General features: G+C 31.5%; 4 protein-coding genes and 1 pseudogene across 4 annotated transcripts; 2 read left to right on the top strand and 3 right to left on the bottom strand.

The window, feature by feature from the left end:
- The first annotated feature begins 8512 nt into the window (after nt 1-8512).
- Nucleotides 8513-9955, top strand: LOC114186358 (F-box/kelch-repeat protein At3g23880-like). Its single transcript, XM_028074426.1, has one exon. The coding sequence runs from the start codon at nt 8644-8646 to the stop codon at nt 9826-9828; it is 1185 nt and encodes a 394-aa protein (XP_027930227.1). The 5' UTR covers nt 8513-8643; the 3' UTR covers nt 9829-9955.
- Nucleotides 9956-16695: 6740 nt separating this feature from the next.
- LOC114184510 (guanine nucleotide-binding protein-like NSN1) lies at nt 16696-22107 on the bottom strand. The gene is made up of 9 exons (XM_028071818.1): nt 22089-22107; nt 21744-21988; nt 21249-21354; nt 20968-21141; nt 20658-20875; nt 18498-18762; nt 17473-17662; nt 17145-17355; nt 16696-17040 (listed from the first exon to the last, which is right to left on the bottom strand). Exons 1-9 carry the CDS (start codon nt 22105-22107, stop codon nt 16696-16698), a joined length of 1773 nt encoding a protein of 590 aa, XP_027927619.1.
- Nucleotides 22108-31405: 9298 nt separating this feature from the next.
- Nucleotides 31406-33080, bottom strand: LOC114184509 (uncharacterized mitochondrial protein AtMg00810-like). The gene is made up of 2 exons (XM_028071817.1): nt 32555-33080; nt 31406-31494 (listed from the first exon to the last, which is right to left on the bottom strand). The coding sequence occupies exons 1-2, from the start codon at nt 33078-33080 to the stop codon at nt 31406-31408; spliced, it is 615 nt and encodes a 204-aa protein (XP_027927618.1).
- A 6966-nt stretch (nt 33081-40046) lies between these two features.
- LOC114184508 (F-box/kelch-repeat protein At3g23880-like) lies at nt 40047-41207 on the top strand. Its single transcript, XM_028071815.1, has one exon. It carries the CDS (start codon nt 40047-40049, stop codon nt 41205-41207), a length of 1161 nt encoding a protein of 386 aa, XP_027927616.1.
- Nucleotides 41208-49214: 8007 nt separating this feature from the next.
- On the bottom strand, nt 49215-62193 carry LOC114184507 (annotated as a pseudogene).
- Between the last annotated feature and the right edge of the window lie 1863 nt (nt 62194-64056).

Raw genomic sequence — 64056 nt, 5'->3', positions numbered from 1 at the left:
ACAGTTCTGTAGAATATAATCTTCTCAACAATTCCTTCACATTCATGTCACATATCCACAATATATATATATATATATATATATATATATATATATATATATATATATTATCACATTATCATGCTTTACACTTTACATTTCAAGACACACACATCTATCATTCATAATATACTTTTTTTTATTCCAAGATCAAACCAAAATAACAAATAAGTGCATAACAACCCACCAACGCATCAAGTAAAAATACTCTTCACAAAAAGATAAACTTAAAATAGAACAATCTTAAGTGACTGCCTTTTCTAACAACAAACTTCAAACCAAAGATCCCAACGTCAAAGTGAAGATTCATGTGTCAAGAACCAGCTGTCAAAATTTTAGCTCAATTCAACGGTTAATGAAGCGAAATCCTAATTTTTTTAGATGATTCAAAGGAAGAAAACCCAACTTGCCTAGCGAGAAGATTACTCGCTCAGCGAGAAAGCCTCCCTACCCTCTCTACCATAAATCAATTTTTGCACTCGCTTAGCGAGAGGTTGACTCGTCTAACGAGTCTTAATAACGCAGACACATAAATCTACATAATCAGTGGTATCTTTAGCTCAAATGGGAGTTTTCCTTCAACGAACAAGTCATAAACAACACCAATTTGATAAAAATGACCCATTTGAACTAAGGATACCCTGCTATGGATAAACCCCAAATTCATATCATATATCCTTATATCAATCAACACAATTTCACATTATCATATAATTTCTCACCTAATTCAGCCAAGATCAATCTGAACAAATATACTAATTTGACCATCAACACATAAAGAACTAAACAACCAAATCAAAAAAATGGAATTCAAGCATGCAAAGATTAAGATTAGTTTCACTTACCTTGATTAAACTACTTTTGTTCTCAAAGGTGCTCTAAAAACTAAAACACCTTCAACCCCACAAGATACTCTATTTACACATAGAAACTTCACAAACATGATCAAACCATACCATTATGATCATTGATTAGTAGAAACTCACATTAATGATTTAGATGACACATGCAATAGAAGAAGATTGCATGCAAGGAAGAAAACAAATTTGACCTAAGAAAAGGGTAGAAAAATGACTTACTCACTACACCATTTTTTAGTTTAGACAACAACTGAAAAGTGTTGCCAAAAGCAATATATTTGTGGCCTTAAGTTTATGCAATAGTTTGGCAACGATTTTTCAACTGTGGAGTTTGCAGCCGTGGCCATTGCTCAAAGGCAACAAATTTTTTTCTAAGGCCACCAATGTTTTGAAAATCGTTGTCTTAGACAAGTACAATAGACCACACTTTTTTATGAGTGTATAGGCAACAATTTATTCATATTTTTAGGCAACATATTTCAAACGTTGCATATTTTTTAGGCAACACATTTTAGACATTGCTAATTCTTTTGGTAATACATTTTAAATGTTGGCAATTCTTTACGTAACACATTTTATACGCTACATTTTCTTTTGATAGTATTTAAGCAACACTTTTAAAAATGTGATTTATTCTTATAAGTTGTATATTTAGGGAACACTTTTTTATAATGTGACTTATTATTTTGGACTAAAGTTATAGCATTTATAAAAAAATAATTAATTTTTTATTCTTCCAATTTATTTTGAGCAAGATAAAAATATAACTAGTCATATAAATTATTAAAAGACTTATTTATTTTAAATTATGAAATAAATAAGATAATAGACAATTCATATTCATAAGTTTTGTAATTGGAAAAACCATGAGTAAAAGTCATAACATTTGGTAATAAAAGTAAATGTGCAAATACCATAATGTATATGTGAAATCATGATTGTACAACTGAAAACATTAAAAGCTAATGCAATGTCACCTAATATACTTTGAAATTCAAAAGAAATTAAAACTCATATTTAAGAAAAATATTAAATTTATTTCTGCATTTTGTGAGTCCTCTTGTCCAAGTAATCTTCATCTTCATCCTACAAAAAAGTGGTTTATAGATATATGATTTAGAGAGATAGTGGTTTTATATAAAATGAAATTCAACTCTTAGAAATATTTATATAGTTTAACCTTTTATTATTAAAATATTATAGTGTTCTCTTTTTATAAAAAAAAATCATCAGTCCTCTCAAGCCATTTTCTAGGTTCTCATAAAAATAAATATGTATATGTCAATTGATTGAAAATGGCATAATAACAAAAGAGTAATTAATGATAAAGCTAACTTTTGTGATTGATATATATTGTGTGTAATTATTTGACATGTCATTCAAATGATAATTACTTTAACGGTTAAACTAAGGATGGGAGAGTAGGAATGGGTTCGAGTATCTCATACCATGTCCAAAGAAAGAATTCATCTTCATTCATTCTCGTACCCATATTAATTGGGTATAACATTTTTATCTCATTCTCATCACCATCAGGTAACATGTATACATTTATATCTATGTCTATATCGATTCCTTACTAATTGCATATCAATTAATTATTTTTTATAAACAAAAATAAAAAAATCATGGTAAATGATACATTATATTATCTAATATTCAATATAAAAAAGGATGTATTCTTGTTTTTTTAATATCAAATATTTATCAATAAATTATAATAGTATACATTTCCATTTAGAGTACCAAATAAAATTTTCTCAGAACCAAAATATTTATTAAGTTTACGATAAATGAAACAAAGTTGATAAAAGTAACAAATACTTTTACAAAATTATATAAAAAACAAATAAGTATCTAAGTTTAACAATATTTTAAATGTCTCTCTCCTTACTTTCTCTAAATTCTAATTAAATCTTTTTTTTATACACTAATAAAAATTATAATACATCATTTTATGAAATTGCACAAAGAACAAATATTAAACTAATAATAATTATAATTTAACATAGATCTTTCATCTTTTTAACTTCAACTTATGTTGGATAGTGAGAAACAAGATTAAGTTATTATATTATAGTAAATAAAATAATTTTATATAATTGTGGTGATAAAATTAAACTTATTACATGAGATAGAAATTAAAAGAAATTATATAAAAATCATCAAACAATTATTCTACATGATAGAAATAAATAACAAATAAAAATATTAAAAATAAGTAAAAATGATAAAATGTGTGTCTTAAAAGCAATTTGATATACCATTATAATGTTCAAACGAAAACAAGTGTATATATAATTAAAGGTCTTATAAGATAAAAGTGTTGGCACTAGTAGAAAAAAAGTCTATTACATCGGTTATTTTGGGCCTATTACATCGGTTTTCTCACCGATGTAGTAGTTTCCGATGTAGTAAGTGTTTGATATATTACATCGGTCCCTGGAATCGCTGTAATATATTACATCAGAAGCGGCAGCAGCGAAAAACCAACGGCAACAGCAGTAAACCCTAAACCCTCAACGACGCGGTGGTGCGATGGAACGACGGCAGCGCGAAAGGGCACAATTCAGAGCGCGGTTCGGAGCTCGACTAACGGCGGAGGAACTCCCAAGCAGCGGCGTCGTTGTTCGAATAGCAAAGAGCGGCTCCGTGAATGGTGGCGCAATTCGCGAAGGTCGAGGAGCAGCTGCGTTGAACGAAGAGCGGCAGCGCGAAGAGGGTCTGCGCGGAGGAGAGGAGTGGTTGCGCGGAGGAGCGCCTGCGCGGAGGAGTGGCTGCGTGGAGGAGCGGTCGCGCGAGGAGAACCTGCGGTGTTGTGCGGTGGCCGTGCGGGGCTGGTGTGGAGCGCCTGCGCGACGCCTGCGCGGAGGAGTGGTTGCGTGGAGGAGCGGCCGCGCGAGGAGAACCTGCGATGTTATGCGGTGGTCGTGCGGTGCTGGTGTGGTGCGGTGGCCGTGCGGTGCTGGTGTGGTGTGGTGTGGTGTGGTGTGGTGGTTGGGAACGAAGAGCGAAGAGAATGCAAAGAGAATGAAGAAAGCACGAAGACGAAAAGGAGAAATGAGGGGGAAAACCCTGCTGAGAAAAATAAGGCATACTACATCGGTTAAACAGGGGAACCGATGTAATATAATTGCTATGTGCAAAAAACCTATTTTTTTTAAAAAAAAATGGGTATTACATCGGTTGTGTTGGGGAACCGATGTAATATAGTTCGCAGAAATTTCAAAAATGCCACCGCGCACTGTACTACATCGTTTTTCGTGTAACTGATGTAATATCTTGTTGTAATATACCATTTCTGCACTAGTGTGGGTTTTTAAGGAGGGAGTATCACTGGGGAGATACAACACCAATGAGACCTGAGCCTAAGGCAATAACACCACTCTCAACCTAAAACCTTAATTTCTGGTCAATTGGGACGACTTAGACTCACACTTGGATTCCTAACAATCTCCTCCCTCAAGGGTGAGTCCCCCGGTTTTAACCATCGGCTCTGATACCACTTGTTAGGTTTATAAGGAGGGGGTTTCACTATGGAGATCAAACACCAATGAGACCTGAGCCTAACCATATAAGGAATTGACACCACTCTCAACCCAAAACCTTAAGGCGGTGGGCTTATGGGTCTTTATTCTTATATAGTGCTTTACTTTCTCATTTCTAGCCAATGTGGGACTTAGACTCACACTTGGATTACTAACAATCTCCCCCTCAAAGATGAGTCCCTTCAACCACAGTGGTACACTCCCCCTCCAACGGAAGCATTCCCAACCATGAGTACCCATTCTCGTACTGTCATTCATCTTAACGGGACACACTTACCTAGAACCCTTGCCAGGAAGACTCTCGATATAGGGACCTGCACTCGTCTGAGCCGGTTTTAACCATCGGATCTGATACCACTTGTTAGGTTTTTAAGGAGGGGATATCACTGGAGAGATATAACACCAATGAGACCTGAGCCGAACCATATAAGGCAATGACACCACTCTCAACCCAAAACCTTAAGGCAATGGGTTTATGGGTCTTTATTCTTATATAGTGCTCTATTTTCTCATTTCTGGTCAATTGGGACTTAGACTCACACTTGAATTCCTAACAAAAAGACACCTTGAAAATCTAAAAGAAAGCAACTTTAAGATATCATAGTAGTCAAACTGGTAAGAGATAATAAAAAATGTTTAAGAAAAAAAAAAGTTCTTAATGAGAAATGAAAATTAAGGATTAAAGATAATAAAAAATATAAGTTTTTTATATTACCTACTAAATAAAAGGTTTATATAGTTGAACATTTGAAATTGTGAGTCAAATATTTTCATTTGAAAAAAAAAAACACAATAAATAAAATATTAGAAAGGAGTAAAAGTATTCAAATATGAAAAATAAATCTATTTAATTGACTATAATTAATAATATACAATTTGAATATAATTGCACAAAGATAAAGAAAAATAAGGGTTATAGAATTATAAAGTAAGATAGTATTATATATATATATATATATATAATTATATATATTCTTTAGGATAGTTAAGAAACTGTTAGTACTTTACTAATTTAAAAATTAAACGGATGAGATAAATAATAGGATGAGTATAAGTTAAATTAATATACTTTTAATTTTTAAACTTTAATCCAAAATTGATATAAATTGTTTTCAAATTTAAAATATATATATATATATATATATATATATATATATATATATATATAATAATAATAATAATAATAATCCAATTGAGTTCAATTTTATTTACATATCAAAAGTGTTTTATATTAATATTTGATATATTTACACAATTTAACATATTCCAGTTCAAATATCGATTTGAAACGTCCTTTAACAAATAACAAAATGTAATGTCATTGAATAAAAATGACCATATCCACTTTATTTTAAGTTTGAAAAAAAATCAAATTTGAAACAATTGAGAATTCAAATTTTCTGAAATTACATTTCTAAAAACATATTTAACTCTTAACTAATATTTATTTTATTTATCCTTTTAAAATTAATCTATAAATATAAAATAATTAATTCGTAATATTTTTTCTTTTTCTTCTCTTCACGTATACAAAACAAATAAATGTATCTATTAATTATTTAAAGATGAGAAGAGTAGAGTTACTCTGTATGAGGAGAATAAAGAACATAATATTTAACTTTTATAAATAATGAATAAAGGGAACCAAAATTTTGTACGGGATGAAGAAAATATCTTTCTTAAAACTTAATATTTTTTTATTTGAGTATTTTGTTTAAAAACATTAATTATTGCATGCACTCTATTTATATTAAAGAGTCTAATAATAACATAAATTAGAAAGTATGTACTGATATGCACTTAGTATTAAATGGTCGTTTGTATTCAACATTTAGTGAAAGCGCGTGGACCACAGAATTAAACATCTCTGAGCAACTTCGTGAACTGATATTCTTCATTCCTTCATGTTTCAAAACAAAATTTTGAGACGTTTTAACACAGCTTAATTTTATTTTGGTTAAAATGTCTTTTTTTCTATTTTTTTTTGTTAAATTTTGTCAAATAAGTTCTAATTTTGGTTTTATGTTCAAATAAGTATCAATTTTGTTAATTTTTTCAATTAGGCCATTTTTTTGCTAACGGTGTTTAAATCATTAACGGTCATGAACAATGATTGTCACGTGTCACTTCGTGATTTTATTGATTTTTTTTTATATTTTTTTAAATGTCCACATGTCAATCCAATAACGTGTCACGTGTCAAAATCAATGTTCTATATTCAATTTAGTTCCTATATTTGTTGTTTTTGTTCAATTTAGTCCCAATTTTGTTTAAAATTGACAAATTTTGTCCCTTTCGAAGATGTAACCAAATTTAACTTTTATTTCAAAGTTATAATGATTTAAATTTTAATATATTATATAAAAATATTTAATAAAAAAATGTGAATTTTAATATAAAAATTAAATTTGATTTCAATTTTGAGAGGGACCAAATTGGTTCATGTTAACAAAAAAATAGGACTAAATTGAACAAAAATAATAAATATAGGGACCAAATTGAATATAGAACATTGACTTTGCACATGACACGTTGGTAGATTGAAACGTGGACATTTAAAAAAAATAAAAATAGATAAAAATAAAAAATTCAAAAAAACCACGAAGTGACACGTGGCAGTCACTGTGGCCGTTAATGATTTAAATGGTATTAGCAAAAAAGGACCCCATTGGACAAAATTGACGAAAATTAGGATCCACAAAATTAAAGTTAGAACTTATTTGACAAAACTTGACGAAAATTGGGATAAAAAAAGTATTTTAACCTTTTGTTTTTATTTAGTGATAGCACGTGGGACCTATAGATTTAAACATCTCAAAGCAAATTTCTTCTTCCTTTTAAAACCACATTTATTTCTAACTTTCAACAAAATATATTATTATTTTTGTCGGTGTGCTTAAGGAAAAAATATATTTGAAATTAATTAATTAAAAACTAAAATTAAAAGTGGGAAAAAGGCTATTAGTAGTAAAATTCTCACAATAAAACAAGTATAAACATTTTAACAATTATTAATTTTTATAATTATATAATATAGTTTTTTAAATATTAGAAATAGGGTCCATAAATAGAAGGATATAAAGAGAATAAAAAAATGATGCAGAAACTATTACAAAAAAAGAAAAAATCGAATGTGTATGGATCCACGTTGATAAATTCTAATTTTGTATTCGAATTTAAGAATTATAAATATATTTAACTATTAATTTAATATTAAACTATTTTTATTTACTCTTTTAAAATTAATTTATAAAAAGAAAAATATTTAATCAAATAGTTGTAATTTTATTTTCTTTTTCCACTTTACGTATAAAAGAATAAATATATGTAAATTATTTAAAGATGAAAGGAGAATATATAGTTACTTATAAGAGAATGAACGTAATTTCTAACTTTTAAAAATAATGAATAAAAGAAAACTAAAATTTTGTGGAAAGAAGAAAACAATCTTTCTTAAAACTTTAAATATTTGTTTTAATTGAGTATTTCGTTAAAAGCATTAATTATTGTAAATAATGCACTCTATTTATCTTAAATAGTCTAATAATAACATAAATGAGAAATTTTATATTTCTATGCAGTTAATATTAAATGGTCATTTATATTTGATATTTAGTGAAAGCGCGTGGGACTAAAATTTAAACGTCTTAGTTAGATCAACTCCTTAAAATGGTATTCTTCTTCCTTCTTAAACCATTTTTAATTCCAAGTTTTAACAGAATATATTATTATTTTTATTTATGTGCCTATGGAAAAAAATTAGAAATGAATTAATTAAACAGAATAAAATTAAAAGTGGGAGAGAGGCTTTTTGTATCTATTTATTTTGTTTAGATAATAGAAAAAGAAATGATGTTTATTTTTGTTTTAGAAAATACAAAAAGAAATGATGGATAAGAGTGATTAGAAAAATGTTGTAGTGTTAAAATTAGTGGCTGTATAAGTTTTTTTAATATAGGAGAATTGGTTAAAATGTGTAGAAGGAATTGAGAATCCTATTTATATACTCTTGCCCTTACATTTTTTAGAAAATTGAAGCGTGTGTTCCGCATCTTCACTATAAAAGCTTCTTAAGCATAACATCTTTTCATCATCAATGTGACCATTTCTCTTTCCTTCTTATCTGTTATTTCATTTTCCAATCTGCACCTTTTTCTCAACAGTTAAACAATTGCGTGGGTTTTCCCTGCTCTACAATGTCTTCTACTCAGAATAGTTGTGTTCTTCCCGAGAATATGCTCATGGAAATTTTGTCATGGCTTCCGCTGAAGGAGGTCGTGCAATTGAGATGCGTTTCAAAAGTGTGGAACCATCTTGTCTCTGATCCTGCATTCGTGAAACTGCATTTTCAAAGGTCTCCAAAAAATACTCACATCTTATTGACCTTTGTAGATACCGCTGACGACGGAGCACAGGACAGGAATTATGCCGTAATTTGCCCTATACAAGATTTACTAGACAACCCATCATCCACCCTTGAAACTTTACATCGCAACAATCGCCCATTCAATCGCAGTTACACTGTCTTGGGTGTCTGCAATGGCTTAGTATGCTTACAGGATTCTTCTACTGAAGAGGTATTTTCAGAATACTGGTTTCGGATTTGGAATCCGGCCATAAGGGCCATGTCTAAAGACTCTCCACATATTCGTTTTAGAAACAGCGATTATAAAGATGTTTCCTGGTTTAGGTTTGGGTTTGGATATGATGAATGGAGTGACACTTACCAAGTTGTGTTCTTGGATAATAATAAGAATGAATCGCAGACACTAGAGGTAAGAGTTTGGTCTTTAGGGGATACTTGTTGGAGGAATACGTTAACTTGTGACCCTGTTCCTACTGGGTATGGAAGTCCTCGAACTTTCGGAATTTTTGTGAGTGCTACTTTAAACTGGTTAGCATTTCCCAAATTTTACCTTGATAATTCTGATGAAGTTAAAATGAATCAGCTTGAAATATTTTCTTACCATCTAAAGGATGAGACATGCAGATATTTTCCTATGCCTGATGACATTTTAGAAGTCTATGTTTATGGTCCTGAGGTTGAGGTTTTGAAGGGTTGTTTGTGTCTTTTTCATCATTATGAGTATAACTTAATTATTTGGCTGAAGAGGGAGTTTAACGATGAAAAATCTTGGTCCAAGTTACTGACTTTTAGTTATCAGGAATATGTCAATAATGAATTTCCATTAGAGTTGTCGATAATTTGGGAGGATGATGAGGTTCTGCTGCTTGCAAACACTTATATATTTAAACCGAGATTTTTGTGGTATAACACCAGATATAATAGAGTAGATGGGGAAGAACGCTACGAGAATGACAAATGGTATCTTTTCTCTCATGAGTATGCTCACAGCTTGGTTTCTCCGTGTATGAATTAAGTTGTCTTAATCGATGTTGATAAGGCTATCACATCATATGAGGTTAAGGATGATATGAAGTTCCATAGTCTTTCTGGAAATGTATTATGAATTCTAGAATGTAAGTTGTCTTTCTGAATTATGTAATTCATGCTGTATTTTTTATTTTCCATTGCATAATTTTTAATCATTTTTAAATTATGCAACACATGATTAAATCCACCATGAACAAATTAAGGACACTTCTAGAGTTCATTGATATATTTTAATTTTGTGTCTTCAATTTAAAAATTAAAACATTTTTTACCATTAATTTAATATTAAATTATTTATATTCATCCTTTTAAAATTAATTTATAAAAATATAATTAATTAAATAGTTATATATATATATATATATATATATATATAATTTAAAGATGAGAAGATAACTCGACGTAGAGTTACTTGGAAGAGAATAATGAACATGGTATTTAACTTTTTAAAACAAAAAATAAAAAAGAAACCAAAATTTGGTAAAGAAGAAAATATTCTTTCTTATAACTTTAAATATTTGTTTTCATTTACTATTTCTTTAAAAGCATTAGTTATTGCAATTAATGCACTCTATTCATATTAAAAGGTCTAATAATGACATAAATTAGAAAGTTTGTATTCATTGTTCTTAAACATCTCAAAGCAGTTCCTTATAATGATATTCATTTTCCTTTTAAACCACTTTTAATTTCAAGTTTTAACAGAATATATTATTGTTTTTATCCGTGTGCTTATGAGAAAAAGATATTTGAAATGAATTAATTTGAAAAAATAAAACAAAAAGTGGGAAAGAGATTTTTGTATCTTTTGAAGTGATTTGTAGAATATTGTATTGTGTTCTTGTTCGCCTAAGTATATATAGAGGTAAATAAGTCCAGACTAAGACATATCATATAGAGGTACATAAGTCCAGGCTGAGACATATCAAGTAGTCTCGGTTCTCACTATGCTTTTATTATTCAGATAATAAAGTTGACAATTGGTATTATCATATTTTTTTTATTTTATTATTATCTTTTTAGATATTTTTGGTTTTTTAAATAAAATTAAAAAAATAAATATTTGATTTACATACTTATTATTTTGCAGATAAGTAAAAATATCAAAAAAATTAAGAAGAATATCAACAAAATTTGATTATCAAGTACAAATGTTTGGATGTTCTCTTTCTATGAGGATAACGTGACCTCGACGCGAGGGAGCCTCGTAGGGCACTCCTCGTGTTGATATATCCTCTAATTTGATGTGTCATCATGTCCACTTTCAAAATGATTGGGATATCCCAAATGAAGGGAGTGTCTCTAAAGACATTCTGATACTCAAGTTACAAACGTGTTACACATAGGGATACATAACAAAATTGATTCTTCTCACATACCTTATGAATAATGACTATATATAGTACTTTATTGAATGGAATCGCACAAAGAAAAACAAATATATAACGAAGGGTATATGATAAAATGAAAAATACTTTGAGATCTAAGAAAACTTTTCAAATATGACCAGAATCAATGGTTGAGAAATAAAGAAAATTGTTTTAGTGAAACAAAATAGTTCTTCAAATAAAGAAAAAATTAATAATAATAGAGTAAAAAAGATAATTTTTTTATATTACGTAGTAAACTAAAAGTTTATGTTATTGAACACTTAAATTGGGAGTGTTAAATGTTCTCATGTGAAAAGAAAATATACAATCAATAAAAATATTCAAATAAATATAAATATTCAAATGTGAGACAAAAAAAAATATTTAATTGACATACATCATTTGAACATAATTGCACAAAGGTTATGATAAGATGAAAAATATATTGGAGATGCTAATGAATTTTATGGCAATTCAATTTTTATATATACACACACACTTTCTATTTTTATTTTTTCTAATTGTTTGGCATGTCATGAAATTCAATATCATAAACCTTTGATTTACTAGGTAATATAAAAAACTTATATTCTTTATTATATTATTATTGATTTTTGTTTCACTTTAAGAACTATTTTGTTTCACTAAATCAATTTTTATTATCTCTAAGATCTTTTTCATCTTAATATACCCTTAAGTATATATTTCTTTCTTTTATGCGATTTCATTCAACGGTTTATCAAATTGTTTCCATTTGATCACTTTTTAATATTTTATTTGTTTTTTTATCATGTATTGATATTTTTTATATAATTATTTTTATTTTCTAACTTATTTTCATACATGTAATTTTATCACTATAATTGTATAGGTAAATTTTATTTACTGTAATATAATAATTTCATATAATTGTCATGAATCTTTTTTATTATCATCCAACATATATTGAAATTCAAAAGATGAAAGATCTTTGTTAAATTTCAATTATTATTAGTTTAATCTTTGTTCTTTTTGTGATTTTGATTAAGTAATGTATTATAATTTTTATCAATGTACAAAAAAGAGAGAGATTTCATTAGAATTTGACTTGAAGTAAACATACATTTAAAATATTTTTTATAAATATTTAATAAATTTTTTGAATCTCATGAAATTTTATTTTGTATTTTAATTTGAAATGCATATAATTATAATTTCTTTATAAATACTTGATATTGAAGAGAAGAGAATACTCTCCTTTTAATATTAAATATTTGATAATATTATATTTTATTTACCATACTTTTTATTATTTTATAAAATTTAATTAATTGAGAAAGAGTAAGAAAGCGGATGAGTACCATACGAGTATATACCTATTACCTAGGGGATGGAGATCAGACAAAATTTTGATAGCAGTTGCGTTTGGGTATGAAAATATGAATGAATTTTTTCTCATGTACAGTATGTACAGTAAACGTTCGCTTAAGTCCACATTTTGATCTTGAGCGTTTGATGCGGACTCAAGAATAGGACTAATCCATCTAATATTTCTTGAGACATTATTGGTCTTAGATAAATTTTTATTATCTTTAGCTTTGAGAAACTCATTTCGGATGAAACAAATTACACTAGAATTGTATTCTATAAGTTATATATGCATTTGGAAAAGAATTTATTCTTTTTATATAATTAAGAATGTTAATTGGTTTATAATTTTCCAAACCTATAATTTCCCTTAAGATATTTAATTCTGAAATTAAATCAAATCTATCAATATCCAACAAATTATCATGTTTTAAATATTTTTCAAGGTTTAAGCAATTTTCTTTCAGAAATGAAATATCTACACCCAATAATACACAAGACATTTGCTCTTTTTTGTTCATAGCTCCTTTTTGTTATGAAATTAAAGTTTCAATTCTTCTTTTCTTTTGAATTCTTGAATAGCCTGATTCAAATTTTCTAGTTGACATATTTATATATTTTTATATGAAATAAAAAATGATAATATATAAAACACTACTAAAGATAAATATAAAAAATGAATGAATTAAAATAATAAAATCTGGTTCTGGTTGTCAAGAAAATAAACTATATAGTAGATTTGTAGTATCTTAAAGTCTCAAGTCTCTTTTTCGTTCTTAAGCCTCAATTTTTTCACAAACTTGCAAAGTTGTTTGTTTTAAGATTAATAATTAATAAAAATAATTAAAAAAATATTGTTCTTCTAAACTCGATAGTAAGTCTTTTTTTTTCTAAACTTATTATCTTTTTACAAAAAATTCAACTTTCAATTATACTCCAATTAATCTATTATCCCCCAAAAGACTAAATTATAATCTAATTAATAGTTTTGTAAAAAAAATTCAGTTTCTCTTCAAGATATAAGCACACACAAAAAAACTCTGTAAATCTAAAAGTACCAAAAAATAAAACTAGGCAAAAGAAATACATTTCTAATTCTAATACAAATCCAAAACAGAATAAAAATAACAACACAAATAGAAAGGAAAGACATACTAACCAGATATGAGAATGAAAAAATTGGTACATAAGGGCAACATGAGATTCAAAATATTTAAGGGATATAATCTGCAAATACCCTAGAAAAAAAATACTATTATAAGGAAATAAAGTAAGGAGAGGGAAGAGAAGTCATAAAGAGACAAAAGAAAAAAAATAGAATCTAGATTCATTATAAGAGAATAAAGATGGTTAATCATTATCTTTCTTGTAAACAAAATTATAATTTACTAAATATATGTTTTAACTCATTAATTATCATTTCTACTTCTAATAAAAATTGACATACATATACTAATAATTTAATTAAATTTTATTCTCAAACATAAACTTGTAATTAATTTAATAGAATTATACTAGTAATAAAATATTTGTTTGAGGCCTTTTTATATCTTAAACATAATTCTATAATTAGTTTAGTAGAGGTATATTTTTGAGGCCTTTTTTTCTTAAACATAATTTAATAATTAATTTAATAAAAAAATATTAGTAGTAGAAAAAGATTTTTTGAGGTCTTATTACTCTTGAGGGCTAAAATGAGTGTTTTACTCGCTTTATCCTTGAACCGACCCTGTCAAAGATAAAGTGGTTCACACTTTTGAAACGCATTTGGATTGCACGACAGCCTTCAGCGGAAGCCATGACAAAATTTCCATGAGCATATATTCGAGAAGAACATAATTATTCGGAGGAGAAGACATTGTGCAAGAGGGAAAACCACTTCACACAAATCTATGTATTTGGAGGAGAAGAATAAACCTAGATTTTATTTAATATCACACTTATCTATGTATTGTAAAATTTAATGTATATTAATTATCCTTAACCACAACCCTTAGGGCATTGGTTAGCAAGACCCTTAAATAAAATATGACCTAATAACCATTAATACAATTTTATTTTATTTAAATGACAAAATATCCTTAAATATTGTACATGTGTGTTTAATATTTTATTTAATGCTCACCAATAAAAGTTAAAAAATAATTAAATAATTAAATAACTATATTTTAATGTTGTTAAAAATTTAATATAATTAAACACAAAAAATTTAAATTAATAGAAAACCAACAATATATATATATATATATATATATATATATATATATATATATATATATATATATATATATATCATCATCATCATCACATTGTCATGCTTTACACTTTACATTTCAAGCCACACACATCTATCATTCATGATATACATTTTTTTTAGTCCAAGATCAAACCAAAACCACAGATAAGTGCATAACAATCCACCAACGCATCAAGTAAAAATGCTTTTCACAACAAGAGAAACTTAAAATAGAACAATCTTAAGTGACTGACTTTTCTATCTACAAATCTCAAATAAAAGATCTCAACGTCAAAGTAAAAATTCATATATCAAAAATTAACTATCAAAATTTCAGCTTAATCCAACGATCAATAAAATAAAATTTCAACTCAAATCCAAATAAGTCAAATCCACCTTACTTAAGTCAAATCAGGTCTACATCAAATCAAAGTGACACGTGAGTATATTAAGTTGTCGTCCCCGACTTTGCCCAGGAATCTTAGCTATATATTAAGGTTGGCCAACCTTCTTTCCACAAATATAGCTTGATAAGGTAAATTTTATATATGCGAGTTTATTTTCTTACTAAAACTTCAAATATGAGCCTTGACATATGTAACTAGAAGATGGGGGATTTTTTTTTCAAATATTAGATTATGTTTTCAATAGATAACAGGTTTCCTTATTCGTAATAAAATTGTAATTTCCTTTTTCTAGTTTTTAAAATTTTTGTTGTTTACAAAATCTTATTTGATTGTAATTTTAGTATAGGATTATTTGATGTAAACTTTAAGTAATTTTTACATTGTAATTTTTGAATGAATTTATTTGGTTGTAGTATAAGAACATGAAATGGAAGGGAGTGTAGATAATATACAGAATGATGTCAAATATTGCAATTTGATCAGTAAAAGAAGTTTATTAAGACCTTCACTCTGTAGAACATTAGCCATTGCTTCCTGCACTCCATCAAAAGATATTTCGCGTGTTCTGAAAGTTCTTTTCAAATTCCATTTCATATACGGGTGCTTCCAAAAATTTCTTTCGAAAAGTATTATATGCATTTCAAAAAGTGTATTCTTAAAACCTGTTCCAAAAAACGGGTTTCGGAATGTATTTCAAGCGTTGCAAAAATTTTATTCTTAAAATCTCAGTATCGAAAATTTCATTTCGGAAGTTTTATTCTGGAAAATTTTGCTCTGGAAATATTATTTTAAAATTTTCAAAATTCCTGTTTTGGAAAGCCTATTCCAAAATTTATAATTTCAAAGTGACTCTTATACAAATAAAATGGTCATATTCAAAACATTGGTGAGATGCTAGAAGAAATTACATAAAATCTTTTGCAAACTTAAGACAAGATCAAACACAAAAAAAAAAAAGACAAGGGCGTTTCGGCGTAATGGAGACGAAACTCTCTAATTCGTGACAAAATTCTAAAAGTTCATTTCAAATTTGAAAATAGGAGTAATTTAAAGTAGAACCTTTTGACATACCGTAATACTCTCTCTTTCATGAAATCTTATCTTAATTTCTAAAATTTTATATAATATTTTACGTTTCGCTTATTTTTAAGTCGTTTCAAATAACGTAATTTTCTATATCTTTTCTCTTCGTCTATTTTCTTTCTTTCTATCTTAATGGTCTTGGATTTCATTTTATATGATAGTTAAAATCCATGACTCAATGTTTGATGGAATATGAATTTCATATCTATTTTTGAACGTAGTTTATAAACATTGAAAAAATAATATCACCTTTCAATTTAGTGGATTTTAAGAGATGTATCATTATTACATTTTTGAAGAAGATTATTATAGAAATTTGAAGGATAATAAATATGTGAAGACCCAATGAAAAGGCAAAACCTTATTATATCATCTTTAAATAACGAATATGCTGGCTTGTTTATCATTCATCAATTTGGATGCAGACACACAGGCACTTTGGAGTTGACTGGTTCATCATCAGCATCCTCACTCTGGCTGTCTTCAGAATCCATTGAGGCTCCCTTTTGGAAGTAATCTGTTTTGAAATCGTAATCACCATCCATTGAAGCTTTCTTATCCTTTTTTCTTTTGTTCTTCTCTGCGCGCCTCAGTTTTGTATTAAGCATACCATCTGCAGTGTATAATTTTTCATTTTGCCTACTTGCTGCACTGTTATCCTTCTTCTTTCCACCATCATCTTCCATGGCTTCATCACCCTCACCCACATTTCCGGGACCTTCGCCTTGGTTACCTGACTTGGTTTCTGTCTCATCCTACAAGAGAATGTTTTAATTAGAAAGTGTGAAAACACTAAAATTCCCAACATACGATTGATATCAACAATAGTCAATTCTCTAAACGGTTTCAAGAAACAAACCTCCAACATCATTTCAGTAAGATTGAGAGGGTGACTTGAAGGAACTTCAACAACATTGAAGTCATCAACAAATTTAAGGCTCCCAATATATGAAGATTCATTGTTATAGACTTCATCAAGGTTAAACTCTTTTGCAAATTCAGAAACTATCTTCGCCTCTGAAGGTTCACCTTGATCCCTATTTGGGGGCATGGTATAATACTGAATTTTACTTGAAACATACAAACAGAAAGAGAAATTTCTGCGTTTAGTTCTTTCTCAATTTTAACTTCAAAACACAGAAAAGTAATCGGTTCTCTGATCATAATTTAAGAAATTCCATGCATGCGTACCCTCGTTCCAATCACGAAGAACGATTCTTACAGTAGTAGCAACGTCATGTATTCCATCCTTCTTGAGTTTGCCCTTCTCTCTAGCTACCTTCCGCAGAAAGTCGTCAACATCACCTACATTGAAACTGCCAATTTTGTACAGAGTTACCAGCTGCTCAGGCAGACAGAGCTTTAGAATTTCCTTCACTGCGTTGGCCAAGTTAAAAGAAAAGAAATAAGTCTTTCAATTTACTTAACAAGAGTCAGTACATCTTAAATCAGGATTTTCCATAAATAAAATAATTGTATCATGCAAACTTCTAAGCGTTTTGGAAATTAAAATTCTCATTACTAAATCAAGCATTAATTTATATCTAAACAAAATAAAAACAACCATTGAATTTTAAAAAAAGCATAAAAGGAAGCATAACCCAACAGCCCACGCATAAAAAAATCCAATGTTCTATAACATCACCTATCCAGTTGCATTTTTAAAACCTAACAAAACCCCATTTTATAACTAGGGTAAGTGACAAGATTTAACCAAAGGGTGCTATTATCACTAACATTCGGAGAATGGTTAGACCAAACCACACACAACCATATAATAAAATACAATGTACACACCCAGCGACCCACGGACTAACCTCATTCACACCATCATTGTTAACACAAAAGTAAAGGGAAGTTGTAAAGAGGGAACGATTCTGAAAATAATTGAATTTATAATTGAAAGTAATTCTATTTGAGAAAATGGAGGAAAATGGGATAAGAAATTTACACAAAAATAACATGTTTAAAGACAAAAGGCACCCTTATATATATAGGCACTAGTCAAACCAAATGCACCAAAAAATAGAAAATACTTCAAACTGTTGTAGAATTGAATAGAATTTCTTCAATGTCACAAGCTTATTTTCTTTTACTATTTTTTTCATGTAAAATACCTATAAATCTTCTACCATTCATTTCAAACTGAATTAATGCAAATAAACACCTGAATAACCAGATATTAAGGGAGGGGGGAAATGACTTGGTATACCTGGGCTAATTGGATCCTCTAAGTTCTCAATCCTCTTGCAATTTTTTAAGGCAATGGAAGCATCATTATGTTGAGACTTTAGCATAACAACACCAGGGCAATCTAGCAACTTAACATTTTTGTCCAAATGAACCTCTTGCATTGATCTTGTTAACCCCGGAGTAGAGCCAACATTGACAACATGAGACCTTTTTAAACTATTAATAAGACTACTCTTCCCCACATTGGGCAAGCCAATCAAACCCACGGTTATTGACTTCTTGATCTGTCAAGACAAGGAAGCAAAACAACAACAAAATCAATGATCTAGAATTAAAGGACAAAAGCAGAAAAAACAAAACAATTAATGGATAAGCAATAGACATTATAAAGACTAGAAAAACAAATACAACAGGGAAAATAGATAATCAATCAAATGACAAAACCCCCAAAAGGTAGCAACGATAAACCATGAAGATGCACAGTAAAGCATACTTTTCCAACTCAAAATCTTTACATTTAGCTTTGCTGTGTGATTGACCAAATGTTGGTACATTTATGCAAAAGCAAACAAATGAAAATGTTAGATCAGTGTCACCTAGATGACTAAAATAGAACATATGTCTGTGTGTTGGGTGTGCGTGCTTTTAGCTAGGTGCAAACTTCACTCTTTTGTGTAGATTTAAGTTAGACATAAATCGACATTTCTATTATTCTGATTTTAAAAAGAAAATGTTTGGATAACAAAGTATTTTCAACAGATAAAATAGCAAAAACAAAACTAGGTAAGAAGAGAAACCCTATCTAACAAGATTGATACTTATCTTACACTAGAAACGATGATTCAGAAAAATGCATCAACAATATAGAGAACATTAATGCCAACAATTCTGAAGTTCCATTTAGAGGTGATATCATTATGGGAACAAGTTGTCAAACTCAAGAGTCTATGTCAAGAGTATATGTAACAAGTTTACATTATTATTATTACAAGTTTACTTTAAATAAAAAAATTAAAATATCTATAAATAATATAATACTTTATTGTTATATGATTCTATAAATAACTTTTTATACTTTTTTAATGAAATATTATTATTATTATTATTACTATTAGATTATTATATTATATTTTTAAATATTTTTTATATTTTTCTAATATTACTATTCTTTTATAATAACTTTAATTATTCTCTTATATAACTTGAATGGTCATATTGTATACTAGATTTTATATTTTATATAAGAGAAAAGGTTGTTGGATTGAGGGCCAAAAGCTCATTAGAGAAGAAAGGACCCCTGAAACATCATCTCTCACGAAACTTCACTCCTACTCTTGAGAGCGCAACACCAGCACGACAGCGGTGCGGCAGGAGAAGAATGAATCAAGCTGATTTCGCATAGGAAACAATAATCTTTGGGGTCTTTATGGCTCGAAGAAAAGTCATATGGACTGCCAACTCTGTTGTTGGATCACAAGTTTAGTTGAGTTCACCAAGTTCACGACAAGTTTAGCGAGATTATTCCAAAATCAAGTTTACTTTAAGTTTACTTCAAGTTAACTCGGGATATGGGTGTGGGAACATACATTCTACACGTACATTTGATAACCATGGGAGCAAGTACCATAGACATAAGGTTTAGTAATAATTTAATTTCTACTAAAATGTTAAAAAAAGTGTGATCTACCACTTTATTTTTCTTTCTGAGCCGGTGCACAAGACACATCCACCCACAAACATTTCTTCAAATTGACTCTAAATGTAAGTGCCAAAAAATGAAAACCAACCCAGTTATGCTCTTCACTTCTCCCTAAGTTTATATACTATAAGTTTATTTGCAAAACCTTTTGATTTCATATTCGGTTCAACATTTAAGTTTGCTTTTCCAGTAAAGGTATCTTTTATTCTATAATTTTCATGTCAATATAGTGTATCCAATGCACATTAGCAAGACCATAAATTTACAATATCCCAGGCTAGAATGCAAGGAAAAACATAAAAAACCACACTCATACACACCAAAAATATCAGTAGTGAATACATAAAGGATTTTCAATCATATATCTGATAATAATTCTATGGAGGGAAGCACAATACAGGAACCAAAATTGTAACTGTGAAATGACTCACAAGCAACTGATTTAGCACAAAATTTTCATTATGAAAATCGCAATTTTACCTCATGACTTCTTGAGTAATTCTTCAACAATTTGAGTAGAGTATCAGCTCCAAGACAATCACTTAGTTGCAAAATATCGCTTGATTTGGCTTTCTTAGAAGATTTCCTCCACGCTAAGTTTGACCTTTGTTGTTGCGTACTACACTTGAAGGCCACGGTAGGTAATTCTTCTCTAAGGTATTTGAGCCACTTTTCTAAAGCTTCTTTAGGGACAAGATCTATTGTAAGGGTCAAATGATTAGCCAATGCAAAAATAAATATTCCATAAAATGGAGAAAGCAGACAAAATGAAATATGATCAGTAAACTACCAATTTTATTTAAAAGCAAGACGAGATGTTTATCAGGACCCGATTTCATCACCATGTTTTCTATCTCGGGACAGCGAGTCCCCAAAGGATCCCGGGCATCAAGAACCTCCAGTAAGACATCAGAGGCTTCAATGACCTTAACAAGATCCTTGTAAAAGGCTCTATCTGAGCTATCTATGGAATAATTAAAAACAAAAATAGCAATTGTAAGAACATAGGCAAGTAAGCACTTGATAGTTCAAACTAACCAAACTGTCAAGAAATTGCAAATAAGTACACACCTCTGGTCTTTAAGGCGGTACCAAAATCATTACTATTTTTTTTAGAATCCTCTAGCAACTTGGAGTCATCTTCCTCCTCTAGCAAGCCCAATTTCCTTTTACGAGCCTGAAACAAGCAATGAATAGTAAATTCCTAACTGCAAGAAAAACAGAAATCACAAATGACACTTTACTTCACACCACTCTTCTCTTTCCCACCCAGTTTGACGTGGACATAAATCTATACTGATATAATAATCAAAAACACTTTAAAACACCAACATTCATACACCCTCATTATCATCTATCTCTTTCTTCCTATCACATTACACCACCTATCATTCCTACACTTCTCTCACTAAGAACAATCAAAACCCAACTGTCCATGAATCACTTTCTACAAGAACAAGGTTTACACATTCATTTAACTTATCATGTAACATAACAAATCATAATCAATAATAAAAAAAAAATGAATGCATGAAATGTGGAGTTTAATAAAGATAAAGCAATTACCCTCTCCTTGCGTTCAACTTTCTTTTGCTCCAATTCTTCAATGGCCTTCGCTCTTCGAGCTTCAAGGGCTTTCAGTTCCTGTTCCTTGAAGGGCCAATCGTTGGGAATACCAGGATCCTTCTCAACCTTATTTTTCCCACTCAGCCTAAGCTTCTTCGCTTCCTTCGCTTCTTTTCTGTTGTGCTCTTTCACCTTCCGTATCACCTTGTACTTCTTCTTCAACGAAACCCTCTTACTCTTACTCTCTGCACCCCAAAAAATTCACAACAATAATAAAAAAATAAACAATTAAAATCATTGCACACTACTGATATCAAACAAAGAACAGGGATTGCGTTTTCTTACTCTTGCTTTTCATCACCATTTTGTGTTCTCTACCTTTACAAGAGAAAAAGAGATGAGAACGATAATCCACGTCAAAAATAGTAGAAAACGGAGAGAAGAAGAGCAAAGATTTGAAGAGGCCCTGGAGCGAGCGAATAGAGAAGAGGGTGAAGGAGTTTGTTGTATATTGTTATTCAAATTTTAAAAGGTAAGATTACATAATCAACATATTAAATTTGATATTCAATCAGAGTTGTTTTAGTATTCTAAAAAAAATTTTTTATATCCTTATCTTTTAATTTGATATATTAAAATAATGAATTTTATATGCCTTGATTTTTTTATAATAAAATATAATTACTTAAATATATTATAAAAAACTATAATGTAACAAAAAAATTTAAAAGGGTTTTCTTAGGCTAACTTAAGACGAATTTGTTAATATTTTGAGCTTAAATAATTTCACACGTGTTTTTTGATAAATACTAGTTAGTAGTAAGGTTTCAATTTATAAAGTTTTTATTGTTATAATTTAGTACATATTTAGCTTCTACAATTTAATTTTATTAAAATATAAAGTAATATATATCCAAAACTAAGATATCTAAACTAGCTTAAAAGTGTGGGCAATCCAAAAGCGTAATTAAACCTAAAAATTGTATATATCCAACCTCTTTGACTACACTGCTTGAAAAAACACAAATTTCAAATTGTTCGCTCTCTTCCTTTAAGTTCTTCTTTGTTTAGGTTATACATTTGTGATAGTTTTAGGGTTCTATGAGTCAAGTGTTGACACAGTATTAATAGTATTATACTGCAGTTATATGAATGAGTTTTTCAAATATTTGAAGGAGATAAAACTAATACATGATTTAACCAAAAAATTTCGATTGGTATCAGAATAATATTTTTTTTATTTGATGTTGCTGATTTGTTAATATTTTAGAATTGAATAGATTTAATGGATATTAAATGTTGTGGACTGTTTTTATTTTTCGAAATGTTGATATATATATATATATATATATATATATATATATATATATATATATATATATATTCTAAGTTGTGAATCGGAAAAGTTTCAGATTTATGTATCTTTTATTTCGGCGTATATTAGTAGAAGCATATGATCCATTATATGTACATAATAAATATATACGAATATGTTTCTGTTATTTTTTGTAGCATATATTTAATGTTAGGAATGATAACTATATATACTGAAATGAGTGGGAGTGAAATCCGTCGAACGTAACTATCAAATAATATTATAATATTATTTGGAAATTTTAGGAAGTTTCAGTTATTTTTATTTTTTCATTCATAATATTATTATTATTAATGATATGATTATTAATGATGATTAAATTAATAAATAAAATTATGTATAAATTATATATATATATATATATATATTACAATAACTAATTATTTAATTTAATAACTAATTATACAATTGTATAAATATTTAATCTATATATGATTTAGATACTAATAATATGATTTTATACGATCAAATTAATGTTTTAAAATATTAATTTAATTTTGTACAGTTTTAAAATATTTTGTGTTTTGTATAAAATTCATTCTAGGAATTTCATTTTTTAGGACGAAAAATTTTATTTATTAAGAGAATATGAGATCCAAAAAATTATAATAATTAGAAAAATAAATAAATGAGATTAAATAAATATTTAAAGTAAAAGACAAAATGGTTTCAAAATTATTTAATTAAAAAGATATTATATATATATGTCGTTAAAATATTATGAGATATTGTTAAAAGATGTTAAATATTTTTAAGTGACCAATTAATTATTTAAAAAGTATTTATTTAGAAAGTTATTATAAGAAACGTAATGATTTATTATTTTAAAAGATTTATTTTATTTAAATGATGTTTTAGAATATAAAAGATAAGAGATTATTTTGAAGGATATATAAAGTAATTATTGAACTATAAATGAGTTATATATGATGATTATTTGTTAAATAGATTTATTGAAAAGATATACGATTTGTTACGTAGGTGAATATGGTTATATACATAAGATTTAAAAAGATTTCCTAAGAAATAGAAAAAGAAAGGTAGGAAAATATGTATATGATATTTTAGAGTTATTAGAAAGACAACATAAAATCTCTTAAGAATATCTAGGATTTTAAAGGTGAGAATGAAACTTACAAATATTTAAATGAGTAAGTGAGTAAGTGTTATGTTATGAGAAATAATGTGCCTTAATAGATTGAGGGAGAAGTTAGAGTAAATTCAAACACATAGGGAGAAACTTTGAAGTTTGCATACCAAATTCAGATTATGGATGTTAATATTTTTGTGATTGTATGAGTTTTGATATGCATTATCATGTTTTGTGTTAATGATTAGAGGAGTGTGAATATGTTTTCATGAGTGTTCCTAAATATTTGAGGAGATCTCCATGACTATTACGGTTTAAGCAGGTCTCCATGAATGATACCGGATGATTGATGTAATATATACGTGATATTAATGATTCTTTGAATGTAATATTTGTTATATTAGCTTAGCATTTTGTTGGTAGTTCTATTTCCACATGCGATAATAGTGTCACTTGGCATTGAAGCTTATGATGAAATAGGTTTAGATGCACAATAAAGATAAACGAATGGAAGTTGGAATGAGTTTGAGCTAGTAATTTAGAGTTTATGATTTTCTTCTATTTATGTTAGTTAAAATAGTTATGTAAAGACAATTGATTTCATTGACTTCTCCCTTTGAAAGTAGTACTTATGGTATATTTAAGCATTACACTACTCAATTTTCTTTAAAAAAAACATTAAAACTTCATGTTTTCCATAAGTTTATTAGAAATCATTAGTTGTTAATAATTAGATGGCTTAAAAGTATTAGAAAAAATTGGAATGTTACAAACAGACCATAAATACAAGGATATAAAAAAGAAAAAAAGTGTAGAAACTAATACAAATAATAATATTTGTTCACATTCTTATCAAATTGTCCGCATTTTGTCTATAAAATCTTCTGCAGCATGTAACTACGTTCATGTTCACTATGATCACTTCACTCTTTTTTTTTATCAGCAAAGAATAAAATAAATTAAATAGAATACTTGAGGGGTATTCTAACCCTTATAAAAAATGCAGGACAAATAGATGCAATAGCTTAGCATCATGGCTCCATCAAAACAAAAAACCATTCAAAAGTAAATAATCACAATTTGGAACAACTTTGTGATCCACAAACAAAGGGGGCAAAGAGTATGCTACCTAAAACACAGACCCCTACCAAATTTTTGAATAATATAATAATAATATACATTAATCAAACCGCATTCTTCCTAATGTCAATACTTTAAACTTTTGAACACATCTTCCCCTCATAGAAGGAGGATAAATGCATCCAAATGGCCCTCTAGGAGAACAAGAAAGATTAAAGTACGCTTAATACATTTCATTCTCATTGCATTTGTCAAATTGGGCAATTTCACTTCTGACCCAAAGGAGATTGATCAACATGTACTATTATATTTATGATTTGTCATGGTCCCTTCGTCAATAGTGACCTGTATAAGCTTGTCTAGTACACTTAAACACAAAACAATTAATCATATCACAAAGATTTTAATAATACATAAGGAGAAAGAAACCAATCACTATAAGAGAACATAACATATGGATTTTTATGTTTCATCCAAACCCAAGTTGTTACCTGAACAAGAGCAAATATCTCCTCTTCTATTTTTTATTTTATTTTCTAATCTACATTTATTTCCCCTTAACAGTTAAATAATTGTAGCTTTGTGTAAGATAGGGTTTTGCCTTCTGTATCAATGTCTTCAGAATAGTTGTGTTCTTCCGGGGATAATCCATCACCCACCCTTGAAACTTTATATCACAATCATCGCCCATTCAATCGCGAGTAAGTATCTTGGGTTTCTGCAACGGTTTGGTATGCTTACATGACTCTTTTATCGTAGAAGATAAATTTGAAGAATTTTGGGTTCAGATTTGGAATCCTGCCACACGGGTCATGTATAAAGACTCTCCGCATATCCTAAATCTTGTTCTAGTTTGTTCTAGTGATGAATGAGGAGAAATTAAAATGAATAAGTTAGAAATATTTTGTTACGATCTAAAGAACGAGACTTGTAGTCATTTCCGTAAGCCTCATGGCACTCTAGAAGTGAGCCTATTCTGCCTGTGCTTAAGCTTTTGAAAGGGTTGTTTGTGTCTTTCTAATTATTATATTATGAGGGTAATTTTGTTTTTTTGTTTAAAGAAGTTTAGTGATGAAAAACTTGATGTGTGAGAATGATGATGTTGTGCAAACAGATATACAAACCATTTTTTTTTGGTACAACATCATCAGATACAATAGAATAGCCATTTCTTTCCTTAATTCAACACTGCTATGAAGGTTTGCTGTCATTCTCAAATTTGTAACTATAAAATATTAAATTTCGTTAATTTCAAAATTTAAGTGATTGGACAGTTAACACAATATATAAAACAAAAAAGTAGAATTGAAAAGATGAAATTTACCTATGATATGAAAACTAAGTCAGCAACATATACATACCAGAAATATGTCTATACCAATGAACAAAAATTTAGAAATACCATCGGATTTTAAAACTGCATTTAAGATTATTCAATAATTTTTGGATCTCAAAATATATATAACAAATTTTCAAATTTTTATGTAATAAAAATTCATTAGTAGATTGCATAATTCAAAAATAAATTCAAAATTGTATAATTCGTCATATATATTTCTAGATTACTCAGTTTAGAGACGTATTACGAATTTGAAATTGTAGAATGTAATATGTACGTAATTCATACTATATTTTGAAAATTACATAATTTAGAATGAATTTTTAAATTATGCAATACATGATGATTTTCACTCATGAAAAATTGAGACTTTTGTCATATCTTCTGATAGAATAATGGTTTCTAACATTATTTGTTTAATTTTTTAATAACAATAAAATAGATTTTTTTAATTAGAATAATGGTTTCTAACATTATTAATTTAATTTTTGAACAACAATAAAATAGACTTTTTTAAAACATTAAGAGATCAAATTAAATTTTTGAGATGGATAAAGAGATTAAAACATCTCAATCCTAGATTTCAACCCTCTTTTTAGTTGAAATTCCTAAGTAAGGCTTTGTTTACCAATACCGATATTATAGATGTTTCCATGCATCTTCTTACCAGCCAACCCATTTATTAGAAAAACCTTATATATCCATCAAGTAATATAAGAATTCTCAGTTCACCGAGTCAACACAATTTTTTTCTTTTAATTTTGAAAATATTTAAATTATCCATTTTTTAAAATTTATGAATTTTAGTTTTAAATAAAAATCATATTATAAAATACAAAAAAAGAAAAAACTTTTAATTTGAAAGCAAAGTTTTTTTTTAATTATTTAATTTTTCTTTGTTAGTAAATTGTATTGATCATTAGTAAATGTATTAGTCCGTGAATCTTTAATATACACGTATAAACAAAAACTTTACTATAAAATATGCGGGGAAGGATGATATATTTTACGGTTTAAGTAATTATGTGTTTAAATTTGTGCATCATTTGTTTGCTATTATCTATTTTTATTATATTTTTAAATTATGATTTTGAAAATAAATATTTCGTACATATAGACAAAAAGTACATATTTTTTACATTTTTTTAATGTTGAAAATAATTAATGAAATACAATATATGAATAAGTAAAATAATATATTCTTTTCTTTATTTTCAGAGTATTATCATTTAAAAAATAAACAAAACGAATACTTTTATTGTTTAAAAATAACAATATTGTTATAAAATAAAGCTAATAACAGTAAAAAAAAAATAGATGATAAAAGAAATAATAGACAATGAGAGGATAGAAAACAACTATTTTGTGTCACTTATAATTGATATGAAGTACTATAGATATAACATGGTAATTTATAGAGGATACAAACAAATAAGTAATATAAAATATTTATAATGAATCATATATGAGTAACTCTAATATGACAAATCCAAAATTTTGTCATATAATTTTTTTTATAGAATTATTCATATAATTGATATTCATATGATTTTTTTTAAGGATTGAATAAATTTTTAAAATTTAAAATATAATTAGGAGTAAAATATAAATATGATATATATATATATATATATTAAATAGGCAAATTTATTTATATATTATTATTATTATTATTATTGCAAACACACTGTAACTTTGTATTTTTTTTTTAGAAAATAAAAATATTGTATTCGTATAGAAAAAGGTAAATAGATTGTAATATATTGTGTTGTTAAAATAAATTAGTAAATTGTAATATGTTCTAAAGTTACTTCTAATCTAATATATGATTAGTTTTTGTGTGTGTATATATATATATATATATATATATATATATATATATATATATATATATATATATATATAATTACTTTTAATATATGATAAATTTACATAATTTATTTAATTTTAAAATATAATAGAAGGAAAAACAGAAATTATATACAGAGAGAATATGAATATTCTATTATATATATTCTAAAATACAGTTAATGGCAAAATAATGATAAAAGAGTAATTAATGATAAAAAATAATTTTTGTGATTGATATATTATATGCAATCATTTGACATGTTATTTAAATGGTAATTAATTTAATATTGAACTTTTTTTTTTCCTTAAGATTGATTTATAAAAATAAAAAATAATTAATTAAATAGATGTAATTTTTTTCTCGTCACATATACAAAACAAATCATATAAATTATTGAGCTTCCAGTTGTTTACTATAGCATGATGAGGGTGAATATTGTGTGTGCATAAATACCATTTTATTCTCAATTCTTTTTTACTTTTCCACTATACATAAATAATAATAATACTAATAATAATAATAATAATTATTATTATTACAATAATAATACTAATAATACTAATAATAACAATAATTATTATATTATTATTAATTATTATTGTAATAATAATAATAATTTATTTAAATTATATATCACTACTAAAAAAACTTATATTTTCTCCTAATTTTGTTTTATTTTTTTTACAGGAAATACTTACAAATTTTGTTATAAAAAAATTGTAGAAAATTGCTGTCAATTTTTTTGTAAAATATTTTGTATAAAACATTTTTCGCAACAAATTTTGTAAGAAATACTTACGAATTTTATAGTTTTGTAAGAAATAATTACCCACGAAGGTTGTCAATTAAGATTCTTATAATAAAAAATAGCAGAAAAAAGCTTTTTCTTACAAATTTTTTTAACAAATTTGCAAGAAAATTCACATAAAAATTCTCATGTAATATGAGAATTTTTAGTACTGTATCTACGATCTATTTCAACTTAATTTCTACCAATTTTATTTTATTTGAATTTAATTTCATCAATTTTAAATTATAACTCATTTTATTATAACATAATTTACATTAATTACATTTTTACTTTAAACTACTTTTATGTCAAAATGTAAAATATAATCTTTCATTTTTATTAATTAAAACATATGTTTTAATTTATCAAACATATCTCATTATTTATTGAACTTTATAAACTTTCATCTTATTTTCCTTCATTTACTATTTTTCCCTTAAATCTAAGCAACACCACTTTTACTCTCGTCATCTTCAAATCTATTAATTTACTTCCTAAATTCATTTTCAAACACAAACAAAAGCTTTGAATTTTGTGTGGAAAGAGGAAAATATTCTTTCTTAAATTCTCAAAAAAAAAAAAATACAAGCTTTGAATTTTGTGTGGGAAGAAGAAAATATTCTTTCTTAAAACTTTCAATAGTCGTTTTAATTGAGTATTTCTTTAAAAGCATTAGTTATCGAAATTAATGCACTCGATTTGTATTGAATAGTCTAATAATGACATAAATTGGAACGTTTGTATTGGTATGCAGTTAATATTAAATGGTCGTTTGTATTAAACATTTAGTGAAAGCGTGTGGGACCAACAGATTTAAACATCTCAAAGCAACTTCTTACCATGGAATTTTTCTTCCTTTTTAAACCACTTTTATTTCCGAGTTTTAACAGAATATTTTTTTTGTGTGCTTCTGGGAAAAAGATATATGAAATGAATTATTAAAAAAAAAGTTAAAAGTGGGAAAGAGGTTCTTTTGGATCTCTTTATTTCTTTAGAAAATAGAAAAAAAGAACGATGGACAAAAGTGATTAGTATAATGTTGTATTGTTAGAATAAATTAGTGACGTGTAAAGGAAAACGATTTTTTGACTATTAAATTTTGATAACTTTCTCTTATAATTTTAGGTGTTATTTTTTAATTGGTTTTCTATTTTTATTTTTTTTTTCATTTTCAATATTAAAAACCAGTTAGAAAATAACATTTCATGTTATAAAAAAAGATTGTAAGAGAAAATTGTCAAATTTAGTAGTAAAAAATATTAATGTAATTTGTTAAAATTTGTTGGGTGTGATATTATCATTTTCAATCGTATTTTTTCATCTTCTTGAGAAAATTGAATGCGTGTGGGGTCGACATTCTGTCTATAAAATTTTGCAGCATGCAACAACTTTTCATCTTCATTGTCACTTGTTTTACTTCCTGTTTCTCCATTTTTCAATATGCACTTTTTTTTCTTTCTCAGTTAAATATTTGCACGTAGAGTAGGTTTTTCTGCATCAATGTCTTCTCAGAATAGTTGTGTTCTCTCCTAAGATATGATCATGGAAATTTTGTCGTGGCTTCCTGTGAAGGATCTCCTGCGATTCAAGTGCGTTTCAAGATGGTCATCTTGTCACAAATCCTGCATTTGTGAAACTTCACCTTCAAAGGTCTTCAAAAAACACTCACACCCTATTGACCTTTGAAGTCTGGGACAAAAGAAGGGATTATGCCATAGTTTGTCCTGTACAAGATTTACTTGACAACCCATCATCCACCCTTGAAACTTTACATTACAAACATCTCCCATTCAACCGTAGTTACGCTATCTTGGGTGCCTGCAACGGCTTGGTATGCTTACAAGATTCTTGTATTGAAGATAAATTTAAAGAATACTGGTTTCGGATTGGGAATCCAACAACAAGGGTCATGACTAAAGACTCTCCATATATTCGTCTTAATCTCAACGATTATAAACATCCTTTCATGTTTGGATTTGGGTATGATGAATGGAATGACACCTACCAAGTTGTGCTATTGGATAATAATAAGAATCAATCGCAGAAACTGGAAGTAAGAGTTTGTTGTTTAGGAGATACTTGTTGGAGAAATACTTTAACTTGTGATGTTGTTGCCCCTATGATTGGGCTTCAAAGTCATGGAACTTGTGGTGCTTTTGTGAGTGGGACTTTAAATTGGTTAGTATATCCCAAATCCCGCTGTAGTGATGATGAACGAGGAGGAACTAAAATGAACGAGTTAGAAATATTTTGTTACGATCTAAAGAAGAAGACTTGTAGTTATTTTTCTATGCCAGATGGCATTTTAGAAGTCCCTCCTTTTGACACTGAGCTTAAGGTTTTGAATAGTTGTTTGTGTCTTTCTCATCATCATGATGATAATTTTTTTGTGTGGCTAACGAGGGACTTTAGTGATGAAAAATCTTGGTCAAAGTTGCTGAATTATAAGAATAAAGGTTACTTGTTATTGCTGTCGACATTACATGGAAATAATTTGTATCCGTGAGAAATATGATGTTGTGCTGCTTGCAGATACAGGTTTGCAAGCAGAATTTACCTTGTTCAATATCAGAGACAATAGAATAAAGGTTCGCGAAATTTATAACGAGAACAAACAATCTCTTTTCTCTTATGATTATGTTCAGAGCTTGGTTTTTCCGTGTAGGAATTAAGTAGCCTTATTGATAGTAATTCAAGGTTGTGAAAGGGATAGTTGAAGGGATAGAGAAAATGTGTAGATAGTAGAGTGTGAAAGTAGTAGTTGGAGAAGTGTATTTGTAGTTGAGAGTAGTTGTATTGGATGTTGTGTTAGTTGTTCTTGATGTTACAAAATGGTAGGATACATGGGTATTTATAGTCCCATAGATTATTCTAGAAACTCCTAGCTAGAACTAATGCAAATACTTCTAGATTTTTCTACATAGTTGAATGTTCTTGATTTTTCTTTCTATCCTAGGCTTTTCTCCAATACTCTAGAAGTTTCTTTACATTTCAATAACTCTATCTTATATTTTTTTAGATTCTTCTAGAATTTGCATTATACTTTAATACTCCTCCTTGATGCAAATTCGGTAACTCCAAGCATAGCGCGTAGTAGTTCAAATCTTGGTCTTGGTAAGGCCTTTGTGAAGATATCTGCAATTTGATCTTCTGTCGGGCAGTACTCAAGTCGTATCTTCATATTTGTTTCCGCTTCTCTGATGAAGTGGTATTTAATTGCTATGTGTTTTGTTCTACTATGATGTATTGGGTTCTTCGTCATTGCGATAGCTGATTTATTATCACAGTTGATTGTAGTAGGTCCACTTTTTTTCTCTCTCATATCTTTGAATATCTTTCGAAGCCATATAGCTTGACTTGTTGCTTCAGCAGCAACCACATATTCTGCTTCAGCTGTTGATTGTGCAACAGTTGCTTGCTTCTTTGATGCCCAAGAGAATATTCCCGATCCAAGCGAGAAAGCATAGCCTGAGGTGCTCTTCATGTCATCTATTGATCCTGCCCAATCACTATCGGTGTAGCCAATGATCCTTGAGTTAGTCATGGTTTTGTACCATATTCCAAACTCCTTTGTGCCTTGTAGATATCTTAAAATTCTTTTTCCTACTCCATAATGAATCTGACTTGGCTTTTGCATGAATCTTGATAGAAGACTTGTGGCATACATAATGTCTGGTCTTGTGGCTGTGAGATATAAGAGACTTCCAATCAAACTTCTGTAGCGTGATGCATCTGTTTCTTGTGCTCCATCATCTTTTTGTAGTTTCTCATTTACCACCAATGGAGTAGCGACAGGTTTACAATCATACATCTTGAACTTCTTCAATAGGGCTTCAATATATTTCTTTTGAGAGATAAATATGCCGTCTTCTTGTTGTTTCACCTTGTGCTTTAATATATAGTGTTGGCTCACTTTTGCTCCTCCTGAATCCTTGATCGATGAAGTATTGATCAATCTTGCTATACCATGCTCGAGGAGCTTGCTTCAAGCCGTATAAGGCTTTTTTTAGTCTTAGTACTTTGCCTTCATTGCCTTTATTGATGAAGCCTTGAGGTTGTTCAACATAAATCTCTTCTTCGAGCACTCCATTTAGGAAGGCTGATTTGACATCTAGTTGATAGATGTTCCATCCTTTTTGTGCTGATAGGGCTATTAGAGCTCTTATTGTATCTAGTCGTTCGACTGGAGCAAATGTCTCATTGTAGTCGATTCCTGGTTGTTGTGAGTATCCTTTTGCGACCAATCTGGCCTTATGCTTTTGTATAGTTCCATCAGGATTGAGCTTTGTTTTATATACCCATTTCACTCCAATGATGTCTTTTCCTTGAGGATAGTTTACGAGCTCCCAAGTGTTATTCTTTTCAATCATTTTAACCTCTTCTTCCATAGCCTTGACCCATATTTCTTGCTTTGATGCTTCCTCATAGCAGTTAGGCTCAATCATGGCCATATTGCAGGTTTCGTATATGTCTACTGTAACATCCCTAGGGAATATTACTTAAAAATAAATATTAAAATAAATAATTTCATTAAATAGTCATCTCGATAAAAATCCCAACGCAGGAAAATTTTATTTCGTTAACATAGCGCGCCAAAACTCATAACAGAATACATAACTGATTACAAGCTATCAAAATTCGTATTTTAAACATGAATTACAATTTATCAAAAACCCTAGCACTACTCCCATGCTAGCCCTCACTCTGCCATCTGAGCATCCTCAGCACCACCTGTATCAACATCTGCTCCCGTGTAACGAATTACACGATCATCGCCACACACAAACAGAAAGGGTGAGCTGAGAAAATAAAATAATAAGCATATAATCACAGGACAGATCATTTACCCATCTTAATCATTATCTATAAATCTTGGCCAAGACCCTAACCCCAAGACTTAACAGTCTTCAAGTCACACAATTGGTTAGCCTTGGACTCGGGAATCTGATGCTCACACGAACCTGCCCGCTCGTGGTCCTGCCTCTACGAACCTCCCCGCTCGTAGTCCTGCTCTACGGACCTACCCGCCCGTAGTCCAACACATGTGATCCACCAGCCCCCGTATCCCCACGTGAGAGTAACTTGATATGAACCTCCCCGCTCATATCATCACATGTCACACCATCCATGAACCTACCCGCTCATGGCACAGCATCTCCTGATCCAAGCAAAGCATCAGTTTTAGTTAAAAACAGCACACCAAAATGCATAGAACACAGCGTTTCCGCCTGGCCCGGCCCACACGCCGCCAGGCGAAATTGCTCCAGACCGCCTGGCGGTATTCACCTCCCGCCAGGCGCCAACGCTCTCCCAGACCCCACTGTTTTCTCGTCACCGCCTGGCGGAGCACACCGTGCCGCCAGGCGCCACTCAGTGCAGACCCTCTCACGCTAAGGCTATCGCCTGGCGGCTATCAGTAGACCGCCAGGCGCCATACCAGAACAACATTTTTTTCTGGTTTATGACACTCCAATTAATCCAGTTTATCATTTAAATCCCTTCCCTAGATCACATGAAAACCCCAACCTCAACCCTCACATAGGCGAACCTACAATTATCATATATAACCAAATACAGGTACCTCACCCCGAACAATCCCATCATTTAAGAACACAGTCCATAATTTAATAGCCTCAATTACATTACAAGTTATATTCCACTGTATTAAGTCATCCTTCTCTTAGAATCCTTTTCTCATAACCCCTCATGCAATATAACCTAACCAATTATCACCATTATTGGTTATACCACCCCAATCCTTAATCAAACTCTATTAATTCTAATCAATCTTAGACTGTCATAATTCCACATTTTTCCACGCTTCCAGAAGCCTGCTCTAGTAAGCACAATTCTCCCCTCTCCATTTCCTCCCTTATATACAACCCAACACCATGATTAGTTATACCTCTACTCTTTACCATCCCTTTAATTAATCCTCACAGTTATATTCCCCTATTTTCCATGTTGCCCAATTATCAATACCCTCACCTACCCCAAATCCTCACTCTCAATCCCACCACCAAGAACTCGCGAAATAGCCTCCTGCCCATGCCATCGCCTGGCGGATAGAACAGCCCCGCCAGGCGGCACACCAGACCCAGACTCTCTGAAATGTGTTTCTGCACTTCCCACAAACCTATTTTATTTTCCTCCTTCCCAGATGACCACCATACAGTTCCAACCTTTTCAGCGTCTAACTCAACACTATTATAATTATCACATTCCTCCATCGCAGTTGGTTCCTAATTCACGCAACAATCCCACTTACAAGACCCCGATATAACCCCAATTGTTCCCGCAAGGAGTATATGACAATAATCCATCAAGCAATCTTATACAATCATTTGGCACTCAATAGTTCATTACACTATTCTAATTTAGCATCAACGTCATCAAACAGAACACGATCAAGGTCGCGCCGCCAGGCAGGAACTCATCGCCGCCAGGCGACTCAAACCAAAACAAGAACACACGCTCATCCCTGATGAGCCGCCTGGCGGTACGGGATGAACCGCCAGGCGGTTTCTAGAAAAATCCAGAAACCTCAATATAACAGTGCAGAAATGACACAACGATCGTACAATAAGCAAAGGCATCGCGCAGTGATTCAATACAATTAAAAAGACAGAAAAACAACTCCCCTAACCTGAATTCTTGGCCCAAATTCGAATGGATGTGCTTATACCTTCACCAAACCTTCTCTAGCTTTGACTTCCCACTCCAACCTTTTCAATTTCGACACTGCCTCACTCTATCAGCCCCCAATCCTCTGAAACAGATTTCTCTTATGACAACCACGACCCTAAATGCTATTTTTTCCTCTCTTTTAACCCTCTCTCTCACTATTACTCTCACTTATTACCCAAATTAAGGTGCTAAGTGCTAAAAACGAAAATGCCTTAAGTGTCCTAGCTAATGACCACTCATGAACCACTATTGAATGATTTCCTACCCATTGGGCTGCCTTCATCTGCAGCTAGGTTTTCCACGTCCCTTCAATACCATGCAACCCAAAATTGCCAAAATAAAAATTAGTTTTGTTCTTAGCAAGGATTGAACCCATAACCAACCAATTAACAATTTAAATACATAACCACTCAACCACCACATATTTCATGATGACTCCCCCAATTTTAAAGGTTTATCATCATCCAAACGAGTTCAATATATAAGTACACAAAAAAACACATAAATTAAATAGCATCCAAGTGGCACACATAGGACTCGAACCCAAGTCCTCACACACAATAAAGTACTCTCAACCACATGAGCTAGTACCTTTCCACGTCATAGTTCTTCACATTTATTACTTTGAATATTCTCATTACCCGTCCTAATTAAATAATTAATTAAATAACTATTTAATTTTCCCGGATCTTACATCTACCAAAGATTTTACTCGTCTTGGAGTGGACTCTAGTGAAGAATCTTCTAATGGAGGTGGAGAAGGCGTACCTGAAGCTTCTGCCTCTTCTTGAATTTCTTCTTGATATTGTTGCACTGGAACTAAAGTGGTGCTTTTAACAACTTTTTCTTCTTCCCAATTCCAAGAAGCATTTTCATCAATTTCAACATCTCGACTAATGACGAGCTTTTTTTGTTTGTAGGTTGTAAACTCGATAGCCTTTTGATTGTGTGCTATACCCCAAGAATATTCCTTGTATAGTCTTGTCTTCAAGCTTGTGCCTCCTTTGATCAGGAACATGTATGTAGCAGATAGATCCAAATACTCGTAGGTGTTTGGCTGATGGCTTTCTTCCACTCCAAGCTTCAATAGGAGTCTTGTCTTTGACTGCCTTAGTTGGACATCTGTTTAAAATGTAAACTGCAGTGTAGACTGCTTCAGCCCAAAAAGTGTTAGGCATACCTTTCTCTTTTAGCATTGATCTTGCCATCTCCATGACTGTGCGATTTTTTCTTTCTGATACACCGTTTTGTTGTGGAGTATATGCGACTGTGAGTTGTCTCTCTATGCCTTCATCTTCGCAGAATTTGTCAAACTCGCGAGATGTATACTCCTTTCCACGATCACTTCTAAGTACTTTTATTTGTTTTCCACTTTGCTTCTCAACAAGGGCCTTGAATTTCTTGAATATTCCAAAGACTTATGACTTTGCTTTTAAGAAATAAACCCATGTCATTCTAGAGAAGTCATCAATGAAGAGGATGAAGTACCTGTTGTTGTGATGTGAAGGCGTCCTCATTGGTCCACAAACATCAGTATGGATCAACTCTAGTAAGTCTTTTGCTCTCCATGCTTTGTCGGTCGAGAATGGTAATCGATGTTGTTTACCAAGGAGACATCCTTCGCATGATTCATTATTCTCTTTTAAGCATGGAAGATCTCTCATCATGTTTTTCTTATATAGAAGCTTTAAGGCATATGTGTTGAAGTGGCCAAATCTCCTATGCCAAAGCCACGAGTCATCAACTTCTGCCTTCATGGCAATATTAGTTCCAGGTTTGAAGCTTATGGGAAAGCTTCTATTTCTCTTCTCCATTTTTACTTGGCCAATTTCTGTCTTTCTACTGTCATAAATTTTGCATGTATCTTTCTCAAAGTGGAGAGAATATCCATTCTCCATCATTTGACCAATACTTAAAAGATTCTCTTTAAGATTGGGAACCAATAAAACATCCTTGATGAATTTTGTACCTTTCTTTGTCTCCACCATGACAGTTCCTTTGCCTTGAGACTCCACTATGGTACCGTTTCCTAGTCGAACTTTGACATTGACAAATTTATCAATGTCTTTGAAGATGCTTTGATCTTTGGCCATGTGATTGCTGCATCCACTATCCAAGTACCAACTTTCTCCTCCGTTAGGAGATTCTTGATTGGCATAAAATAAGCGTTGTTCCTGATTATGTTCTTCAGCAAAGTTTGCTTGATGCTTATTTTTATTACGACAATACTTCTCTACGTGGCCAAATTTCTTGCAGTATTGACATTGAGGTTTTCCATGATGCCAACAATCTTTTTCCATGTGACTTGTCTTTTTACATATGCCACATGGGGGATATTTTCCTTGACGAGTCATAGGGAAGCTTCTAGAATTTTCTTTATTTCTAGAAATTTCTCCTCTACTTTTATTTCCTTCATATTCTTTATTCTGAGACCGTAATTTTAGTTTTGATTGAAAGGCATTTTCGACTGAGTCTTCTTCATGCCTGTTCAATCTTTGTTCATAAGCTTCAAGAGAGCCCATTAGTTGTATTACTGACAATGTGGCCAAATCTTTTGTTTGTTCAATCGCAGTTGCGATTGCATCATATTTTTGGGGAATAAAAATTAAAATTTTCTCAACGATTTTTTTGTCAAGAATAGTTTCCCCATAGGCTCACATCTGACTAACTATTTCCTTTATTCTAGAATAGTAGTCTTTAATGGTCTCAAATTCTTTCATTCTTATTAATTCAAACTCTCGTCTTAGAGAATGAAGTTTAACATTGCGTACCTCATCACTTCCTTGAAACTCTTCTTGTATTGTGTTCCAAACTTGCTTTGCGTTTGTGGCACCTATTATTCTCGGAAAGATTCTGTCATCAACTGCTTGTTGAAGAGCAAATAAAGCCCTTGAATCCTTCTGTTTGTTTTCCTTCAACTCCTTCTTCTGAGCTGCAGTAAGAGTGGAAGTGTCTTCTGGAATAGTGAATCCCTCTTCTATAATGTCCCATAAATCTTGGGAGCGAAAGAATGTCTTCATTTTGACACTCCAAAAATCATAATTTTCTCCTGTGAAAATAGGTACTGGAATTGATGATGTTTGATTGGTAGTGGCCATAGGTTGAGAAAATATTTTGGAAGTAGTATAGAATGAAGTTCTAATTTTTTTGAAGTAGTTGAAAAGTTTATCTACGCCCAGTAGATGACCGAACGTAGCTCTGGTACCACTGATAGTAATTCAAGGTTGTGAAAGGGATAGTTGAAGGGATAGAGAAAATGTGTAGATAGTAGAGTGTGAAAGTAGTAGTTGGAGAATGGAATTTGTAGTTGAGAGTAGTTGTATTGGATGTTGTGTTAGTTGTTCTTGATGTTACAAAATGGTAGGATACATGGGTATTTATAGTCCCATAGATTATTCTAGAAACTCCTAGCTAGAACTAATGCAAATACTTCTAGATTTTTCTACATAGTTGAATGTTCTTGATTTTTCTTTCTATCCTAGGCTTTTCTCCAATACTCTAGAAGTTTCTTTACATTTCAATAACTCTATCTTATATTTTTTTAGATTCTTCTAGAATTTGCATTATACTTTAATACTTATGGTTGAAGAAGCCACCCGAGATTTTTTTCTTCAATACTACACTGCTATGAAGGTTCGATAAATGTGCTGTGAAGGGTTGTGTAAGCATCGTTCTACACTGTCAAGTTAAGGATCATATGAAGTAAAATAGGCTTTTCGTGACTAAAATCAAAGAGTACTATAATCAAAGAGTACTATGTGGCTAATTAGTCAGTGGTTATGTGGTGCATTTGGATCCAAACCAATAGTGTCTGGTGTATAAATAGCTTCTATGCATTTGGATGGTATACCACATGTACCTATTACATTTATATAATTTGTTTTCTAATAAAGAAATTGATACTATTAAGAGTAATAGTAGTTTTTGTGGTTCCATTTTTTGTTTTTTTTTTTAACTCTCTAAACTCATTTTATTTTCATATTCCATGAGAATGTTTTTGTAAATTTATTAAAAAAGTTTGCAAGAAAATCCTGCTATTTTTTCTAAAAACTTTAATCGGCAGGTAATTTGTGTGCATCTCATCACATCAATGTCTTCATCTCAATGTTCTCCCGTTGTTCCTCAAGAACTCATGGTAGAAATTTTATCAAGGGTTCCAGTGAAGGATCTCATGCGACTCAGGTGCATATCAAAATGGTTGAACACCCTCGTCTTCGATCCGACATTTGTTAAACTGCACCTTCAAAAGTCTTCCAAAAACACACACATCTTGTTAACCTTCAGAGACTACGAGAACGATGAAAGCAGGTACTGTGCAGCACCATGTTCCTTACAAAATTTACTTCACAACCCATCATCCACGGTTGACGTTTGTCACCGATTCAACCACGATTACACAATCTTGGGTGTCTGTAACGGCTTGGTTTGCTTGCAAGATTCTTACCGTGGAGATGAATTTGAAGAATATTGGGTCCGGTTTTGGAATCCATCCACAAGGCTCATGGGCGAAGATTCTCCACACATACGTATTCGTTTCGGTGATCACAACTACCCTTATTTGTTTATGTTTGGGTTTGGCTACGATGATTGGAGTGACAGATACCAAGTTGTTTTTTTGGATAATAAATTACAGAAAATGGAGGTTAGGGTTTATTATTTAGGTGACAGTTGTTGGAGAAACACCTTAACTTGTGATGCTTTCCCTGCGTTGAGTGTTCATGGAGCTTATGTGTGTGGCCATTTAAACTGGTTAGCACTTCCCAAATGCGGTCCTGGGTATCGCTGGGGAACTGTTACAATCAACGAGTTAGAAATTTTTTCTTACGATTTGAAGAATGAGAAATGCAGTTATTTGTCTATGCCTGATGGTCTTTCTGAAGTGCCTCCTCCGGATGTGCCTGTGCTTGAGGTCTTGAAGGGTTGTTTGTGTCTTTCCCATCATCAAGGGACTTGTTTTGTTGTTTGGATAATGAGAAAGTTTGGAGTTGCAAAATCATGGACACTGTTGCTGAATGTAAGTTATGAAGATCTTCATATTCGTGTTCTTCATGGCTTGCCAGCTCTTCCAGTGATTTTGTGTTTGTCTCAGAATGATGATGTTATGTTGCTTGCAAGCTACGATAGTGCGGAATTTATTCTATACAATAAGAAAGACAATAGTATAGATGGTCGTGAACTTTTCAATGACGACAAGTTTTTCTTTTGCTCGTATGACTTCGTTCAGAGCTTGGTTTTGCCATATCGGAATTAAAGTTGTCTTATGTTTTCTCAGATGAGTATGTTAAGTTTTGTCAGAGGTTTCAAAACCTCATCATTTTCATGTGAATATATGATAGAGAGTGGTACTAGTTTGGGTGGTTCATTCGATCTATCATTGGTTATGAATAACATGTTGCATTAGATTTCTAAATCCTGTACTTTTGTGAAACTAGTCTCTAGTGTTAAGAGTGCTTAAAGATTTTATATCCTTTCTAAGAGGTTCCTTGTAACAGTAGTCCTTTATGCACTTGGAATAACCAAAAATGACTTTTTGTACTTGTGTTATATTTTAGGAAAAATAAGGGGATATAACTACTTCTAGCTAAGTAAACAAATTATAAAGGTAAAATGATATGAAAGATCACATATATGTGCACTAAAAGGGGAGTCTTTTGGCTCAATGATCGCATAAAGATTTCAAGAATAACCTTTCTTCTTCAGTAATATCTTCTATTTATAAGATTAGAAGAAATAGTCATCGAGAATCTTCATATCCATTTTGTGCTTCAGAGAATATATTCTTCTTTAAGTTGCTTATGTCCATGTCCAAGTGTAGAGATGCATGTCTCTTCTTCAAGAAACATTATAATATATGGCATGACTTCTCAGACCAAGGTAAGATAGTTTTTATGCTCTTCACAAAGTTGACATTCAATTTTCTAAGGTTATTGGTGGGAAGCAAGTTTAATGTGTATTTTAAAAGATCTTTGAAAGAGTCAAGTCTTCGCGAGATTCTCTTGTAAGACAAACATAAGAAGCATTCTCTGCAAACATTTTTCTATACCTAGGCATAAAGGTAGGGGCAAATCATAGAAAGAAAGTTTTTTGGAATGATATGATAATAAATATAAGAAAGAGATTGTCTAAATGCAAAGTAAGACATCTATCTTTGCAGGAAAGGTAATGTTAATAAAATCTATAATTTCTACCATTTCTTTATATTACTTATCTATCTTCAAAATGTTTGTTAGTGTGGGAAAAATTAGTAGAAAATTACAGAGAGTTCCTATGGGAAGGGGCCACAAAGGTAGGAAAATTGCATGAGTTATGGGAGTGTATTTGTAGAACTAAGGAAGATGGTGGGTTGGGAGAAAAGGACTTGGACAAGTTCAACATAGCCTTGTTAGGAAAATAGAAATAGAAACTAGTTAAGGAAGAACCTAGACTTTGGAAAGATATTGTGCTCTCCAAATATGAGTTTTGGAGAACATTAGATGATAAAAAAGTTTGTAGTCTCATGATAGTGGGAAGATATTACGAAAACATGTGAAGGAGGGTATAAGGAAAATTGGTTTGATAGAAATATAAGATGGAATAGAAGGATAGGTAATAAAATCAATTTTTGGGATAATCTATGGCTAGATGAAATCCCCTTGAAATAAAAGTATATGAGGTTATATACAAATTCAATCTCAAAGAAAGCAAAGTTAGTGGAGACCGAATATTGGAATGGAGAAAATTGGGTGTGGAACTTACAATGGAGAAGAGAGTGGTTTGAATGGGAGAAGGACACAGTGGCAAACCTCATGAGAAAGGTAGAGGGTACTATAATGCTTAGAGATAAAAAGGATGAGGAAATATGGAATGGTGACAAAACAAAGGTGTAAACCGTGAAATCTGCATATAAAAAATTATATAAGAGTAATGGAACATAACAAGAGAATTTGTTTGAACTCTTTTGAAAAATGAAAGCATTACCATCAGCCATATACTTTGCATGGAGGGTTAAAATTTAGAAGCAATAGTGTCTAACCCAAACTATTTAAGTAATTATACCATTCTAGATCAAACCCTTACTTATTAGAGCTCTCAACAAAAACCTCGATCCTTATGTTTAATGTTCATATAAGCCACCAGATAATAAAAATCCAGAGTAAGCCTCATTGTTCAAATATTAGAAAATAGTAAAAAACTTATATCATATAGTTTTAGAATAAACATGAACCAAAAATTACAAGAATACAAAATTAACAAGTCAAATGTTTTTAATTGAACAAGGGTCAAAATGCCGAATAAGAAATTGGATTTATGCAAATAAAATATACAATGTGATATTTTATAACCCTAATTTATTAGCATTGTATATACGTTAATACATTTAATTATCTTTATTAAATTCATTTATATTAGCATTATTAGCATTGTATATATACATGTGAAAGTGAGTCGGTGGGTTAAAAATAAGTGAGCCTAACCTGTCTCACTTTATGATGAATCATAAATTTTGCAACTCGACTCAATCCATCACGGATTGGTGGGTTAAGTAGATTGGCTCAACAATCCACATAAAAAAATTATTTATTTATTTTTAAGTATTCAATTTTTTAAATAATTTTTTAAGCAATTCATGAGATGACAAAATCACAGTAAAATCAATAACCAATGTCTTCATCATGCTCACTACTAATATATGATGAATTGTTTTTAAGAAATTCTCCATATAGTCCAAGAAAACATGACTAATATTATACATTTTCTGTCTTGCTATTCAACAAAATATAAATGAAAAAACTACACATCTTTGTCATGCTAATTTAGAAATTTTTTTTATAAGACGGTTGCTTAAGTAATTTATTATAAAAATTATAGTTAAAGATTAAAGTATCAACATTTATAACTTGACAATCAAATTAATTAAACATTCACACTATTCAAATATTATTGAGCAACATTCTATTATTTAAAAATATGAAATTGTGAACCTATATATTTAGAAGTAGTAAATATTTATAAAAAGTTTAAAAAAATGTTTGTGGGTTAAGTGGGTCAACCTACCTTCAACGCGGCTCGAACCGTTTAACCCATGGATTAAGTGAACCGGGTTGAGTTCAACCAACCTTTAAAAAAATTGAATTTTTCTCAATCCAATTTGAGCTGACTCATGGGTTGGAACCCATTTTGAAATCTTTAATTGTATATATGTTTCTAACATTTAATTCTCTTAATTAAATTCATTATTGAAATTAATGAATTTTAAAATACATTAAATGCATTCTAGAAATTAATTAATTGGTAAAAGTTAAAACATTTGTTTATATATTACTTATTATACTAACCCAATTCGGAGACTACGTGAGAATGAATTACAAGACAAATTACGTACAAGGAGTTACTTTTGGAATATAGGGGTGAACAAAGGACACCTTAATCCAAAATTTATTTTTTTGATAATGACATTCTAATAATTGAACAATCAACTTTTATAATAAATAAAAAAGTAAATGATGATTTTGTTCATTGAAAGTGTAATAGGTGTTAACTTAGTCTTAAAATGAATAAAAATTCTTATTTAGTTCTTGGATTTATAAAAGGTGTAACAATTGTTTCTTCCGTTTCTTTCTCGGTTTTATGTGATAATAAAGTTTAAGATTATATATTAATTATCATTTTACTAATTATACTTTTATTTGTAAAAAAGTTCAGTAAAAATGTAAATTAGTGTCACATTCATCCATAAATATTATAATAAAAAGAGTTCCCAGGAAACTTAAGGGCAAGATATATAACATAGCTAGTAACATTTACACATTTAAACAGTAATTAAAATTTTCTCTCTTCAATATAAATTGAGTTATTACCAATAAATATTTAAAGAAAAAACGGTAATTTGTCTAAATCATAATAATAAGATAAATTGGTCTCTAATTATAAAAATTTGTTCAGGCGCTTGTAATTGTCAAAATATAGGCATTCATTTAGGGTTTTCTCTCGATGACCATACTAATTTATAATGGTAACTAAGATCCAATTCAAACTAATGAACACTTTTTTTTTTATCAACAATAACAAATAATAAAATAAAATAAAAATATCTGAAGATAAATTAATGGACAATTTGTTTGATTATATCATAGATTAAGTAATAGAGGTAAAGGAAATGAAGAAAGATTCAAAAATTAACATTTGATATATAAGTTTGACCAGGTGTCCACCCAGCAGGGATGACATTGGTAGCCACAACAGTCTTAAACTTAAAGTTGGTTAGCCTTATAGAGAATGGTGCTTTGAGTTGTGACCCTTTGTTATATTTCCAAATTGCACCCCAAGATTGTTGCATGGCTTCCCATGAATTTGAAAAATCTTCCTTCAGTTCAACTCTCTCAAGTTCACCATCTCCATCTTCATATTCAACCATCACTGCAAAATAGTCTTGGTTTGATCCCGAGTCCACATGAAAAAATATAGACGTACGGGGATACTCGCATGCAACCCTGCAAAAGTTAGTTGTTAATTTTTTTAATGGAAAAGTTGAATTCACGATTACTTTAATTTTTTCTTCTCAACTAACTAAATAAATTTTATTTTTCCAAATTATTAGTAGGCATCAAATTCACGACTTTTTCTTTTGTAGACCAGTGAGTTGTCGGTGTGCAATAGAAATATGAGTGAAATTATTAATTGGGTTAGTTAAATTATTAATTGGGTTAGTTTGTTTATCGGGTGTAAATATCATTTTAGTCTCTCTTTTAATGTTTCTTTGATCAAGTATATTCAGTATGGTGTTAAGATTAGTTATTTTATTTGTGCACAGTAACAACTGACCATTATACAAACCGCGTTAGCTAGTATATAACGGAATAAATCGATCCACTTAAAACAATAAAGTATCAAATTGAACCAACTCTAAAAATTGAAGAACTAAATCAATAATTATACCTAAAATATAAGTATAGAAATTAAGAAAATGTACCTGTTATATTGAATGGCTATTCTGCCAGCGTTGCGTAACTGATCGGCTTGACCTGGACCCGCCATTACACCAAAAGCAGCACCACTCAAATCAAAATGTGCGTCTGAACCACAACTAGGACACTCATCAGTGATCACTACCCTCACACACTACCAGAAAAACGCTAATTACCGCCGGTCAGAATCCGTCGAAAATGTGCATAATCCGCTGGTAATAACGTTTTACCGACGGACTTCCGACGGCAACAAATCAGTCAGTAAACCGCGCGTCAGTAATCATTTACCGATGAACTGTTCAAGTCCGCCGGTAGTTACCGACGGAAACATCCATCGCTCTGACCACTGGTTATTACCGACGGATTATGCCGTCGGAAATTACCGACGGCCTTATCCGTCGGTAAATCCATTCGTAAAGTCCACGCTGTTACCGACGGATATATCCGTCGATAATTACCGAGTAAAACATCCGTCGAAAATTACCGACGACCTTATCCATCGGTAATGACGTGGACTTCACGAATGGATTTACCGATGGATAAGGCTGTCGGTAATTTGTCGGTAAGAGTAAAAAATTGGTCTGGGTTTATTTATTTTTTAGACATTCCACAATACCTGCATATAGAAAATTCCAACACAGACAAATCCAACAGTCCAACATTCCATTTTATCAAATATTATATGATTATCAAACTCCATCACAATATAACTATATATATATATATATATATATCAGATGACACACTAAATTGTTTATAAACAGAGAAAATTGGTCTGTAGCACAGGAATGTTTACATAAGCACGATCAATACCAAGAAGGAATAATAATACATAGGTTTATTAAGTACATGCTGAAGAAAGTTTGTCTTAAGAACAAGAAAAACAAATAATCTTCATAATCAGGAGAAGATTCTTCATTTACATTATCGTCCTCTTCATTATTTTGTTGCTGAGGATGAGGTGGAGGGATTTCAGAGTTTTGTTGAGTAGGGTTTGGCTGTTGTGGTTGTGGCTGTGGTTGTGGCTGCTGAAGATGAGCCTGAGCATCAGGAGGGAGATATTGCAGAACTAGGGATTGAAAGGATTGAAACTCAGACCTCAATTGCTCATTTTCCTCCAGGCTACGGAAAGTTGTTGCCTAATATTAGTGAGGTCCTCAATATTAGAAGAGGAAGAAGGTGGTAGTTGGTTCAGACTTTCATTTGGACCAGCATATTTTGGAAAAAGTTGACCAGCCCCATAAAGTCTTCCTTTCTTTTTCCCTCATACTATCTCAATCCAGCACCTAGTCCTGATAGAATCATCCTGTGTAGGATCAACAGAGGATTGCTCTTGTGTTCCATCAACACATGAGGAAACCTCAGATCTGACTTGAGAAAGCCTAGTTTGAAATTCTTCCTGTAAGTAAACAATGAACAATTATTATTCTGTGGTGGGATATATTTAAGAGTAAATAATACTGAACAGTAAAAGAGACTTACATTTGTCTTCCTAGACCTCTCATCCACATACTCGCCAGTACCCTTCCGGATATGTGTCTGCTGAAAGACTTCATCAAGAAACACATGGCCAACTCACGTGCCTGCAACAAAATGTTATAGAGTTAGATTTGATTTGATTTCAAACTTTAAAAATGTAGTTCAAATGTGACAAATACAAACAGTTAATGTGTTTACCATACGAAGGGCATGCTCGTAAGTGGTAATGGATCCACCTGTGTGTATGGTTCCACCTGTTTCAGAAACCCTATTCTTCTTAGCTGCAATACATTTGCTCCGATAACTTGGAGAATTCCAATGTTCTAGCAGCCTTGTCCACACATTATTAGGAATCCATTCTGGCCTTTCTCTAGCCATTATAGCATCTCTAAACATCTCAGATAGACGATGAGAAGCTCTACTGTTGAAATTTCTCTTAATGGCAATTTCATGCTCTGGTGCCCACTAAACTCTTCTCTATAACACAATTTAAACATATAAAACATTATAAGTATATTAAACATGGAATAACAATTAACAACTTAATTTACCTATATATAATAAGTTAGAACACGTTACCTTGAAAAGTTGCCAAAAAATGTCCTTGTCTTTTTCAGGTATTGATCCCCATGATGGCCAAGGATTAAGAAATTGTTGCTTGATTGTCTTTGTGATAGCCTGTGAAGCAACTCTAGATGAAACAAACCTATAATTCATGGAAAATTGTCAGAAGATGAAAGAAGTTACATAATATAAACAATGAGAATAACTGAATTTAAATATTACCCTCGATCGATAGGTTCAATCATCGGGCGATCCTGTAGAGGAGGGTCAGGTTCTGCATCCAAATCAAGATCAACCATAGGCTGTGGGGCAACTATATCACCTGCAACTGGGGATGGTGTAGACTGTTGACCAACGGCAGAAGATGGGTCACCAATCGAGGCTGGAAATGGTACAGTATGAGGTGATGGGGATGCTCCAATGTCTGTAGAAGGGGTATGTAACCCAGTGTGTGGAGCTGAGGAAGATGAGGATGGTATATGTGAGGGTGGTACAGAAGGGGCCTTGGGAGCAACAACAGGGGTATGCAACTCTGTGGGTGGAGGTTGAGAAGATGAGGACGACATATGAATCGCCGAAATAGATGTAGGGTTATGTAACCCTGTGGGTGGAGGTGGAGAAGATAAGGATGGCATATGTAAGCCCGGGGTAGGGGTGATGGGTCTGAGTGGAATCTGAAGCACATAATTATTACGTCTCTTTCTTAAGACAAGATCAAACACACGAAAAAAAAATACAAGGGCGTTTCAGCGTAATGGAAACGAAACTCTCTAATTCGTGACAAAATTCTAAAAGTTCATTTCAAATTTGAAAATAGGAGTAATTTAAAGTAGAACCTTTTGACATACCGTAATACTCTCTCTTTCATGAAATCTTATCTTAATTTCTAAAATTTTAAATAATATTTTACGTTTCGCTTATTTTTAAGTCGTTTCAAATAACGTAATTTTCTATATCTTTTCTCTTCGTCTATTTTCTTTCTTTCTATTTTAATGGTCTTGGATTTCATTTTATATGATAGTTAAAATCCATGACTCAATGTTTGATGGAATATGAATTTCATATCTATTTTTGAACGTAGTTTATAAACATTGAAAAAATAATATCACCTTTCAATTTAGTGGATTTTAAGAGATGTATCATTATTAAATTTTTGAAGAAGATTATTATAGAAATTTGAAGGATAATAAATATGTGAAGACCCAATGAAAAGGCAAAAACCTTATTATATCATCTTTAAATAACGAATATGCTGGCTTGTTTATCATTCATCAATTTGGATGCAGACACACAGGCACTTCGGAGTTGACTGGTTCATCATTAGCATCCTCACTCTGGCTGTCTTCAGAATCCATTGAGGCTCCCTTTTGGAAGTAATCTGTTTTGAAATCGTAATCACCATCCATTGAAGCTTTCTTATCCTTTTTTCTTTTGTTCTTCTCTGCGCGCCTCAGTTTTGTATTAAGCATACCATCTGCAGTGTATAATTTTTCATTTTGCCTACTTGCTGCATTGTTATCCTTCTTCTTTCCACCATCATCTTCCATGGCTTCATCCACCTCACCCACATTTCCGGGACCTTCGCCTTGGTTACCTGACTTGGTTTCTGTCTCATCCTACAAGAGAATGTTTTAATTAGAAAGTGTGAAAACACTAAAATTCCCAACATACGATTCATATCAACAATAGTCAATTCTCTAAACGGTTTCAAGAAACAAACCTCCAACATCATTTCAGTAAGATTGAGAGGGTGACTTGAAGGAACTTCAACAACATTGAAGTCATCAACAGATTTAAGGCTCCCAATATATGAAGATTCATTGTTATAGACTTCATCAACGTTAAACTCTTTTGCAAATTCAGAAACTATCTTCGCCTCTGAAGGTTCACCTTGATCCCTATTTGGGGGCATGGTATAATACTAAATTTTACCTGAAACATACAAACAGAAAGAGAAATTTCTGCGTTTAGTTCTTTCTCAATTTTAACTTCAAAATAACAGAAAAGTAATCGGTTCTCTGATCATAATTTAAGAAATTCCATGCATGCGTACCCTCATTCCAATCACGAAGAACGATTCTTGCAGTAGTAGCAACGTCATGTATTCCATCCTTCTTGAGTTTGCCCTTCTCTCTAGCTACCTTCCGCAGAAAGTCGTCAACATCACCTACATTGAAACTGCCAATTTTGTACAGAGTTACCAGCTGCTCAGGCAGACAGAGCTTTAGAATTTCCTTCACTGCGTTGGCCAAGTTAAAAGAAAAGAAATAAGTCTTTCAATTTACTTAACAAGAGTCAGTACAGCTTAAATCAGGATTTTCCATAAATAAAATAATTGTATCATGCAAACTTCTAAGCTTTTTGGAAATTAAAATTCTCATTACTAAATCAAACATTAATTTATATCTAAACAAAATAAAAACAACCATAGAATTTTAAAAAAGCATAAAAGGAAGCATAACCCAACAGCTCACGCATAAAAAAATCCAATGTTCTATAACATCACCTATCCAGTTGCATTTTTAAAACCTAACAAAACTCCATTTTATAACTAGGGTAAGTGACAAGATTTAACCAAAGGGTGCTATTATCACCGACATTCGAAGAATGGTTAGATCAAACCACACACAACCATATATTAAAATACAATATACACACCCAGCGACCCACGGACTAACCTCATTCACACCATCATTGTTAACACAAAAGTAAAGGGAAGTTGTAAAGAGGGAACGATTCTGAAAATAATTGAATTTATAATTGAAAGTAATTCTATTTGAGAAAATGGAGGAAAAGGGGATAAGAAATTTACACAAAAATAACATGTTTAAAGACAAAAAGCACCCTTATATATATAGGCACTAGAAAATACTTCAAACTGTGTAGAATTGAATAGAATTCTTCAATGTCACAAGCTCATTTTCTTTTACTATTTTTTTCATGTAAAATACCTATAAATCTTCTACCATTCATTTCAAACTGAATTAATGCAAATAAACACCTGAATAACCAGATAATAAGGGAGGGGGAAATGACTTGGTATACCTGGGCTAATTGGATCCTCTAAGTTCTCAATCCTCTTGCAATTTTTTAAGGCAATGGAAGCATCATTTTGTTGAGACTTCAGCATAACAACACCAGGGCAATCTAGCAACTTAACATTTTTGTCCAATTGAACCTCTTGCATTGATCTTGTTAACCCCGGAGTAGAGCCAACATTGACAACATGAGACCTTTTTAAACTATTAATAAGACTACTCTTCCCCACATTGGGCAAGCCAATCAAACCCACGGTTATTGACTTCTTGATCTGTCAAGACAAGGAAGCAAAACAACAACAAAATCAATGATCTACAATTAAAGGACAAAAGCAGAAAAAACAAAACAATTAATGGATAAGCAATAGACATTAGTCAAACCTAGTGTTAAGAGTCAAATTTTGCTCATTTAGCCTATAAACCATAACATAGTTTACTTTAGAGTTGACTTTTTGAAATTGTTCCAAATTGAGTGATTTGACCTTATGGAATCATTATAAATGCCTAATTACACTTGTTGGAAGTGGTCAAACACCAAAATTTGATGTTTAGGGCCAATTGAGCAGAAGTCTTAGTTTTAGCTTAGTTGTTCAAGTAATGTTTAGGTAGAGTTAATCCTTCCACTTGAGATTTTGATCAATTTGTAGGTCCTATATACTTAGGCAAGGTTTAATGGAAGATTTGAAGGCCTAGAAGTTCATATAGAAACAAGGTCAAATTTGTGGAAAAGCATGAAGTGTGCAAAAGTAGCATGTTTGACCTTAGAGTTGACTTTTGCCATTTGGACCCCAAATCAAAAGGCAACCATTTGTAGCACTTTAAGACACTTACTGTGAAAGGGAACTCCACTTTGGAAAAGCAAGAAGTGTGCAAAAGTGACTGGTTGGATGAATTGGTGTGTCCAATAGACCTCTACAGATCATTGTTTCAGAGTAAACAAGATGATTGGGTTGGATTCAAGACCAATGGTAGTAGCCAAGCTCATTTCACTCATATTTCTCCACTTTATTGCACTCTTGCTACAATTTCGAGTTTATCTTCATTCCACCACTTCACACACATCACTTTTAAGTTTCTTTAACTAGTTACAAGTTTAAATTTGGGTTTCCATCATCAAATCACCAAAATCCCAATTCTACACCATTTTCACGATTCATACACACCATAGTTAATATTCCAATGGAATTCTCACTCATTTCTTAATCATTTTGAGTCTTTTAAATTCGTGCACAATCTTGGGATGATTCCAAACCATTTCGAACCATCACACACCTAATTTCATCACCATTTCATCAATTCACGTTTCTCTGCATTTTTCTCGTTCATGTTCAACGTAGATACACTTTTGCATTTCAATTTCACGTGATTTAAGCTTTTTGATTTGTTCTTGAGTTTTGTTCATCATCCTTGGATGTTCCCAAAGTGATTTGAATCATCAATTTCACATTTCCTTCCATGAATCGCCAAATTCAAAGTTCTGCATCTCATCAATTCACATTTCTACATAATTCAATGATTGTGCAATTTTAATGATTATTGGTGCAAATTGTTTTGGGGGTTTCGTCCATGGCATCATGACGAAGTGTTATGCATTCTTAATTGCATTTTCGTTTCACGAGTTGGTCGAAACGATCGACGTCGTGTTTTTGCTCAAATTTGGGAATTAAGGTTCATGAAATTAGGAACTTTGTGTGTAGTGCACCAAATCGAGTATTCTAGTTTCTAAATGCAATTGAGGTCAATTATAATCATTCTGCATCATTACATTTTCAATTGCATCATCAAAAAATCCCAATCCGAGGTTACAATGTACCTTGCTCATGAACATGTTCTTGATTTTGGGCAGATTTCGAATTTGATGAATTTGGACAAATTTAAGCATTGCATTAACATAATGTTGATCATTAAACATGTTTTGAGTATTTAGGATTAGCTAATTTATCATTCCCTACCATTTTGTGCCTTATATGTCTTGCATTCATGTATTGTTCTTAGCATTTTTCGCATTTGATGATTTTGAGTTTAAAATTTTTAAGAGTTGATTTTGAGTAAATTTCCCCACCATAATTCAAGCACAAAATTTGCATTTGACTTTAGCCATGTTCACAAATTGATTCCTAAGATTCTCCCTATACTACAATTTTTAAGGGGAAATTAGTTTTGACTAAGTCTTTTAGGCGACAAAAAGGCTTTATCAAACGTCCTTTTCTTCATACCATAAACGAGTTCAAACTCTAATTGTGACTCACTCTAGTAATCCTCAAGCATCATCTTCTGCTCCAACCATCCCTTGCCTACGCCTCCTACACTTGAACTTCCTATTACGATACGAAAAGGTACTTGTTCCTCTTATAATCCCAACCCTCTCTATATTTTTACCATTATTTATAAAAATTTGTCTCCATCTTATTTCTCCTTTGTTTCTTTGGATTTTGTGGCTGTTCCTAAGACTACAAGTGAAGCCATGGTTGATCCCGATTGGCGTCAAGCAATGGTAGAGGAGATGGTAGCCTTACATTCTAATGGCTGTTGGGAATTTGTTCCTTTACCTCTTGACAAGAAAACAATTAGCTATCATTTATTTATATAGTGAAAATTAGACCTAATGGTCATATTGATCGATTAAAAGCTTGTTTGCTCACCAAAGGATATAAATAGTTTTTTGTCTAGATTATGAGAACACCTTTTCCCTATGGCCAAAATAAATTTTGTTTGTCTCTTTTTGACAATGGCTACTATTCATCATTGGATTATCCATTAGCTAGATATTAAAAATGCATTGTTACATGGTGAACTATAGGGGAAGAAGTTTATATGGATCAACTTGTTGGTTTTCTTGCGCCCGATGATTCTTGTTTTGCTTATAAGCTTCAATGGTCTTTCTATGGTTTGAAGCAATCTCTTCGATCTTGGTTTGGTCATTTTAGTTCTGCCTTAATTCAGTTTGGCATGACGAGGTGTGAGACTGATCATTCTATCTTCTCTTTTCATTCCTCTCATGACAAGTGCATTTACCTTCTTTATGTTGATGAGATTGTCATCACGGGTGATGATGAGATTGAAATTCGACAACTCAAAGAACACTTGTAAGATTTGGAAAAATTAAATGAATAAATAAACATTTATTTAATAAAAAGGAGAGTAAAGGGATCCCTATATTAATTAATGCATACAGTTATGATAAGGAATAATACTAGCTCAAGTGGTTGAAAGTACTTGGTTATGTTGAGAGGACTTAGGTTTGAGTCTTATGTATGCCATTAGTGTGATGTTTTAATTATTTAATTGTTTTGGATGCATGCATGGTTGTGTGACATGAGATTATAAAGCGATATGTGCATAAAATGTCAAGAATCATGTGATGGTTTGTTAGTTTGTGGATATGCTTAGTAAAGGTGTGGATGTGAGTTCGAACCTTAGCTAGCGATAAATAATTCCTAGGAGATGATCAGAAACCCTAGCCGTCTTAAGAGAAGGCAGAGAGGTAGAGATTGGGTGGTTACTAGAACTCAAGTAATGGCACTTGAATGGCCATTAAGCCTTTTAATTTCGTTTTAATTTTTATTTAATTAATTTTGGGATGGAAACTAAGAAGAAAGATGAGTGCTAGTGAGGAAAGAGGAGGCATTTTAGTGAGGCATCTTACAGGAGTTTTCATAGCACTAAGTTTAGGTCTAAGGGAGAGTAAGAGACTAGGAATAGTGTTGCTACTGCTAGAGGTCAAGAGTGGATCAACTTTGGACCAAGAAGGAACATTAGGATTGCATTGGAACAAGAATTCCAGGTAAGGGGAGTTGCACATAATTGCTTATTTCGTGTATAATGTATTTTGTAATGTATTGAAGCATAATTGCCCTTCCCCTACTGTCAATTTTCATAGTTCTCGTAATTCTAGGTTTCTACCCAGAAACCACTTGGCGGCATGCGTGGCCCGCCAGGCAACACACCTTGATTGAACTAGTTTTTTGGGTTCTGCCTAGAAACCGCCTGACAACAATCAAGGCCCGCTAGGTGACACGAATAATATTGTTTGTTTTTTGAGTTTTAAGGGTTCTGGAACACGTTGAACTTATAAATCCATCTCGTTTGTGTTGCGTGAATTCTATATAAATTGATGATAATTGTCATTGTGTGATGTATCTTGATGATTTGATAAACGCATACACATGAGTATTTGATAAGGGAATTGGGAATGGGATTAAATGTGTATAATTGTGGTTTTGTATTCAGATGTTGTTACTAAATGCATATTTATACTGGAAAAACAAAATTAGAATAAATTCCTATGGAATTGGATGAATTGGATCAGGCTTTGAAAATTCGAGGTTTTCTCGCATGGTGCAAAAATCATGAGTTCAAGGGTTTTTGTAAAAACATCTCACTAATTAGCTATGATGTAAAAACCATTACTTTTCACGTGATTCAAAAATAAAAGACATAGATGAATTAAAATATCAACAATAATAAAAAGAACAAAGAAATTATTTCATTCTAACCTCAGAATCCATAATGAAATTATAATGGAATCAACCCAAGAAGTTTAGCACTCCATGAAATACAAAATAAAATAAAAATAGAAGAAGAATAGAGAGAGAAAGATAGAAATGAAACGAAATTAGGCCCCCTTAAGGGTTCCTAAATTCCGAAGTGCCGAGCTTGTTTTTATCCTTTCTGCTTCACTTGGTTTCTTTATATAGGTCTTGATTGGACTTGAATCTTATATTTTCTATTGTTGAAATCTTTTATCTTTTGATATAATATCTCTCAAATAGTTAACATATTTTATCAATTTCTAAAATATTTTGAAGATTTCCTTTGTTGATAATTTGATATATATCAAAGATAATTAATCAAAAATCTTTAATTAATTAATTATTCAGCAACTTAATTTCTGTCTAATTTCCAATTGTGCCCCTCTTGTAATCTCCTCCAATTATCTTCTACATAATACAATATCTTCAAGATATATTTGTTTGTTGTGGAGATCTAAAAAGATTCAAGAAGATCTTGTCATACTTAAAAAGATTTTGTAGTTATTATCTTTTGATATTTTATGATATAATTAAATAATAATTATTTAAAATATCAAATAAAATATCTAAAGATATATTTTCTCAAATGATCTTTTATCATAAATATTTATGAATTATCAAAGTTGTCTTCTGGAAAAAGATAGAGAAAACCACAAGGTCTAAATTTTGTTGCTCGTTCCCTCTTCTTGGCTTAACCAAACTTCTTCACTTTTGAAGCTTTTCTTGTCATCTTCATGCAATGTTTTGCTTGGATTTTTGTGATTTTGATAATTTCCTATTCTTGGAATTATCTTTAAGGTGCGATGAAGCTTTAAGAAATTTATTTCCACACCTTCATCAGTGCAACTTAGCTATAGCTCCACTAACACACCTCAAAATATCTAAAAAATATTTATGCAACTAAAAAGCTATTTTTAACATCTTTTTGTATCTCATGCTCAATAAACCCAATTATAAGAAATCCTAATTAAATCAATCTTTTAAGGACAAAATTCAATTAAAAATCCATAATTAAACATAAAATGAGGGAAAAAAATATGAACTCATCACGCACACACACACATATATATATATATATTTATATACATATATGGATGAATAATTGATGTATGTGATGGGTGATGATGCAATTGAGTCATACTAGACTACATGTATATGCACTAGAGTGTTGTGGATGTCTACCTTGATTGTTTGGGGTGTTAAAACCTCTTTTGGGGTGCTAAACTAGCAACTTTCATGTTACTGGTATAGCGCCTGGCAGTATAGGGGAGACCGTCAGGCGATAGGAAGGATTAGGGAAGCCTTTGAGAAATTAGTGCTCGACAGTGAGTTGTGACCGTCAAGCGGTCTGCATTGTATTGTCGCTTAGTGGCGCTTAGGTTGCGCCAGACGATAGCGCATAGGGTCAGGATGCTTTTGTTATGTGTTTTGCATGTTTTGAGATTGACGACCTTAGGCCAGGACATGCTTAACATTATCACGAGCGGGTAGGTTCGTGATTGGTGATGGAACGCGTGATTAATATGAGTGGGGAGGTTCATATAAATGATACTCTCGTGTGAGGATACGAGCGGGGAGGTTATTATGTTTCATGCTCACACTTTAGAGTTGTTGCGAGCGGAGAGGTTCAACTGCATGAATCACACGTGTTGGATTACGGGTGAAGAGGTCCATAACGGTTGGACTACGAGCGGGAAGGTTCGTAGAGGTTGCACCACGAGCGAACAGGTTCGTGGAATCATGATATATCTTGAGGCCATGGTCAAGTATGTGTATGATATGAATTGATAGTTTAGTCTCATATAGGTGATGAGACAATGATTCAGAATACCTTGGGCAACAAAGGTTTTAAGAATGAGTATTGCGATAAGTTAGAGTATCTTGGGTGAGGTGTCTATGTTACTAAATATGTATGTTTATGATAATTTGAGCTCACATTTTTTGATTTTGTTTGGTGATGATCGTGTGGCTTGTCACATGAGAGTAGATGTTGTTTTAGGTGATGCTAGTTATGCATAGAGCCAGAATGAGGGCTGGCTATTAGGATTTTATTTAAAAAATTGTTTTGGTTATTTTGTAATTTTAATTAAGTTGGTTTTGGAATTCAAAATTTGTAATTATTTACATTATGGATTTTGATTTTGGCATTTGAATAAAGTTTTAAATTTTCCCGCTTTTGGGAATGAATATTAAATGTCGAATTATTTCAAATATTATTTCTTTTATTAAGTAATATCCAACTAGGATGTTACAATACGTTTCATAGTAATTTCATACTAAAGATTTGGGCTCTCTAAAATATTTCTTAGGCATTAAAGTTGCCCAATCTAGTTCTAGAACTATCATTAATCAACGAAAGTATGCCTTGAACATTCTCATTGAAATTACTATGCTTGATTGTCATCCTTGTGATACTCCTATGAATCTCAAAATCAAGCTTCTTCTAGGTCAGGGGGGCCATTGAAAGACTCAGAAAGATATCGTCACCTAGTAGACAGACTCAACTATCTCACCAGCATCACTTTTGCAGTTAGTGTGGTAAGCCAATTTCTAAATGCTCCTTATGATAACCATTGGGATGTTGTGACACACATTCTTCGATACATAAAAAATGCTCCAGGATAAGGATTATTGCATGAAGACAAATACAGTATTAAGATCACTTGTTACTTTGATGTGGACAACGTGGATGACCATCAGATAGAAGATCCACTTTTAGGCACTATGTTCTTATCAGAGGAAATTTTATCTCATGGAGAAGCAAGAAGCAAAATACAATTACCAAATCAATTGCAGAAGCAAAATATCATGTTATGGCAGTAGCCAGTTGTGAGCTTACGTGGCTTAGGGAACTACTACAACTAAAAATAGGGGACATCCATGAAACAAAGCTTATTTGTGACAATCAAGTTGCACTTCATATTGCATCAAACCCGGTCTTCCATGAAAAAACCAAACACATTGAAATTGATTGTACCTTTGTTAAAGAAAAGGTGCTCTATGGATAAATCACTACTAACTTTGTCAACTCTAGCAATCAGTTGGCTGACATATTCACTATGTCCTCAAAAGCCCTCATATTGAATACATTTGTAACAAACTTAATGCATATGACATATATGTTCCAACTTGAAGGAGATTGTTAGAATATAATCCATTGTTACATATCTCTAAAAACCAATCGATACATAACCTATAAAATTAATATAATTAATTCCTAATTATTAGGTGTCTTTATTGTAATTGATTATATTCAATAATATAAATATATATGGAGTGATCTACATTAAATACACAATACATTCAGAAAATATACAATTCTATTATTTTATTTTAAATTCTCTTAAATAATTTTCATGACGTCTAATAAAATATATTTCAAACAAAAAGTTTATATACCATTCAATGGATGATAGTTACATTGACAAATCTGACAAAGTATATCAAATGAAACTTTACGATTTAATTGTTTTATTTTTTTGATAATTAGTTAAATGGTACCCATTTGCAATCAAATGTGTCAGTTTGGTATCCGCTTTTAAAAAGATGTCAATTGAGTCCTACTTTTAAAAAGATACTTCAGTTAGGTCTCTCTAAAAAAAAAATTACTAATGTCGTTAACAGTATTGATATTTAAAATGACTTATAAAATTAAGTATTGATATTTATATTAAAATTTAGTGGTTAAAATCACGAATAAAATTACTAATCTACCAAATTTAGTGGTTAAATTTTTTTTTTTAAAAGACCTAATTAAAACATTTTTTCAAAAGTTGAGATTTAATTTATATTTTTTAAAAATAATTATCAAACTGACATATTTAAAACAAAAATAGATATCATCTGATTAATTAAACTATTTTTTTTTTAAATTTTTTTAGTTATATATAATTTAGCCGTGAACATAAACCACAATAATATAAAAAGTGCAAGAATAAAGAAGGAATAATACACTGTATTTTTATATTGATTTGTAAAAATAAACTAGTAAAACTTTACATACTCAAAAAGTGAAACAATGCATGTTGGACAAGTCACATCACATATTCAACACGCGGTACCTATTTGACACATGGCATCTTGCATGTCACACACCTCACATTCGGTATGGCTAACATGTCTCACTCTTCGAGAGAAACCTTTACGAGAACTCCAATTTTCCTTTCTTTTCATGCTTTTCGGCATCTTCAAAGAATTATAAACGGATTTCATTGGCAATTGATGTGTGAAAATTGCAATTACATTATTATTCAAAAATAATGTATTTAATTAACTAGATATATTATTTGAATAATAATGTAGTTGTAATTTTCACACATTATATATATATTTTATTTTTGACATTCTAATTATCATAATTTATTAAAAAAATAATAGAGAGAAGAAATATTGGTTTTTTCACATGTTCATAGTGTGCCTTTTGGTAATCTTGGTTCACTATAATGGTCTTTTTTTTTTATATTTTAGAGTCTATTTGTAGTCAAATTTGTAAAAATAGGTCCGTTAATTTTTTTTTTTGCAAAACATGGATTAAGTCGTCAGGATACAAGACGACATTACAGGTGAAGTTGTCTTGTATCTTGTCGATTTCTTTTTTCTTTTAAAAAAGCAAAGTCGGCCTGATAGAGGTCGATTTCTGTTCAATGTAAAAAGTGAAGTCGTTAGGTTGAATGACGACTTCACTTCAGGTTTTTTTTTTTCTGAAACGTAATTAAATATTTTTTATTATTTTTTAATTAGAGTTGATTGGAAGAATAAATATTAAAAATAAAAAAATAATATTGGAATAAAGGTAAACATTAATATATTTTAACATTGATTAAAATTAAAATACAACAATTAACATAGTAGAAATTAATAAGACGATCATTTGTGGCCTCCAATGCCACATGAAGGTCATCTTTTGGGTTTGGTTGATCGTCTTGGTGGTTGTTGTTGGTGTGGTTCATCATCATCATCATTATCTTCATCTTGATGACTTTGAGGAAATTGGGGATGGTGAACCGTTGTTTAGGGGGTTTGAGAAGGCATTGGCGGAGGATAGAATGACATTGATGATGAAGATCTTGGATAATAGGCAAGCGATGTTCTCATGGTTGAGGTGCCAAAAATGTGAGATGGACCACCACCATAGCTTGACTAAGATGGGAAGAAAGCATGTGAGGAAAGGACGTGTTGGAATGGGGTGTTAGATGGGTTGTCATGCTGAAGGTGTGGATGTCCAAACATTTCACCGTGACCCATAAACGACAGTCCAAAAAATTGGTGGGGATGATGTATAAAATCTGGAGAAGACTCGACATGGCCAGTGTAGGGTTGCAAAGCAGGTTGGGAAGGTTCATGTGACATATCATACTATAAAATAAATAGTAGGGTTATTGCCATGAATAAGTATGCATGATAAACAAATGTACAACATTGTAGTAAAACTAACCTCATCGTCGGAAGATTTTGTAGATGGAGATATATATAATGTGGTTTATGTACCACTGCATGTAGGGTGTTTCATCACGCAAATGGTTGTTTCCGCTAAACACTGTACCTTGAATGACCCAATTTTGTCAGTCATTCCAAATTGCAATCCACTAGTGATGATATGCTGCCCAATCTCTTTCATTTCTCCCCCTCAAGTCGTCCCTGTGAACTTGATCCAGGTTAACCGGGTCAGGCGGGATGTTTTGCCTTAAACCAAATTGACGCATGACCCAATTCGCCAGATAGATTTCGACTATCACGAAGCAAATTATAGGGACTGTTGCTCTGGCGATTGGAGGGATGTCAATCACAATCAACCTACTAACTTCATTTTGAATGTAAGGCCTTCACAAGAACTTAAACAAAATTGTAGACATTAGTTTCAAATGTTAAAAATTGTAAGGCCTTAAACCATATTGTACGTATTTGATCAAATCTCAAGCAAAATTCTCTAACTGAAATGGAATTAGGATTTGTCCGATGATTTAGGTTTATCCACCTAAAAATAGTAGCAATTTGAAGTTAGTTAAATTACATGGCAAGAAGAAGAAGAAAAAATTAAGTTAAAAGTTAGCTTTTACCTTCTTGCAACGGGGAAACCATCCTCATTAGCCACCTCCTCATCACTTAAAGGCTCAAGTTATGGAGCAATAGAAGTAATTCTCTCCCAAGCCCAACATTGTAACAAAATCATGCATCCACCATCGTTTTCCTGGCTTAGGTGAATGCCAAGGTCTAGGCCACTATATAGATAGGCCAAAACTACAGACCTCCAACTATAATTGCTGACTACATTCAAGTTAGCTATCTTAAGTAGATACATCACATGTACCCTAGCTGCAAATGTGTCTAGCATTTAAAATGCTTCCAATCAATGTTAGTATGTACATGCTCGCATATTGAGCAATAACATTTGTTATTGCATTCCGTGGAAGTTGTTGGAAAGTATTATTTAACCAAGAAACTCTAATTGAGTTTCCTATCATGGTCGTCGATGGTGGAATGACCCCCTGTTCATGGAAGGTCGAGAATATGTCTTCCACCATGGTGGGATCAGTGACCACATCTTCATATATCGGTAGCCTAAGGAGGACTGCCACATCCTCAAGTGTCATAGTGGTCTCTCCATGTGGGAAGTGGAATGTTTGAGTTTTTGGTCTCCACCTTTCTAATAAGGAAATGATGAGAAGGTGGTTCACATCCATGTCTGGAATATACAAGATGTGTCAAAATCCAACCTATTCAATTAAATTTTTGACACGTGGATCAATTAAGTCTTGGTTGTTTAGAATCCAAATTGAAGCTCGTCTTGGTCTAAGAACTCGTTCGTTGCCTTCCCACAAGTCCTTGGTAATATGTTCATGTTGAAGGCGCAATAGTGATGTAAGACTCGAGAAAATTAAATAATTAAATAATTAATTATTTAATAATTGCGGGTAGTAGGAGCCTTTATGGCATTTAATGTGGATTGTTATGACGTGGAAAAGTACTAGCTCAAATGGTTCAGAGTACTTTATGGTGTTGAAAGGACTTGGGTTCGAGTCCTATGTGTGCCAATTGTTTGTTATTTGAATATGGATACTATTTTAATGTTATGTTTTGACGTGATTAGTGATAATGTAATCTTAAAACTATAGGAATTCTCACGAAACATAGATTGGTTGAATTAGTTGTGGGTTCAAACCCTTCTAAGGACGAAATAAATTTTCTTTTTGCCAAATTTTCTTTTGGTATGAATGTCAAAAGGCAGAGGAACCTTAGTTGCAAAGAAGTAGTTTAGTGGGCTGAGAAACACTCTGTTAATGATCATTGAGTAACCATTAAGCAATTTTTTTAATTTAATTTTCGTTTTAGTGGAGTAAATGGTGATTAAGAGGGTAGTAAGTTAGAGAGAGAAGGGAATTAGAAGAGAGTGAAGCACTGCATTTTCGTGTGGGATTTGGGCAGAGATTTTCCAGAGGATTCGTGCTGGTTTACAGTGCGAGTTGAGGCTGGAAGTCATTGTTGGAGTGGAAACAAAGGCTAGGAGAGTTTTGGTTTAAGGACACACACCAAACTCAAAATTTGAGCGGGGAATCCAGGTAAGGGGAGCTACTTTCATGTGTTTTAGTTGTATATAATGTACTGTGACTTGTATGAACCAAACTGCATGCGATTCTCTTCTTTTACGATGTTTCTGCCCAGAAATCGCTTGACGATCATGTGTGTGCCACCAGGCGACACATCATTTTTGCCCAGTTTTCTAGCTTTTGCTATGAACCGCCTGGCAGCGATGAACTACCACCAGGTGGCGTGTCACTGTTATGGGTCTATTTTGATGTTGTTTGTGCGGGAGTCATTGTGACTTCTGGAATTGGTTTGTGTAAATCATTTGAGTGATTTACTACTATGAAATTGACGATATTTGTGTGTGTGGTGACACTTTGGAAAAAAATCGTGCATGATAAATCATGAACACATGTTCAGATTTTGGAGAGGAGTGATTTGGAGTTTATTTCCAAAGAGTAAGGGTCAAATGAAAATTTAGAATTGAATTCGGAAGGAAGTTCAATAAAGTATATGCGAATCAATGTGTTTTGGTTCATTTAGCAATGGGATAAATTCTGGAAAGGGGCTGAGTTACTCGTAGGTATGGAAAAAAATTGAGGTTTCTACTAAGTTTTGATACACCGCCTAGCGGCGCTCCGTTTGCCGCCAGGCGACGATGAGGTGCAAGTGCAGTTTTGCGAATTTAAGTGGTTAGAAACGAGGGAGAGACCTATGGAAGTGAATAGTAATAGAAACTAGGTGATGAAACGGGAAGGAATAATACACATATATTAGTGGAGAATGAGACTAGTTAAGAGGTGTGAAGATATGTTTTATGGCAATGTGTAGTTGTAAGAATGGTAATGAAAGAAGGGGAACATGTTAATTCTAATTAAAATTTCAGGTTCTGGAAAACATAGGTTTTCTTTAGGTTTGTACACTTGGGACCTGTGATGGTCATGCCTTAGTGAGTAAGGTATCAATCATAAATTGTGTATCATGGATTGGGAGTTAATTGGGTGGAATGTGTGGTACTATTG

This window comes from Vigna unguiculata, chromosome 5, assembly GCF_004118075.2.
Source record: "Vigna unguiculata cultivar IT97K-499-35 chromosome 5, ASM411807v1, whole genome shotgun sequence".
Classification (NCBI taxonomy): Eukaryota; Viridiplantae; Streptophyta; class Magnoliopsida; order Fabales; family Fabaceae; genus Vigna; species Vigna unguiculata.
The sequence above is the reverse complement of the archived record's forward strand: the minus strand, read 5'-3'. Positions and strand labels throughout refer to the sequence as shown.

Coding starts and splice junctions, on each gene's coding strand:
- LOC114186358 (XM_028074426.1), top strand. CDS start 8,644: ATGTCTTCTACTCAGAATAGTTGTGTTCTTCCCGAGAATATGCTCATG.
- LOC114184510 (XM_028071818.1), bottom strand. Junction 21,142..21,248: donor TACCGCCTTAAAGACCAGAG/GTGTGTACTTAT, acceptor ATTATTCCATAG/ATAGCTCAGATAGAGCCTTT. Junction 17,356..17,472: donor CGTGATTGGAACGAGGGTAC/GCATGCATGGAA, acceptor GTATGTTTCAAG/TAAAATTCAGTATTATACCA.
- LOC114184509 (XM_028071817.1), bottom strand. CDS start 33,080: ATGTATGATTGTAAACCTGTCGCTACTCCATTGGTGGTAAATGAGAAA. Junction 31,495..32,554: donor TGGACCTACTACAATCAACT/GTGATAATAAAT, acceptor CGTTCATTTTAG/TTCCTCCTCGTTCATCATCA.
- LOC114184508 (XM_028071815.1), top strand. CDS start 40,047: ATGTCTTCATCTCAATGTTCTCCCGTTGTTCCTCAAGAACTCATGGTA.